Source organism: Anas platyrhynchos, chromosome 1, assembly GCF_047663525.1.
Source record: "Anas platyrhynchos isolate ZD024472 breed Pekin duck chromosome 1, IASCAAS_PekinDuck_T2T, whole genome shotgun sequence".
Lineage (NCBI taxonomy): Eukaryota > Metazoa > Chordata > Aves > Anseriformes > Anatidae > Anas > Anas platyrhynchos.
The window spans coordinates 81,699,953-81,772,041 of NC_092587.1; the positions used below are offsets into that span (position 1 = coordinate 81,699,953).

The 72,089-nt window shown below is 39.7% G+C and overlaps 1 protein-coding gene across 2 annotated transcripts; it reads right to left on the reverse strand.

Annotated features, from left to right (window-relative positions):
• Window positions 1-22,258: 22,258 nt before the first annotated feature.
• KEL (Kell metallo-endopeptidase (Kell blood group)) lies at window positions 22,259-55,565 on the reverse strand. Of its 2 annotated transcripts, XM_021270175.4 has the most exons (18): window positions 54,978-55,565; window positions 48,220-48,361; window positions 46,442-46,645; window positions 45,715-45,839; window positions 42,582-42,728; window positions 41,917-41,979; window positions 40,580-40,768; window positions 40,025-40,170; window positions 38,509-38,632; window positions 37,939-38,049; window positions 36,883-36,981; window positions 36,319-36,396; window positions 35,779-35,882; window positions 34,765-34,875; window positions 32,539-32,606; window positions 32,139-32,296; window positions 31,154-31,246; window positions 22,260-29,813 (listed from the first exon to the last, which is right to left on the reverse strand). In XM_021270175.4, exons 1-18 carry the CDS (start codon window positions 54,993-54,995, stop codon window positions 29,637-29,639), a joined length of 2,157 nt encoding a protein of 718 aa, XP_021125850.1. In that variant the 5' UTR covers window positions 54,996-55,565; the 3' UTR covers window positions 22,260-29,636. The 2 variants fall into 2 exon arrangements, with proteins under 2 accessions (XP_021125852.1, XP_021125850.1); XM_021270177.4 differs by lacking the exon at window positions 54,978-55,565 and having other exon boundaries at window positions 22,259-29,813; window positions 48,060-48,351.
• Window positions 55,566-72,089: the final 16,524 nt, after the last annotated feature.

Here is a 72,089-nt window from a genome sequence, read left to right on the forward strand (position 1 = left end):
TCAACACTGTTTCCCGCAACCTTTTCCTGGAAAAATTGAAAAGATACAGATTAGATAGGTGGTCTGTGAAATGGGTGGGAAATTAGCTGACAAGCTGCACTCAAAGGGTGGTGATCTATGGTTTTTACTCAGGCTGGCAACCTTTCACAACTGTGCTTACCCAGGGATCATACCAGGCCCTATGATGTTTAACATCTTCATGAATGATCTAGATGATGAGATTGAAGACACTCTCAGCAAGTCTGCTGGTAATACCAAATGGTGAGGTGGTTACATCAGAAAGGAGAGCCATCTTACGGAGAGACCTATATAGGCTGGAGGAGTAAGCAATCAAAAACTGTAAGACGTTTAACAAAGACAAGTGCAAGGTCATGCACAGAGGAAGATTCAGCCATACAGCCCAATACATGTTAGGATCTGTGTGAATGGGGAGCAACCTTGCTGAAAGAGACCTGGATGTCCTGGTGGACAGCAAGCTGAATGTGAGTTAGCAGTGCACCACTGCAGCAACAAGGCAGATCAGATCCTGGGCTGCATCCACAGTGGCATTACTAGTAGAAATAAAAATGTGATCATCCCACTCTACTGAGTGCTTGTGAGGCCACACATGAAGTACTGTTTCCAGTTCTAGTCTCCACAATTCAAAAAAGACACATAGAAACTCAAAAGGGTACAAGAGAAGGCCTCAAAGACGAAAAAAAATGGCTGGAGAACTTGTTTTATGAGAATAGCCTGAAGGTCTTTTCACCCTGGAGAAGGCTCACGGGGGTCCTGGCTATAATATTCCAGTACTTAAAGAGGTTCTCTCCTCACAAGGCACAACATGAGAAGACAAGGGGCAAGGTGTACAAGCTGCAGTAGCATAGGCTTCATCTTGTTATAAGAAAGAAATTTTTTTACAGTGAGAACAATGAATCACTAGAACAGCCTTCCCAGGGATGTGTTAGAATCCCTGTCAGTGGAGGTCTTCAAGATGCTGTTGTACAGAATGTGATTATCTCAACTAGGCTCCCTTTTTCTACAAAAGCTTGGACAAGACTATTTTTCAAGACGCCTTTCAACCTTGGGCTTCCTATGATTCTAAGAAGCTAGTGTGACAGCTGTTTGCTGTTCAAATTCTACAATGTTGAATTAAGATGGCCTAAATACTCTGACTCCTTATTTCATTGCTCATATCAGCCTTGGAAAAATCTCAGAGATGTCTGATAAATGAATTATGGTGGTTTTACTTGGGTGGGCAGCTGAGCTCCACCACAGCTGCTCTCTTACTCCCCCTACTTAAAGTGAAAGGGGGAGAAAATATGATACAAAGAGCTCAAGAATTGAGATAAGGATGGGGAGATTGGGGAGATTGCTCAACAATTATGGTGACAGGCAAAATAGACTCAGAGTAGGGAGACAGTAAAATTTATTGCTTATTACTAGCAAGCTAGAGAAGTGAGAAACGAATGAAAGAAAGCAAAAAACACCTTCCCCCCCTTACACTCTTTTCCACCTCCTCCCCCCAGGTGGTGCAAGGGAATGGGTAATGGGGGCTGCGGTCAGTCAATAGCACTTTATTTCCACTGCTCCTTCTCAGTCACTCTCTTCCCCTGCTCCAACATGGGGTCCCTCCCACAGGATGCAGTCCTTCCTGAACTGATCCTGCATGGGCTTCCCACAGGAAACAACTCTTCAAGAACTGGGTTCATGCCATGGGGTCCATCCATCAGGGGCAAACTGCTCCAACATGGGTTCCCCATGGGCAGCAGCTCCTGCCAGGTCACCTGCTCATTTGTGGGCTCCTCTCAACAGGCTGCAGCTCCAGCCCAGAATCTGCTCCAGCAGGGGTCCTCCACAGACTGCAACCTCCATCAGTGCAGGTCCACCTGCTCCAACATGGGCTCCTTCACGGGCAGCAGCATGGAAACCTGCTCCACCATGGTACACTATGGGCTGCAGGGGGACAACCCGCTTCACCATGGTCCTCTCCACAGGCCACAGGGGAACTTTGGCTCCAGTGCCTGAAGCACCTCCTCCCCCTCCTTCTTCACTGGTCTTCGCATCTGCAAGGCTGCTTCTCACTCCTTTCTCTGCCAGCTGCTCTTTCACAGCATTTTTTTTTTCTTTCTTAAATATGCTCTCAGAGAGACACAAAGAACTTCACTTATTGATACAGCACTGGCCAGCAGATATGGCCCCTATTTAACAAGGGGCAGCTTCTGTATTTTTCTCTCAGAAGACACCCCTATGGTTCCCGTTACCAAAACCTTGTCATGTAAACCCACTACATGAATACATCCTGCACATTTTGTGTATTAGCCTGTAATAGTTTTGCTACTCTGTCAGGATAGCAGACAGAGAATTAAACTGAGATAGTGAGTGTTTTATTTGGGTGACAGCAGAGGACACAATACTTGGAGCACACACACCTCTGAGTTACTCTGTTGTCCGAAGCATCATTAGCAATCTCCCTAGTATGAGTTTTTGATAGAGAAATTAAAATTTTAAAGGTAGCTCTTGATGGCATGGGTTCAGCACTGGTCCTAGCTAACATGGGAAATCTGGGCCCTATTAAAATTTTGTCAGTAAGAAACAATGCCTGCTGATGGCTTAGTAGACCCATTCATCTATACATCACAGGTCACACTGTATGGTACAAACATCCTGTGATTTGTGAAATCTGAGGGCAGAGTCAAAATATTTTGCTTATTTTTATTCCACTTTCACTCTACAGAATTTTCTTTCTAACTTCAGATCCCCATAAGATGCAAGTACACACATTGCTAGGATGGAAGGCTGTTGTCAGGTCCCTGAGTGCTCTAATAGGCTTTGATGGCTTTAACCAGTCTTACCCAGGTACTTCACAGATGAACACACATGCCCTGCCCATGGGCAGAAGAGCTGTATTTAAGCTCTGTCTCAGGCCTTCAGTTTCTGCCTGAGCTGTGCTACAGAAGTATACACTTTTAGTTTATCTACAGTTATCACAGAATCATAGAAAATCCCGAGTTGGAAGGGGCCCATAAGGATCGTCAAGTCCAACTCCTGACACCATACAGGTCTACCCAAAAATTCAGACTATATGACTTAAGAGCACAAAAAATTCAGACTATATGCTTAAGAGCAAAAGCTTCTTAAACTCCAACAGGCTTGGTGCAGTGACTACATCCCTGGGGAGCCTGTTCCAGTGTGTGACAACCTTCTCAGTGAAGAACCTCTTCCTGATATCCAGCCTGAACCTCCCCTATCGCAGCTTGACACCTTTCCCTCAGGTCCTGTTGCTGATCATTAAAGAGAATAGATCAGTGCCTGCTCCTCCACTCTCCCTAGTGAGGAAACTGTAGACCACAATGAGGTCTCCCCTCAGCCTTCTCTTTTCCAGGCTGAACAGATCGAGTGACCTCAGCCGCTCCTCATACGTCTTCCCCTCTTCACCATCTTTGTAGCCAATTTCTGGACACTCTCCAACAGTTTCACATCCTTTTTGTACTGTGGTGCCCATAACTGCATACAGTACTCAAAGTGAGGCTGCACCAGCTCAGAGTAGAGTGGGACAATCACTTCCCTCAACCAACTAACAATGCTGTGCTTGATGCACCCCAGGATACCGTTGGCCCTCCTGGTTGCCAGGTCACACTGCTGGCTCATATTCAGGTTGCTATCAACCACAGCCCCTAGATATCTCTCTGCAGGGCTGCTCTCCAACATCTTTTCACCCTGTCTGTACATATAGCCAGGGTTGCCCTGTCCCATGTGCAGGACCCAGCACTTCCTCTTGTTAAACTTCATGCGGTTGGTGATTGCCCAGCTCTCCAATCTGCCCAGATCTCTCTGAGAGGCCTTTCCACCCTCAACAGAGTCAACAACTCCTCCAAGTTTAATATCATCAGCAAATTTGCTCAAAACACCATCTAGCCCTACATCCAAATCATTTATAAAAACATTGAAGATAACTGGCCCTAAAACGGAGCCTTGGGGTACTCCACTGGTGACTGGCCACCAGCCTGATGCTGACGCATTTACCACAACACTTTGAGCTCTTCCCCTCAGACAATTGTTCACCCATCATGTTAAGTTTTTGTTTAGCTGTATGCTGGACATTTTGTCCAGTAGGATCCTATGAGGGATCCTATGGGAAATGGTGTCAAAAGCTTTACTGAAATCCCAAAAGATAACATCAGCTGGCTTCCCTTGATTGACTAGATGGGTGATCTTATCATAAAAGGAAATCAGGTTAGTCAAACAAGACCTACCGCTCGTGAACTCATGTTGGCTGGGACCAATGACTGCATTGTCCCCCAGGTGTGCTTCAATAACTTCAAGGATAATCTTCTCCATAATTTTACCTGGCACTGACATGAGACTGACAGGCTTGTAATTGCCAGGGTCTTCTTTCTTGCCCTACTTGAAAATCGGTGCAACATTTTCCAGCTTCCAGTCATCTGGAATCTCCAGATTTCCAAGACCTTTGAAAAAAAATTGAGAGAGGCCCTGCAGTGAAGTCAGACAGATCTCTGAGCACCCTGGGATGAATTCCATCCAGACCGATGGACTTGTATGGGTCCACGTGGCACAGCAAATCCCGCACACATTCAGGGTTGGTTGGGAGTTTATCATTCCCACCATCACAGTTATGTTAATGTTTGGCCATGGGTTTCAATGATCTGGACCAATTAGTCAGATTTCCAACTTGACCTCAAACTTGCTTTGTCACCATGGGCCTTCCAAATGATAAGTGGACCTTGGTTACTATCACTAGACATCATTCTGATCAATGGACTAACTTTATAGCTTTATCTAAGAAGTGCATTGTCACCACAAAATAACTTGATGATCTGGACTTGAACCTGGATACTATCATCAGGTCTGCTCACTTCACAAAGGTACTGTGGGGCTGGACCCTGAGTCATGAGACCCCTGTACTTCTTGGTGTGTGATAATGCTTAACTCCCTGCACCTTACTGTGTGACCAGCCCTTGCTGCTCCCTTAGATTTCCTTCACAATGTGAGAGGTCCTATAAAAAAACCACTGCACTTATTAGTATTGAAATTGTAGTATTGAACATTGTCCCAGTGAAGTCTTGACTTCTCCTGAAAACTTTGGCAGTAGTAAGAGACCACTGGAAGAGGCCAGATCTGACTGGTTGTTCTGCAAAATTAACTTGGTCAACCCACTATTCCAGAAGGATTCTTAGAGTAGAAATAAATATCTCTGCCTATGTGAACTTGTTGCTTTCAACAACAGAGTAAAAAAGAAATTGAAAAATTGTAGCGTCCTCTTATAGTACCTGAAGGGCTGCTTATAGAATTTAAGCAAATATAGAATTTGCATAGTAGAGAAATGACAAAGGAGCAGTGGTTTATTGCATTAATCATTGGAAGGCCTTTGATTAAGTGAATATATCAGAGCTTGATTCCAAGCAGTCAGAGTAGAAAAAAAAAAAAAAAAAAAGATAATGAAGGCTTCTGTACACAAAGTAGAATTGATTCAAGAAGGCAATGAGATAAATTTTTAATGAATTTTTGACAACACTGAGAAAAAAAGTAACAGACCTCCTGTAGAACAGAACTAGTTATTTTCTATTTAATACATTCAAGTAGCTACTAAAACTAAGATAACATATTTTTTAAATTAGCTATTAACTAGTTATTTTCCCCTTCCACTGAAAAAGTTGCTGGTTGAGATTTTTTGTTTGTTTGTTTCTAATTTTGTTTTTCCATGGATTCTCTCAGTTTTATTCTATTTAGTAATGCAGAATTTGTCTTATGAAGAAAACAGTCTATAAGTGCATGATAACAGCAAGAACTGTCAGAGTCTTTAGCTGCAGTTTCTCTGTGTGCCTTGTCACAATGAAAAGCTTGAGATCTTTTAACTTCTTTAGCACTGTGCTGGGTCAGAAAGTTTTATTTCATTGTCATTCTTTTGCACTTTTTGTAATATATTGAGGTTTTCTTCATGTTTATGTTATCCAATTAGACTTCATTAGCTAGCAAGTTTTGAACTTGATATACCGTTACATCAAAAAAACTTGTATTTGTATTGTATTGTATTGTAAAGTCTTGTATTTGCATTGTTTTTGTTGTTTTTGTTGTTTGTTTTTCTTTTCCTATGTAGTTGAAAATTTTACTCTATAACAGAAAAATAGTCACTACAGACACATAATTAAGACCAAGATGAATCACCACAATTTAACATTATGCTCTCCTCCCCAGAAAATGAAGAATATGAGAAAGCTGTTCTCTGAAATAGGTCTGCACTGATTAAAAAATGAGTACAGAACAGAAGTTATTCTTAAAAGTTAAATCTTCAGGTACATGCACATACTCTAGGCACTGCCTGGGCTGAACTGTTGTCTCTGGATTTTTTGTTTGTTTGTTTGTTTGTTTGTTTGTTTGTTTGTTTTTCCACCAGGAACAGTTGAATTTTTCTATTATGAAAATTGTCCTGAAGCACTGTGAAATATATCTTGGTAGTGACCAGTAACTGAGCTCTTAAGAGGAAAGAAGTTCCATTCACTTATATAACTCTGATTAGGACAGAATTTTAGGGAAAAAAAAAAAAAAAAAACTTTTGGAGCAAATATTCTGTTTTTCTGAAGGTTTCTGTGAATAGAAGCTCATGTGAAGCTTCCTATTGTCAGTGGTCATGGACCAAACAATTAAATGTGTTTACATTTTCCTTAAACTCCTCTTAACTAAGGATTTACTTTTTGTTTAGATGATCCAAAATAACACTTTTTTCTTGAATGATCATCAAAAATATCTCTCCTGCTCTGAGAAGAGTATGGGTGATATGACACAAACATTGTAATTTAACAAAGCAGTACAAATTTGATACCATAAAATGGCATTAGGAGATGACTCAGTAGGCACCTCATTTCTCCCTGTTCAGTCCATCTGTCCCAATACAGAGCTATGTTTACTGTACATCAACTACCATTAAACACAAGCTCAAGGCTTAACATAATATCCAACAACTGAATAACAAACATAAGTGCATGTTTTACTTTAGGTATTCCCAACAGTCCCTGTAGTGGGTGCACTAGTATTTAAAATACTTATCTTTGCAACATAATGAGAGCTGACATAGAGGTGGTATGTATGCTTTGACATTCCTCTGTCCTGCATGTGTTAATAAGCAGAGACTGACTGCTCTCTACTGGATTGATGAAAGTTTGCTCAAATATTTAATGGTTTTCTTATGAATGCATTCAAAGTACAAAGGGTACCTTCAGTAATTTTACAGATTACAAAATCACGGAGAGTGGTTGAAATGCTGAATAACAGGGCTGACACCCAGAGGGTCCTTGGTAAGATGAAGTTACGAGCCAACAGGATACTCATGGAGTTCAACTAACACCTGGTGGAAAAAAAAAAAAAAAAAAAAATCTACTTGTTGGTACAGGCTACAGGAAAGATTGTTTGGAGAGTATCTCTGCAGAAAAGAACCTGAGAGTTCATGTGGGAAGAAAGTTGAACATAAGCCAGCAGTGTGCCCTTGCAACAGTGAAGGTCAACCACATACTAGGCTGCATTAGCAAGACCTTAGCCAGTCTATCAATAGAACTATTATTCCCATCCATTTCAATAAGGTTAGGTTTCATACCACATCATATGTCCAGTGCTGGGGCTCCCAGTACAGAAGAGAGGATAGTCATCTGGAGCATGTCAAGCACAGATCCACTAAGACAGACAACACTGTGTGTGGTGAGGCTGAAGGAGCTGAGTTAATTTACAATGGAGCTAGCTAAGGGAGTTGGGGGAGGGGAACACAGGTCTAATCACAATCTCTAACTACCTTAAATGAGTATATAGAAAGGACAGAGATGGACTCTTCTCAGAAGTACAAAGGACAAGAAGCAAAATGTTTAAACACTGCAGTGAAGGTGGTTCTTGTATGGATTGCCAAAGAGAGGATGTAAAATCTTCATTCTTAGAGATTTTCAAAACTCAGTTAAACAAACTGCAAATAAGCCTGATCTAATTTTGCTGTTAGTGCTGTTTTGAACAAGGAGTACAGCCTTTTAGAGGCTATGATTCTACTGAAGTGTTTTTAAGGACCAAAAGTTTGACTACTCTTTAAAAATTATCTTTTGCTAATTAATATGTGAAATTTCTGCATCTGACCATTACCTGTTTACTGACGTTAATGCATGCTAGAGCTGTAGAGCCATGAAAATTACATCACTAGCATCTTTTTCAAACATTAATCAAAGTAGCTATTGGAAGTGAATAAACATCCAAGAAATGTGACTCTCTTGTCCTTCAGTTTTTCGTGTTTGCGAACCAGCTTTATTTGTGCTAGTATTTTCAACATTTAAGACCTGAATACTAACTCATTTTGTGATATAGTAATGAGTGAAGTTATATCTAAATCAACAGATTGTATTTATGAGTAACAAACGACAAAAGCTGCATCTCCTGTTTTTGCTGAAAAATAATTTTTTAAAAATGGCCTTCTGAAACAAGAAAAATATCAATTTGTAGCATTTGTTTATTTAATTATTTTCTTCAAAGAAATATATGAAGTTTGGGAGGTTTGAATTTTGCTAAAATAAGCTGGCAAGGTATTGAGTTGCAAAAGGAAGAGTTTGACTTCCATAGCACCTGGAAAACTACAGTTCTACTTGTATATTACTATATATTCTACAGGATAGTGAGGTATCCAACCTCAGTTCCGCTACCAAATAATCTTAATCTTGGTCTATTTGGAATATATAAACACCAAAGGTGCAACAACACTGTAGTCACAATATCTCTGTGTATTAGCTAAAAGATTTGTGATAGCTCATGTATCTCAGCACTACAGACTGAAGTGTAAACGTACTGCAAAAAAGACCCTTTTAGCTTCCTCTGTACACAAGAGTTCCCTATGATCCATTCTATTTCTCAATCTGATGTCTCTTGAAATGTGTGAGATCTCTGCAGTTTTCACTAGGAAGAAGCAACTTACCCCCTACTTCTCATGATTTCAGAGTCAAGTTGCTGGAAGCTCAAGATCATAATTTTCCTGAAAATAAAATGTAGCTTTATCACAGTTTTGGGAAGAGACCTCTGGTGCTATCCAGTCAAACCTCCCTATTAGAGGAGGATATTCACAAATTCTGGATCAGATCAGCTAAAGCTCTTAGATAACTGATTTTGCATTACCACAGCAGAGTAATGAGTATTAGCACTCACAGCTTTGCCCATCTTCTGATTTTAAGCCTGTGATGAGATGAGAGGTCACTTCTCTAGAACCACTTTAAGAACACTGTATCTGGTTGACCTTCATCCAAACCCTGAGGAAAAGACCACAAAGTATTTTTCCATGTGAACATCCTCTGTGCACCCAAGGCATTTTTCCATAATTTGCCATTTGGAGTCATGAAGTTTACTGAAAAAGAAATACTGTCTGAACAAACCTATTTCACTTAGTTCCTCCTGTAGGTAGGAATGCCAGGGAAAATGTTAAATATCCAAGTTTCTCTGCCTCTTAAATCCCTTCTGAAGACAACTATAAATATTGACTCCCGATCTATTCTCACCTGATGCCACATGCAAACTTAATCTGAAAACTGATTATTTCTATCACAGACCCACTCATTGGTTTAGTGTTTTGGTTCCAGTCTGTACAAAGTATACTGTCATCTCTTGCTCTTTTCTTCCTTAGGCAATGTAGTGTTTTTAATCCTTTTCCATTTGGAGATTTCTTTTTTATATCAGTTTGAAAAATTTTCATTTCCACCATCATGTAATGGAAATCTGATGCCTGCTTCTTTCTCAGAAGTAATGTAAACAGAACTTGGAGTGTGGGAAGCATGCATATATACTCACCACACTAATTCTTATAAAACCTGTAGGCATCACTTTGCCAGATCATTCCCACAGCTCACAAAACTGCTGATTTGCAAATCCATGAGCTCTGTGCAGCTCTACAGCTATTTCATGGACATTTCTAGCTCCATACCATTTCCAGTTAAAGTTGTGTTGAAGGAGTACATCATGATCAAGCAGAAGTTTAGAATTGATACTTTCTCATTTTATATATATATATATATATAAAAAAAATATATATATTGGAGGGGAAGACGTACGAGGAACGGCTGAGGGCACTGGGCCTGTTCAGCCTGGAGAAGAGGAGGCTGAGGGGAGACCTCATCGCAGTCTACAACTTCCTCGTAAGGGGGTGTCGAGAGGCAGGAGACCTTTTCTCCATTAACACCAGCAACAGGACCCGCGGGAACAGGGTTAAGCTGAGGCAGGGGAAGTTTAGGCTTGACATCAGGAGGGGGTTCTTCACAGAGAGGGTGGTTGCACACTGGAACAGGCTCCCCAGGGAAGTGGTCACTGCACCGAGCCTGTCTGAATTTAAGAAGAGATTGGACTGTGCACTTAGTCACATGGTCTGAACTTTTGGGTAGACCTGTGCGGTGTCAAGAGTTGGACTTGATGATCCTTAAGGGTCCCTTCCAACTCAGGATATTCTATGATTCTATGATTCTATGATATATATATATATATATAATATTATATATATATATATATATATATATATATATATATATATATATATATATATATAAAACCAGAAGCAATGATTCTAACAGTACAAATTTAACTGTATCACTAAATTTATCTGAACTGGTAGTTTCCTTCAACTACTACAACTATGTCTCCAACTATCTATACTGACTTCTGTGCCATGGTATAATGAACACAAACTTTTAGCTGTATTTTAGTTCACATGCTGCCAAACAGCGAGTATTACATAAAGATTCTGTGGTGTTGATTGTATGAAGTAAGAAGCAGGGACAGTTATTCAGCTACTGTTGCTTTTTAGCATTACCTCCATGAGAAGTATTTCCTTATTATAAACAGAGAAATAATAAATTATAATTTAAATCCAAAAAAATCTAAATGTCCAGACAATTTTCCCCAACTATCTATGTTAGGGGAAAGATATACTTCGAAACCTTACCCAAATGAACAAATAACTTTAAAAAAACCCTTATTGTAGGGCTAAGGAAAGATAAATCATTTTGCAGTTTTAAGAATATTTCTCACTACCATTAAGAAAATATAATTTCTACCATCTTAAAATCAGCTTTCATTTTTTGCATCAGTTCTTTACTATTGCCTATGCTCTATGTAGTTTTAGTCTTTCCTATAAAACTATATGAAATATCTTAATATTAATAGCGTATTGATTGTATTGTGTAGAAACAACAAACTTTCCACACCATGACTAGGAGGAGGTCATGGAGAGAGAACCATAAGAATATACCTCTTAACTATGTAGTTTAACATGAAAAGACCAGCACAAAGGAATTCCAGGCACTCCAGCCTGTAAGCCGGCTCCACCAGGGGCACAATTTAAATGTCTCTATGCTAACACATGTAACATGGGGAATAAACAAGAGAAATTAGAGATGTACACATGCCTGCAGAGCTGTGGCCTCCTTGGCATTATGGAGATGTGGCGGGATGGCTTCCATGACTAGAGCGCAGAAATGGAGGGATACCAGCTCTTTAGGAAGTACAGGCAGGGGAGATGAGGAGGGGACATCATCCCCTATGTCAGTGAGAAGCTGGAGTACACTGTGAACAGCACTGTTTAACATCTTTTCAGTGACATGGACAGTGAGACTGAGTGCAATCTCAGCAAGTTTGACAGTGACACCAAGCTGTGTGGTGTGGTTGACATGTTGGAGGGACTGGATAACATTTGGAGGGACCTGGACAGGCTTGAGAGGTGGGCCTGTGCGAACCTCATGAAGTTCAACAAGGCCACGTACAAGGTCCTGCATCTGGGTTGGGGCAATCTTAAGGACAAATACAGGCTGGGTGAAGAATAGATTGAAAGCAACCCTGAGGAGAAGGACCTGGGGGGGTTGGTGGAGAAGAAGCTCAATGTGAACCAGGAACGTGTGCTTACAGCCCAGAAAGCCAATTGTATCCTGGACTGCATTGAAAGAAACACAGTCAGCAGGTTGAGGGAGGTGATTCTCCCCCTCTACTTGGCTCTGCGTATCCCACCTGAGTGACATGCCACTTGGTGTACCACATTCAGCTCTGGAGCCCCCAGTACAAGAAAGACGTGGATGTATTAGAATGAGTCCAGAGGAGGGCAACAAAAATGATCACAGGGCTGGAGCAACCCTCCTATGAAGACAGGCTGAGCGAGCTGGGGTTTTTCAGCCTGGAGAGGAGAAGGTTCCAGGAAGACCTCAGTAGACTTCCAGTACTAAAAGGGGGCCTACAGGAAAGATAGGGAGGGACTCTTTGTCAGGGAGTGCAGTGATAGGACAAGGAGCAATGGTTTAAAACTAAAAACTGGTAGATTTAGATTATATATAAGGAAGAAATTCTTTATTATGAGGTTGGTGAGGCACCAGGACAGGTTGCCCAGAGAAGCTGCGTATGTCCCATCCCTGGAAATGTTTAGGGACAGCTTGGAAGGGACTTTAAACAACCTGGTCTAGTGAAATGCATCCCTGCCCATGGCAGGGGTCTTGGAATTAGATGATCTTTAAGGTCCATTCCAACCCAACCCATTCTATGATTCTGTGAAATGAAGCTCAGAGGACAGTCACATAAGTTGCTAAATATGAGACATTTGAACTTCCCCACCTTTGGGGTTCATCTCAAAAACACTTGTGAATCTGCTATCTTTGGAATGAGGGAAGAATAACAAAAAGAATCTTCAAAACAACTTCTGCTATTTGTTGCCTAGGGCTAGACACACACAAAGTACAAAGCAAGACACACACAAATAAACTCAACATAGGGCTCAGACCAGGTGCTACAGTAGTGGGTCAGGTTCCAAAATGTACAGATCACATTACAGATTGGGTGTCACATTATCAAGGGTATTATGAGGATAATGTACATTCTGGCAAATTCTGCCTTTTGTTGCATTTCTGAGAAAGCATGACAGAGTTATTACTAGGGAGTATTTCTGCCACAACTGCACTTTAAGAACACTTTCTCTTGCCTTATAAACAGTAAATACAGTTTGCTAGCAGCATAAATCTATGGTAATTTTTGACGAAATAGCTGTAAAGGGGATGTCCCCAGCTTTAAAGAGGTAAATAAAGAGAATGTAAAGCACATCTACAGAAGATAGATAGTGTAAAGCATCTGAAATCATATCTTTGGAGTTGCATCTACTATTGTTCTAGTCCAGCCTGCCACACAGTCACTTCATTCAAAATGTTTCACAGTGGGACACTAATACTTGTCTCTCCCTCCCCAGACAGCTCTGTTTAGATGATTCAAAGAAACTACCAAGCAATAATGTTGAAACATTAAATTTGGGGTTAACTATTGTTGTTTTAGCAAACTGAAAAAAAAAAAAGAAAGAAAAAAAGAAAAAAAAGGCAAACAATAAAATATAATATATATATATATAAAAAAAAAAAAAAACAAAACTCTAAAATTTCTAGATCAGTGTATTGTCTGATTACCTGTGTTAGACACTTTGAAAGCTACACATTGTAATACTCCCATGTAGGTACTACACATGCAGATACTATTTAAGCAAAATATTGTCTCCAAATGAAGGCTTTGATATTTTGTAACTTCTTTCTTTCGAAAATCAGAATACGGTTATATTCAAAATGCAATTCCCTACATCTGCCTAGTCCATTACAGCAAGTCAGTATTGCAAACACAAGCTTATGAACACCCTAGGAAGAAACTGAGAAGAGTGGAATTTCTCTGAATAGACTGGGAATAGAATTATATCTATCCCATGGCAAATTGAGAAGTGAAATTCGCTGAGGTTAAAATATAGTGTCCCATGGCTATTTAGAAAACATTATTAGAATAGTAAGAATGAAATAAAAATATTTTTCTTAATAATCTTAATTGTTTAAACAATTACATGCTTATTTAGCTCTTTGAACACTAAATATTCTTCTTTTCTATTAAGAACAACTGATATGTATTGCATGGTAGAGATCATGCAGCTTCAGGGACAGTAACACTTCTGACAGCAGTGAACCTTTGCAGTCTTTCTTCTAAACAGCTTAACTGCCTTGGCTCGCTGTCTTATCGTTGTACAACCGTTGTTTACCCCAGACTAAATTACAGCCTGGAAGATTACATCAGTGATTTGTGTACCTTATCAAATGAATAGCTACATCATATGGTCAACTCCGGAGCATGTTCAAGAGAAATTAAGACAGAATCTAGTATAATTGCCCATTCATAAAGAAAACATGTCAGAAGAATGTCACTGATGTTTTGCCTGAGGAGAAAGGAATGCAAGGCCCTGACAATGAAACTAATGTTTTTGCATTCCCATGGGAGCTATATCATTCCTGTTTTCTTCACTTTCTGTAAGGACATGAAGAGTTGCCTCATATTCTCATTGCCAAGAACCCTAGGTATACGTAGCTTTCGTCCATTTGGAGGCTTCATTCCATTGCCATGATATATATTAAGTTACTGTATTTATTAAATAAAAATACTGTATTTATTACATAAAAACTATGTATTTAATTAAATAAACATGAATTTTTATCTTTTCTTCATAAACCATCAACCACTTCACCAATGAAGGAAAACATTAATATCTACACCATGGGGCAGTGAGAAAGGCTTCTAGAGGTACATCAGTGATAAAAGGGAGACTAGGGAAATTGTGGGCCCCCTCCAGAAGGAAATGGGAGACCTGCTTGCCCACGATATGGAGAAGGCTGAAGTACTCAATGACTTTTTGGCCTCAGTCTTCATGAGTAAGAGCTCTAGCTGAGTAGCCCAAGTCCCAGAAGGCAAAGGCAGGGACTGGGAGAATGATGAACGATGTGATGTAGGAGAACAACAGGTTCAAGACCAGCTAAGGTACCTAAACATGCAGAAGTCCATGGGACTTGCTGAGATACTTCTGCACGTCCTGAGGGAACAAGCAGATGCAGTTGCTAAGACACAATCTATCATATTTGAGAAGTTGTGGCAGTCCAGCGAAATTCCCACTAACTGGAAGTGAGAAAAGTAGCCCCCACTATTAAAAAAGGAAAAAAAGTATATGTAGGAGACTGAGCCACTTAGTCTCACCTCTGTGCCTGTCAAGATCATGAAGCACATCCTCCTGGAAAATATGCTAAGGTACATTGAAAATGAAGAGGTAAGGGATGGCAGCCAGCATAGCTTCAATAAAATAAATCATACTTGACAAATCTGGTGGCCTTCTATAATTATTTAAGGCCAGGTTGGATTGGGCTTTGAGCAACCTGGTCTAGTGGAAGGTGTCCCTGCTCATGGTAGAGGGATTGAAACTTCAAGGATTTTCACGGTCCATTCCAATCCAAACCATTCCATGACTCTATGATTTACTGATGCTGAATCAAAAACGAAGGGATGGATATATGCAGATTTTATGGAAAGTTAACATGACTTGCATTGTACAAACACTAAAATGCCTTCTTGAGCAAGGCCTTCAAAGCCTACAGTTTGTATTGGACTGAGTTCCTGAATTTTGCAAGATTTTTAATAAGTGATTTTCTAGATTTCATTACTAAAATAAAGGAACCATAAAAATTATAAGCGATCATATTCAGAGAACAGAAGGCAAACCTTATTGTGTTCCCATATTGTGTTTCTTACAACCTTATAAATAATTTACCAATTTTCTGAAGAACTTGCCTAAGAATTGTGGCAGAACTAATAAGTGTAAGAAGCTGAAGCTCTGTTTTATCTTGTGCCTAATTAGGGTTGTTTGAAGTCTAAAACAAATCTAATTAGATCACTTTGAAAGAGATTCCAGCATTTGTTGATAGCATAAGGAGTTGGTAGATGGTTGTCAGAAAGACAATTGACTAGTTATCCAGTGATTGTGAGGCTTGAGATGACAGAGAGAAAAATGCTTCAACAGTTAAAGTTGTTGTGTGGGAGAATATTTTTTCTCTATGCTACACTGATTCCTCTGCTGCTGAAAAAGGCACCAGCTACTTCATCCATTTAAAGGAGGGGGACAAGCAGTGGAGTACTCTGCTTTAGGAGCTCCTAGATGTGGCGTTTTTCCTTGATCCAAATTCTTTTTTTTTTTTTTTCCAAAATGAGAAGCAGAGGTGCTCATCTCATAATCTAGATAGTTAAAAATTAGTTAAGTCTGAATTAGTCTATAAAGTAATTTATCTTGCACTGATACAGGTGTTTGAGCTGGTTGGGAAACATCATTCCACAGAGGTGATACTTTCTTTTCACTTGGTATTAAGTAGGATTAGGTTTAATACAGGTTTGAACAACTGAAAAATAAACATCTAAATTTTGGTGAGACAGCTTAGGGCCCTGCAGCCTATCATTTGCCTTAGGCATGCAAAATCCAAAGACGAATCATTTGGTAACCTTTTGAACATATTTCTAAGTCCTGAAGTTACTTTTGGCTTAACATCTAATATAACCTCCAAGCTACTTTTCTTCAGCACAAATTATAAATATTATATGGGATTCATCCCCGGGTGCTGAAAGAGCTGGCGGACGTCATCGCGGAACCTCTCTCAATTATTTTTCAACGATCCTGGGAATCTGGAGAGGTCCCGGTAGACTGGAAGCTGGCAAATGTTGTGCCGATTTTCAAGAAGGGTCAGAAAGAAGGCCCTAGCAATTACAGGCCTGTCAGTCTCACATCAGTGCCTGGTAAAATCATGGAGAAGATGGTTCTCCAACTTATTGAGGCGCACCTGGGGGACAAAGCAGTCATTGGTCCCAGCCAGCATGGGTTTGTGAAGGGCAGGTCCTGCCTAACTAACCTGATTTCCTTTTATGATAAGATCACCCGTATGGTGGACCAAGGGAAACCAGCTGATGTGATTTTTTTGGACTTCAGCAAGGCTTTTGACACGGTTTCCCATAGGATCCTACTGGACAAAATGTCCAGCATACAGCTAAATAAAAACATCATACGATGGGTGAGCAATTGGCTAACGGGCAGGGCCCAAAGGGTTATGGTAAATGGGGCTGCGTCAGGCTGGCGGGTGGTCACCAGTGGGGTCCCTCAAGGCTCCATTTTAGGGCTGGTACTTTTCAATATTTTTATAAATGATCTGGATGTAGGAATAGAAGGTATTTTGAGCAAGTTTGCTGATGACACCAAACTTGGAGGAGTTGTGGACTCGAATGAGGGTGGAAAGGCCTTGCAGAGGGATCTGGATAGGTTGGAGAAATGGGCGATCACCAACCGCATGAAGTTCAATAAGAGCAAGTGCCAGGTCCTGCACCTGGGACGGGGAAACCCTGGCTGCATGTACAGACTGGGCGATGAGACGCTGGAGAGCAGCCTAGAAGAGAGGGATCTGGGGGTCGTGGTAGACAGCAAGTTGAATATGAGCCAGCAGTGTGCCCTGGCAGCCAGGAGGGCCAACCGTGTCCTGGGGTGCATCAAGCACGGCATCGCTAGTAGGTCAAGGGAGGTGATTGTCCCACTCTACTCTGTGCCGGTGAGGCCTCACCTCGAGTACTGTGTGCAGTTCTGGGCACCACAGTATAAAAAGGACATGAAACTGTTGGAGAGTGTCCAGAGGAGGGCTACGAAGATGGTGAAAGGCCTGGAGGGGAAGACGTACGAGGAACGGCTGAGGGCGCTGGGCCTGTTCAGCCTGGAGAAGAGGAGGCTGAGGGGAGACCTCATCGCAGTCTACAACTTCCTCGTAAGGGGGTGTCGAGAGGCAGGAGACCTTTTCTCCATTAACACCAGTGACAGGACCCGTGGGAACGGGGTTAAGCTGAGGCAGGGGAAGTTTAGGCTTGACATCAGGAGGGGGTTCTTCACAGAGAGGGTGGTTGCACACTGGAACAGGCTCCCCAGGGAAGTGGTCACTGCACCGAGCCTGTCTGAATTTAAGAAGAGATTGGACTGTGCACTTAGTCACATGGTCTGAACTTTTGGGTAGACCTGTGCAGTGTCAAGAGTTGGACTTGATGATCCTTAAGGGTCCCTTCCAACTCAGGATATTCTATGATTCTATGATTCTATGATTCTATAATTTTCAAGGCTGCTGCCACTATGAAAGGCAGACCCGAGTCTGAAGCTGTGTGGACAGTCTCATTTCCTTTTCCAAAATTCACACTAGATAGCTCATGTATATTTTCACTGTTAATATTTTAAATAAATAATAGCAATCAAGAAAATAGCAAACTAAAACAGAAAACTTACAAATAGAGAGTGAGAAAAGAAAGTGACATTTATTGTCCATGATTCAGTGAAATCTAATCTGCACAGTTTTTTTGAAATAAAAAGCATCAATTGTTGAATTGTTGCCATCACTCCCAGTTCAGAAACTTTTTTTTTTTTTTTTTTTTTTTTTTTTACTGTGCCATAGTAAACTAAATGAAACCTCTAAGATAATAATGTTATGTTAATCTGTTGCATGGGGTGATACTGCCTGGCTGCTGGTATCTGCTGTGTTAGAAAAACCAAGGTATCTTCATTTTTCAGTATCCAACGTCAGTGGTTAAAAAGGGACACGTTTGGAAACCTCAGCCATGTTTCAGTTCCTTTTCGTCCCTCTAGGTATACTATGTGCTGATGACCTTAGAAACTGAATTCTTCATGAAAAGAACAAAGAAAGGGAGTGTGTTTCTCACTGTGTAATGCATGCTGAGTCATGAAGAAACCGTTTCTAGTAGACCACTTGCCACTTTCGCCAGGGGAGGTTTAGGTTGGATATTAGGGAAAACTTTTTTACCAAAAGGGTTGTTAGGCATTGGAATGGGCTTCCCAGGGAAGTGGTTGAGTCACCATCCCTGGAGGTATTTAAAAGACATTTAGATGTAGAGCTTAGTGATATGGTATAATGGAGGACTTGTCAGTATTATGTCAGAGGTTGGACTAGGTGATCTTGGAGGTCTCTTCCAACCTAGATGATTCTATGATTCTTATAATAAGCATGACTGAAAAATGTAAAGGACTTTGCCAGAGGGGAAACAGTTGCTCAGAATTTGCAGTGCAATTGTTGATTCCCTGCAACAGCAGATCATTTGCCATAATGTAGAACTGTCAGCAGTTACTTCACCACAATTCCTGCCTGCCTACACTCACACTTGTTTATGGTCTGATCTTCATTCTTTTTAAACACAGAACTTCCAACATCCATCATTCCTGTTTTACAGATGTCCAGCCATTCCCATCCTGACTACTAAATCTGCTAATTGCTCTCTGTCCTGCCCTGCATCTCTCCACTTATTTCTGTACTGATTTCTTCATGCATTTCTACTTGCGCCATTCACCTTTACCCTATTACCTGGCTTTTGTAGTTTTGGGTTCTCTGAAGGACATGCTTCAGTCATGTCCTTGGACTCCCCCATAACAGTCTGGAGTGTCCCCATGTTCTCCATCTCTATCAGTTTTCTGATCATAGCATCAAAATCAGCCAGTGGGTGTGGCTTTAGTTGCCTGGCACTATACTGTCCTGTGAGAAATACAGCCTTAGGGTAGGATGCAGAATTTCACTGATTATGATCTTTCAGCCCATTTCCTTTCTTCCCTTCATTGGCTCCTTCTTGCCTCTAGGCCTTCACTGCTTCATTTTGGGAATGACTTTATAGCCTCCTCCACCCCCCCATTACAACTCCAGTGGGGCTTTGACCTCACACAGAGGAGTCATCTGATGCAGACAGTGATAACCTTCCTGGTGCTGCCTATGGTCCTCTGCTTCACTGGACCGGAGAGCTGCTTTACTAGATTTCACGCACCAGCTCTTTCAACTTGGTGAGAGAGAAAACATATATTAACTAGTTTGTCTTATCCCTGTCCCTCAGGCCAATCTGAGAGCAGTAGCCAATGAACTATACTGGCTTGATATTTTGATTGTCTTTGCACCTCATACCAGGTCACGTTGCAGTGTTAACTAAGTAAGGGAAACATGAAATATTGAGTCATTTTTTTCTAGAGTGAGTTATCATTGCTATAACTCTGGTTTATCCAATTGTTTCAATTTCATCACCCCTCTCACAGGCTGCTCATTCCCCACCCCTCTGGATCTACAGTATGAACAGGGTAATCCATAGCCATTGTTCTTTTCTACCTTGGACCCCTCTTCAGACGAATACAAGGGCAGTTATTTGGACTTCACTGAGTCCATTCCATTAGCTACAGAGATGCACTTGTATCTCTTGGCCTAGTTAGAGAAGCATAGCTTTAGACAGGAATTAGTTGTCCAGTCCAGCCCCTATGACAATAAGCAGAAATGGTTATGATGATTCCAGAAAAGGACAAGACCATATTGAGCAAGATTTTGCATATAAGCTAAACCTATTCAGAGGCAGGAAGTGATGTCAACCTACCTAATGTCCAGGCCCAAGCACAAAAAACTTGATGCAAAATATGTCCAATTTAGATGCAATATCCAACAACTTCAAATTAGCTACATTTTCTGTTCCTTCCCCAACTCAGATGATCTTTTTTACCCATTCTCTCTGCTAAAAGCCCCAGCTTCCTTTCTTAAATGATACTATCCCTTTCTTAGTTATAACTCTACCTTTCTTTTAGATATATTTACCACTAACAATAATGTATTGATCTAATTTTGTTTGATCATTGACTTAGGTATTTGGTTTAAAGGCTTTTTTTTTTTTTTTTTTTTAATCGGTTGAATTATCTAATGAAGCTAGATCTGTGTTGTAGAGGAATCTATATTATACAAATTGGTGTGAGTGAAGCAAGTGTGAGCTCTGCACCAGAGGCTGGAGGGGGGCTGCAGATCACAGCCTGTGTGCCTGGTGCTGGCTGCTGGTCTGGGGGTTGAGTGTCTGTATCTTCCCCAGACCTGGTGGGTGTGAAAGAGTGTGCATGTATTTGCTAGCAAACTTCAAGCTGGACTAGCTGGTGAGTCTTTGGCTGGGGAATCAGGTGGACAGGGGATCTCTGCTGATATGCCCAGGGGGACTTATGAATGTGATGTGCATAAGGGACAAGTGTATATGTGCATGTTTATTTGCACTGAACTTCAGATTGGACTAGCTGGCAAGTAGGTGACCCATGAAGGGGGTAAGAGGCCCAAGATCTGGACTGGGGTGCTGGGCAGACAGAGAGACTGTGACAGTACTCAGAGGATCTGCAAATGTGTGTATGCTTATGAACTTGGAGAACTCTGTGTGTGCCTGCAGCAGTGAACTTCTAACTCTACCAGCTGGAAAGGAGGAAGGGGGCTGTCCATGTTTTACATAAGTCCTGAGTGTAGGTGATGTTGAAGGCAGCCTTTGGCTGCAACAGCCTGTATGACCGGTTGTGTCAGTGTCTTGTCTCTGTTTGTGAGTCTCTGGGATACATGCTCAGCTTTGCTGCTGGTTAAACTTGCAAAAAGGAAAGTGGCAGCCCACTCAGTCTGCGCAGAGACCATGGCCCCCCCGAGCACAGGGGTGAGCAGCAGCAGCTGGGCAGGAGTGGTCCTTGTGCTGGAGCTGCTGGAGGACTCAGGGCCACTCTTTGCCCCACTTCACACATAGTTATCTGGACCTAAAACTCACCCATTAGTGATGTAGCAAAATGCCTGTATTTAAAACATTTTTGTCACTTAATCTGTCTGGTTAACTGTGCCACCTCAACACTAGTGTCAGCACTACAGAAGATGTAGAATTGTCCCATTTCAGAATACTCCTGGTAAGGCAGAAGCCCAGATTTATGCCAGAATGAATACCATGACCTGAATACCATGACTTCAGCAGGAGTATGTTTCCACATCTGGGATTATTTACTTATTCACTTTGGTTAAATAAAGGTGCTGGTGAGGACTTGAAAGTATTACACATTCCCTGTGAGGAATGCACACCTTTGATATGCAATCTTAGCACTGAATTGGGTACAGGTTCCTTTAGATCCAGAGATCTCTACAGGGAGCATGCCCCTTGTTTTACTAGTCACATGGCAGAACTGAAAATTCCACATTCCAGTCCCACTCCCTTTTACTAGGTCTTATGAGCTGTGTCTTGAGATCTCTTAAGGCCTGAGTATATTGCTACTGATATATGGTATATTGATCTCACTCCTTATCACACACCACTGCCCACTGTAGGAGACAGTATGTGACAAATTTATTCATCTATGTATTATTCAACCATTCAATTTACTAATTTAATTTTTTTTTTTTTTTTGGGGGGGGGGAATGATTTAGGTTCCTGAAATCGTATTCTAATAAACACTTGCTGGGATTAATCTATTCATTTATTTATTTATTTTTGATTAACTGGAATAAAATAAAAGAAGGAAGGAAGGAAGGAAGGAAGGAAGGAAGGAAGGAAGGAAGGAAGGAAGGAAGGAAGGAAGGAAGGAAGGAAGGAAGGAAGGAAATTTTTTTTATTTTTTTTTTTTTAAGAAAAAAAATAACGAGTATTTTGAACAAGAAGCTGAAGATGACCAAAGATCACCACCTGGTACAGAGATTTCACTGTCTGTAAATCAGTATATATGTATATATATATATGTATATATATACTTGTATATTTTTACTTCTGTAGTGAGTTCAATAGGTCTGGGAGAATTATTATCTTGATTTGACAAGCTAAATTCCTGACATGCCTAAATTCCAGACAGGCTTTGAATATCTCAGGAAAAAAAAAAAAAGTATTGAATATAAAGATCATTACTAATAGTAAAGAATTAATTAATTAATTAATTAATTGTAAAAGCCATTGGTAATATAAAACTCTACATAAAGTCAAGAACTGTGGAAGATATTTGGTACAGTAAATGATAGTTGGCGTTAAATGTGAGTTTGAAAATAATTACAGAATCGTCCCACAGACTACATGGTGAAAAGCTATCATTCAAGTCCTAGACAAAGCATAGTCCAGACTGAGACTCCACTATAAATAGCAATTTGGTCTGGCAAGGTGAAAGGCAAGGGTTAATAAGACATGAGGTTTTTGTTTTGTTTTGTTTTGTTTGTTTTCCCCTAGAATAGGTACTCTGTAAGAACAGCTGTTCCTGCATTTGATATTGTTAGATCACCATCTAGAGGGCATTTAAGAACACATGCTTACAATTCTGATTTATTTATTTTTTGATATGTATTACTCTCTACAGAAAGACCCAAAGAACATGAAATACACAAAAGCAATAGACATTATATCTTCTTTTCCCTTTCAATTGTACCAGTCTTTTATCTATCCATCTATATAGATATATATTCCAACTTCAGAATTACCTTGGGCACTTCTTGAAAGGAGTGGCTAAAGAAATGTTGACAATGAAATATGATATTTCATATTAGGTGACCTTCTATTATTATGGTCCTATCAAATGTAGACCCATTCAAATTTATCTCTTTCTAACTTTGAAGAAAGACACACTCTCACTGATTCCTAAAATCTTTCACACTCTTTTCATGCTTTAGGATGTTGTTAGCTAACTATGAGGCAAAGTCCATGGTGTTTCTGCCTGAAAGTGTATAGAACCTTTGTATATCAGAAGAGCCCAGTGATGTCACAATGTGTCCCAGGACTGTGATGCTAAGGAAATTATGACTGTTAGCTGAAGGGGGGTGAGGAACAAAAGTGTGTCAAGTGGACAAGAGATTTGGATGAGGAGTAATCCAACCCTGATGGTTTCCTTGAGATATGCCATCTATCTGGTGTCTATGCTCCTTGCCACTTACTGCCTCGTCTTCTCCAATGCCTTCATACCACTAGAAAGCCAGACCAGGACAGCCAAGGAGGGACAGCAAGAAGGAAACAGTCCATCAGCAGGTGAGAAGACATGTTGAAGTGGGAGGATAAGAAAGAGGAGACTTAGAGAGTAAGAAAGGTAGAAGATGAGATGAGATATGGACACAGCAACTTGGTTTTGCAGAGACAAATGCAGAAGAGGTGTGAAAAGTGATGTGAAATGATGATGGGGACCAGTTGTTCCCTAAGGAACAAGAAGCCACCAAGTATAACAATACCTGCAGGGCAGAGCCCTCACCCACCAGGGCCCAGTCCCCATAGCCCCTGAGAAGCAGCAACAGGGCAATAAGGACAGGCCTGGGGAAGAGATGAGTAGGCATGTCCATGATGGTGAGGCAGGTCTGAGTTCAAGCAGGAAAGTCAGTCAGTGCCAGGATCAGACTCAATGACAATAACCAGGGTCAGACACAGCCTACCCCTACACTTAAACCACACAGAAAATGTGGGAGGATGCACAAGCTTAGGCAAGTCAGGACTATTAAGGTCTCAGTTCACTCATGGCCCTGACTGCAGCCTGCATTCTCAGTAGGTTCTTCTCACAACATATGGAGTGAGGGTTTAGAATTGACAGGCTGTAGAATGATTTAATTGCTACAGGGTGCCACAGGTCAATTTCCAATGGTGAAGAGCCAGGAAAAGTGACAAGGACCTGGGAAGTGGACATGGCATATGGGGGACTTAAAGCCTAGTGTGCTTGAAAAGAAGGGTCCAGGCCACCTCAGGGGAGCACAAGAGACTGGGCATACTAGGGGTGCAGGGGGCCTCACTCAAAGTCCCAGTGGCTGGGTAGGTGATGGGCACTGAAGACATCAGTGCCCAGAAACAGGCTGATCCTTTGGAAGGATCTGCTCAGTGGTGGGTGCGGCTCCATGTTGTTCATCTTAGGGCTCAGGAAAACCCAAGCTAATTTTCATTGAGTTCCAGCTGCTTTCTAAGGGACAAAGAGCCAGTAGACAAGTGTCTGCTCACCAAGGCAAGCAAGGCAGGCCTGGAATACTAGTTAGAGTCAGTCAAGAATATAGATCATTGGACAAGTCCATGATTATGCAGCAGATCAATGGTCAAGCTGGAGATGAAAGGATCAGGACAAATGAAACTAACCAGAGTCAGACTGTCCAGTGTCTGTCAGGCAAGCCCATAGTGATGACACATTCAAGGCCAAGTCAAGAAGTCAGTCTGCAAGTTGGGAGACAGAATAATAGGGTCCCTCTCCAGGAACAGATAAGGTGAAGCTAGAGCTGGAGATAGGTTTGCTTACAGCATGCCCCAGAAAGGGGCTGGAGTCCCAGGCCTGAGCTTAAATGAAGCTCCAGGAACCATGGGCAGAAGATGGGGTTCCAGGTCAAGCTGGTAAGGGATATGGGGGAGATCAGAGCTGAGCTTCCTCAGAGCATGGTGGAAGCAGGGAACCAAAAGTTCTTTAAGAATCTCCAAGGCAAGAGTTAAAACTCTAAGGAGAAAACAATTCTTAGAAGATCCCACCTGCAATAAGAAACAAGTGCTCCTAATGCGTAACTCCCTGCAAAATCAGATCAGTGCTTGAAAGAGCAGTATCTAAAATAACTTAAATTACCCAATGGCAAGTCAGTAATTACTGTTCTTAATTCCTGGAAAAATAAATAAATAAATAAATGACTGGCTGTGCCCTGGAAAAGGCAATGGCTCTGGACCTTTATCTGAATTGTTATCTTTGGAATTGTGGTTCTCCTAAAGTTCTCCCATCTTTTTCAGAAGTGATCAGTTCCTCTCAATGTGACAATAGGTCACTCTTAAAAAGAAAGAAAGAAGAAAGAGAGAAAGAGAGAAAGAGACAAAGAGACAAAGAGACAAAGCATACCCATACACAGTATACCCAGGAAACAGGATCAAAGTGCAGTAATTCAGGGACAAGTCTGAAAAGCTGGGCCAGCTTGGGAAGAGAGAAAGCAAGACATGCAAGAGTCAGGGAGAAGGTGTGTTGAGAAGGAAATGGGGAAACTACCCAAACGCAAGAATGTGAAAAGGAGGGAAGAGAAAATCATTCCTGTTACACTTGTAACAAGAGAATGGGAAAGATTGTGTTGAGAAAAGATGAAAAAAAAAAAAAAAAATCCTACAAGTCACAAACCACTGGAATCCAGATGCCATTACACGGTTCTTCCAATGCCTTGCTTCACTGTACCTCAGTTCCCGTGGTAAAATAGCAATAAAGATGGTCTCCCCCTCCTCAATGGCAGCTTACTACCCTGTAACAATGGCATGAACATATGAGGGCAGAGGGAGAGAAATTCAGGCCAGGTTTACACACATACCCACATACATCGAGGAACAACATTTGCGAATTATGAGAACACTGTGGGGAGGGTGAGCATTGAGGAATGCATACAGAATTGAGAAGAATAAATCCAAGGAAAGACCAAGGGAAGGAGACAGAGAGTGGTGTGAATGAAAAGCTCCTTACTATGAAGGAGAAAATGGACACGCAGTAAGGGTAAAGTGAAGTCTTAAGTTTAGAAAGCAGGTAGAGAAAAGAGCTAAGGACTCAAAGTTCAAAAATGTCCAAAATAATATTTTAATACAAAATGGGAGAAAGGAGAAAAATTATGTTGTCCATACCCATCTCTAGCTGCAGGCTGGGAGCAAATGGAAGAAACATTTGTGGCTTCGTCTACAGGAGAAGGAATGGAGCTGATCAATATGGTCCAACAAGAGGACTATCAGAGACTGAGGAATTCAGCTGTGAAGGATCTGCTGTTGAATCAGGCCCTTTTCTTGAACATTATCATCACCTTGCTGTTTCTTCAATGCATGACATAAAGTGTGAAATCATTGTTGTGGTCACAGATGATGGCAATGTGAACATCTACTTGTGTTTCAAGATCACCTACTAGGCAGCAAGGCTTCTTTTCACCACCCGCATCCCACTGAATCCACAACACTAAGAAAAAAGGACAGAGACCTTCTGCACATATTGAAAGTGCTTCTTCTTTCTTCTCCCCTTGAAAAAAGTAACTAATAAATTCAGTAAGGGCTCATGCAATTGTTTTCTAATCCAGACCTCCCTTCTTGCATTTCTCACATACTTTTAAACTGTGACATGAAAAGGTTCACTCTACACTGTGTGATAAACTGACTCGATGATAGCGATCATAGGATTATAGTGACAGCCATTTATCTGGTTTGATGGCCAGTTACCTGTGATGTTCCCGAGGGCCCAATTCTATGGCCAGTCCTGTTCAACATTTATATCAATGATCTGGATGCAGAAGTTGAATGCAGCAAGTTTGCTGATGACATTAGACTGGGAGGGGCTGTTGACTCTCTGGAAGGGTGAGAGGCCTTGCAGAGAGATCTAGACAAATTGGAGCATTGGGCAATTGGCAACGGCATGAAGTTCAACAAAGGAAAATGTTGGGTTCTGCACCTGGGACAGAGTAATATCAGACGCAGGTACAGGCTGGAAGAAGAGTGTCTAGAGAGCAGCTCATCAGGAAGGGATCTGGGAGTGCTGGTTGACAGTAGGCTTAACATGAGGCATCACTGCACCCTGGCAGCCAAGAGAACAAACTGCATTTTGGGGTGCCTTAAACACAGCATAGCCTGCCAGTCAAAAGAGATGATTCTTACACCGTGTTTAGCATTGGAGTGGACTCAATTTGAACATTTTGTACAGTTCTGGTCTCCGCAATATAAAAATGATAGTAAGATACTTGAATGAGGAGGGCAACAAAACTGGTAAAGGGTCTGGAAGGCACATCCTGTGGGGAGAGGCTGAGGACACTTGATTTGTCTAGTCTGGAGAAAAGAAGGCTAACAGGCCACTTGATTGCTCTCTACAGCTTCCTGAGCAGGGGAATCACAGAGGGAGGTGCTGGTCTCTTCTCCCTGTTAACCAACATTAGGACACGAGGGAACAGCCCAAAGCAGCACCAGGGGATGTTCAGACCAGATATTAGGAAAATTTCTTAACTGCAAGGGTGTTCAAACACTGCAACAGACTTCCTAGTGAGGGGAATGATGCCCCACACCTGTCAGTGTTTAAGAGGCATTTGGACAATGCCTTCATTAACATACTTTAACTTTTGGTTAGCCCCGAAGTGGTCAGGCAGTTGGACTACATGGTCTTTGAAGATCTCTTCCCCAGTTGAACTACTTGGTTCTATCCTGTTCTAATTTGGTAAAAAAAAAATAAATTAATAAAAATAAAAAAAAAATCTCATTAAGACGAGCCTTTGCTTTTTATACACATTATAAACAAAGAAGCCAAGCTGTCTCAGTCCAGTGAAATAACTGCTATAATACACACAAGTTCTGATATAATGATGCATAGAACTAATTATTATAGCACCTGATAGAAAGACCAAACATTTTGAACATGCTGGTAGGATAAATTTAATTAAGCAAGTAGAGGAGTAGCATGCACTGTTTAAAAGATAAAGATAAGCAAAATTTGAATTTTGTTATTTTTTATGATGAGTAAATAAATCCCGTTATTCTGAGGAATTATTTATTATTAGTGAAGTTTAGCTACAAACTCTGGTTATGCTGGGAACTGTACAAATAAAGAACAAAGAAACAAAACCTGGCCATAAAGAGTTTCTAATCAAAGTATGTTTTTTTTCCTGAAGCATGTTCATTATTAAAATTTTAGTTTTTAATAAATGAAAAAATCTCTGCACAGTCAACTCTTGGAAAATACTTTGCTGCATTGGTCAGTACCTCAAAAGGAGTAACACAGTTATTAAGATTTCCATAATGGTCGTTATGCTTATATTGATAAGGGGTGTTTTCACTTGCCATCATCTATTCTACAAACAAACCCAAGGCATACAATATATTAAGTAAAATAAATGGAGCAGTTTGAAGTTAATGCAAAAAGGAGAGTTTTGTATACTTATTAATTTTGGTAAAATGTGTAGAAGATGGATGTATGTATATATATATATATTTAAATTATCAGAAGGTGAAATTGATGAAATTAATATGTTGTTCTTGAGAATGTGCTTTAATCATGTCTCTCGCTGCCCTAAAATATATTATTTCTTACTCTTTATTTTTTCTGAAGTAAATTAATATCTAAAATTCAGTTTCAAGTAGACGGTGAAATTCTATGCTTGACAAGCTCGTCTTTTTGGATGGTAAATATTTACAAACGCAGGGATAAGAAAACTAGGAGGGATGAGAGAAACTGGTTTGGGTCCAGAGAAGTTCTTGGAATTCTTAATATTCAAGTTAATGATCTTCAGAGACCCCTAGCAACTCCTGTTACTGTTCCACACTTCACCCTTAACCATATCCTCAACCTTAAACAGAGACTAAGAAATAAAAAAGGAATCTTGCTGGAAAAGAAACAAAGCAGAAAGAGAATTAGTTCTCAGCTCCCAGTCTCACTTTCCTCGAAGATGATGCTTTCCTAGATTACATGAGTAACCTTCATTATTTAGTAACTCATCTTCCAGCCTAGAAAATGCAGCCACTGAGTTTTCCCTACTAGTTATCAGCAGATTGAATAGAAGTGGACTCTTCCTTCTCTGATAACTTACATGTGTAGTTTGCATAGTAACACAGAATTTTCCGAAGAGACAAACTTGTATGATCAAATCTTAGGAGTCTAATATATTGCCGTGCCCATTCAACATGACCGAGGTTGCTAGAATAGACAGGGAAATGCACTGAACAGATAGCATGATGATGTAACAGTACTTCTGTTTACAACTCATCAGAAGTTCTTACCTACTAGAGACTGTCTAGTCATCCTTTTACCTTGGGACTTACTGGTCTACAGAGTTGTCCCATTTGGGGGACAGTGCTGGGAGCAGTGGGAAGACACCTTTTCCCCTTATGAGCTCAATTTGAGGCTTTTGCTACCATAAACTGACAAGAAAAGGATATCAAGAAAAAGAAGGCAGAAGAGTGAATAAAAGCCCCATGTCACCCCATGGGCTCTGAGTATGACCCCGTGGGTCATACTTGCATAGGTCAGGCCTTCATCTTCCTGGAGTTGTATCGTTCTTCCTCCTCCGTACAGATTACCAAATGTGGCACTTGCTGTCTGGGTTCATTGGTGATCTACTGGGACAGTGGAAGTGCTTGGAAAAGTCCTTGCTATTGCTAACAGGTCCACGGATGCGAAGTGACAAGGGACTGTGTGGATCTGTGTTCAAGGAAGACTGTAATTCCTCAGGATCCTGGTGTCCACACATTGCCTGAAGGAAAGTAAAACAGAAAAGTCAGTTTGGGTGACTGTCCTCATGTAAATAAATCATAAGTTCTTATGCCTCTGCACATTCCACATCACTGAGGCTGCTGAAATAGACTAAGAACCACTTTCATGGGTGCCAACAATGTTCAGATACTTCCCTTCACAACCACAATTTATGACTATTTTCCCTTCCCTTTCCCTAAACTTCTCATTCCCAATTTTCCTATCCAACCAGCCACCTGCTTTTTCTCTAAGCTACACAGTCCACAACAAAATGAATTGGGTTTTGGGTTCATGCAGCCTTGGACTCCAAAGTTCCTATCGTGTCCTACTGTTGTCCTACCGTGACAGTATAGATGTAGCCTAAGTGTCCAGACTTAGTTTATTAACAAAAATGAATTATATCTCATTAGGAAAGGTGAGCACTCATTACAACATCCCATTACTACTACAGACAGTGGGGGGAAGATTATATGACTTTATTGGTGTTACAACTGGAAATCCAAATTTTCACTCTTGTGATTCCAGTCTTTATTCTTTAACAAATGATGTAGTAGCTGTCAGATCATCTCTGAAACGCAAATCTTGGTGTCGAGACCCTATTATTTGTAATTTCAGAACTGAATTACTGCTTTTCTGCATATTGTGTGGACCTGATGCCAACACATAGAGAAAATTTTCCTTTTGCACATTTACAGTCATTAATATGGGTATGACCTTTCTGAGCACAGAAATCTAGTGGCATGATGATGAAATTAAAAAAACTCACCTGCAGAACCACATAACTTTGCACAAATCCTTAAACCATGTTCCCACAAAAATCTCCAACTATGTGTGCATGTATTTCTCATTCTTTATCTCTAAACTATATTTATATTCTAAACTTTTTTCTCTACCAGTCACTCAGAATGACCTTACAACTTGACGAAGAGATGGATGGAGCAAGGGATGGAGACCTATGTGTGTTTTCCACTAAAATTTCATTTTCCATTAGTAAGATTGCTCAGAGTAGCAAAAAAGTACTGAGGATGGCAAAGAAGTCCTCTTTCTCTGACACAACTTGTCTGCTACAACTTAATTTTGGTAGACTTCAGAGCTTTGTAAAAGATATATTTACAGACAGGCATCTTGTTTGCAGTGAGATCCATGACAGATTAAGAGCCCCATATGTAAATTTTAGCTTTCTAAATAAGATTCTGAATCTTCCAACAACATCTATCATTCCCAGTTCTAGGAAGAGTGGGGAAAAAAAAAAAAAAAGACTGAATATTGAGAAGGACAGACTGTCATAATGTAGAAGATAATGGAGAGTGAGAGACACGTGACTAGCCTAGAATTCATTACATGAGCAAAACTGAAGTAGAAAAGCTGGTCGTGTGAAAGTCCGATCTTGGGTAAATCCTCCTGTTTGTGCTTATTCATCCAATTCTTATAGGCCTGTGGAGAGAGAAAATTAATAGTAAACTCCACTTCAGACAGTGTCCAAGAAACATGTCTTCTGTCAATTAAATATATCAGTCTGGTATATTTTTAATATATTTAGCATGCTTGTATCTCTTTCTGCTCACTCTGATGTGCCTAATAGCTGTAAGAAGGGAGAATAACAATGTTAATTCCTTTGCTTCCACTTTCTGACACTACTGTACACAGCTGGTCAGAAGAGATGTGATGACTGCACTATCAAAAAAAAATGAAAATTACTTTCAAAGAAAGTTACAGATATCTGAAAAACTTTATTTATTGGTGCTATGAATGCCATCAAAAAATTTTTGTGTCTGTAACAGTCTCAAAGTTCTTCACACAGAAATGCAACAAGTGCCATTTGACACCCAGATAACTCAGAGCACTCTGCACTCATTAATTAACTAAACCTCTGAATTCCTGCAGGAGTTCTAGACAGAAATATTGCTGAAAACATGACAGTGGAGTAATTTTATCATAATACAGAATTCTAGTTCGTATCTCAACTTAGTTCCTTAGGTTTAACATAAATATATAATAACCTAATATAAAATAATAACTTGTTTTGTATGCATTACATAATTAGGGATGTAAAAAAAGGACCACCCCAGAACAGGTGAAGGGGATAAGTGGTCTTATATGGTGGTAGTGAGATTATAAGCACAGCTCTGTGAAGAACCTATGTTTGGAATACCAGAGGAAATGTAAAGCATACGCTGCACTGGCACAGACATGCAAGAAATCTGGGACTGGAGCAGTATGTAGGACAGCGATATTACAGGGCAGTCTTAGGACATGCCAGTTGAGCTGTCTGGTGAGACTCTGAGATCATAATAATGACATCAGAGAAATAAGTAAACTACAATACCTGGTAAGCAATGGCAAGCCCTCCATTGTCAGCTGTATTCTCCAAGAGCGTAAGAGTACCGTTGACCTTAAAGTCAAAGCTTTCATACTGTACAACAAAGCAATCTATAGATTTCTGTAGCACACTGCTGTTGCATGTAGGACAGCCACCAGGCAGCACTGTAGGGAAAAAAAAATCCTAGAAAGTAAAGCTATTTCTGATGTTTACTTGTATTCCCGACACTGAGTTTTCTTCATAGTTCATTTGGTATGGAGTGGATTTCCTTAGCTTCACCTGATTTGATAATGTATGTATATATGGATATAGGGGCCAGGACTGAAGAACCCCTAAGGGAAACTACCACTGGGGGCCTAGAACAGTAAACAAAGAGGATAAGCTTTACCCTGCAGCTGGTACCCACCATAACCATAGAATGCATGAAGAAGTTCATGTGCCATGAAGACCCCAATAGCTCCGAAGTTCACAGCACTGAAAAATAAACATGAAAAGAATGATTTTGAAAATAAAAGAAGAACAGGTGAGCATTCTTTATCACCACTGAGCACAACTGTGTACTGCAAAGAAGCATTCTACCCTGAGAGACCACAGAAGCACTTTCTGTTTATTGCCTCCCAGATGTGGTAGTCTGTAAAAATATGAACACAAATGTAAATTACTCTACCAATGCTTGAAATTGCACAATGGACTTGCATTAAAGCATTCCTAGCTAATAAGCCATCTTAATAAGAGAGAATTAAATTCTGCCCTTATTAACTGTAGTGTGATACACTGTTGAGATACGTCCTTAGTTACCCATTCATCATTGGCTGAACTGCTACATAAACAGTAACTGCAATGGCAAAATACAAGAGCAGGATGGTTGGAAAGGCAGTCTTGCAGCAGTCATCTTGTGAAACACAATACATAAAACTGGTAAGGCAAATTAAAATCATGAAGGCTTTACTAAAATTACTCAGGCCTCACTACAAGCAGGAGGTTCTTTCCAATATGAATTTCTATCATTCTGTGCAATGAATTTACAGTCACACAAGCATGAGTACAATTAAAATATATTTCCATAATACAAAATGATGATTTTGTTTGTTTGTTTGTTTGTTTGTTTTACAGCCACTGATTAACACTACTAAAGCATGAAATGGGTCTAGAATCATAGAGTCATAAAAAGGTTCGGGTTGGAAGAGACCTTGAAAATCATCTAGTTCCAACCCCCCTGCCAATGGAGACACCTTCCACTAGACCAGTTTGCTCAAAGCCCTATGCAACCTGGACGTGAATACTTCCAGGGATGGGGTATCATTATTATATCAACAGGAACTCATTAGGACACCGACAAGGACAGGATAATTTATCTTCTTTTAGAGTTGCTCTTGCAGAAACTCTGGAGCTTATAATGATTGAACTGTCTTGCCAAATTTTAGTTTTAACAAGTATACTCATAGTTATCTGAACTGGCAAATTATTTTTGACAGTAAAATTTAAATTCTGGAGCATCATCTGACCAACTGTTAATGTGCCAACACAAGTTTGACTTATGAGTCTACTGACCCAGAATGAAGGTGAGAAAAATATATTTTACTAACACCAGATACAAAAGGAATAAGAAGCTGCAGACACTTTCTCTCTCTTTCTTTTTTTTTTTTTTTTTTTCCCAGAGGAACAATAATGTGAAAACCTACACCACTGGATTTTTTTCCTATTATTCTTTTCCTATTCTCCATAATATAATGAATTCATGAAACAATGCAAACACTAGCAAATGTCATACAAGTAGTGGCAGAAGATTACCATGGAAAAAATAATTACTTTAATTGAGATGGGTTTCTTTCAGACTTCAGTCTCTTCCCACTGTGTGAACTGATCTTTGGAGTATGATGGGATTATGTCAAGTCTCTGTCAGTTATCATGCAAAAAAAGGACATCAGATAATATTTTTACAGTCAGATGTTTAAGTGCTTTTTAATACCAGAAAAAAAAAAAAAAAAAAAAAAGAGAGAAAAAAAAAGAAAAAAAAAAAGGTTTAAAAGAACTGTTCAGTATGATGAAAGAACCCAACTATGAAAGTATAGTCTATAGACGTATCGTTGTTGCAGGAGAAGTCTCAGAATGAAAAATATGTCTGCTAATTAGAGGAGGTTTCTTGAAGAAAAGGAAGAACAGAACTGTGTTTGATCCATTTGAAAAGACTTTTTACAAGAAATTGTTCCTATTTGCTCTGGGTTGTATTTCTATGAATTAGATTGAAGAAATACTTGGAATCTAGAAAAAGAAAGGCAGAGGTGCTTTTTTTTATTTATTTATTTTTTCAGTTAACCTATGCAAGACTTCTACCTCTTTGCTTTGGGATGATACACTTGTCTCAGCTTACTTTCACCTATATTCTAATATTGCTCCAGCAAACTCTTTCTCTGCTTCCAGAGAAAGATCACACTCTATCAGAGTTCATAGAGCAGAACTGGCAAGCCACATCCATGTGGCTTTAGAAAAAAGCTATTTTTCCCCTTATACTTGATCTTTCTGGGATGCAGTTAGAAATAGAGGTTCAGGACACATTCACTGAGATTCTTGCTGGAAACATGGTGTAGCAAAAGGACTACATTCAGCTTCCACTTTTGCAGCCCCTTCATACCTGGGAAACTCCATGTGGAAAAAAGGGCTGCGGAACATTCCAGCAGGAAAGACCACCATGTGGTGCCTTAGTGAGTAGTATGAATGGACAGCCCAGGGGGACACCTGCCAGCTAGAAGCAGAAATGAGAGAACGTATTAATCTGTACCTCATACCTTGCTCCTTTCCTCCATTGGGTGCACAGAAATGCTTTGCTCCATACAACTGTTCACGCAATGAAGGAAAATGATGAAATTCACATTTTCTAGAGTTAAAGGTGCTTGAAACAAACCTTCACTCATTTACAGACAGAGCTGGTAGCTTAGCTTTCACACACATTTAGAGATTCACCTTCACAATTTCACTGTCAAATAAGTCAGAATTATTAACCTTCTGTAACGTCCTACACAGAATACACCTCAAGTCCCAAGTATGCCTATCTCCACTCCCTGCCTTCAGAAGCATCCATGTCCCGACTTCGAGGTGTTCCTGCCAATATTCATCTCCACATAATGCTTTGCTGTCAGATAGCTCAGCCCAGGAACACCAGATATTCCTCTGTATTAGGGGTTTATGACAATAAGCAGAAAAGATTCCATTTTGAAGGGTTTGGGATTCCCTCCACAACAGTGGTGGTTTTGATAGCAGGAACTCATGCTGAACACAAGATAGAGTGCCATGTTCAGGGCTTTTTTTTAAGATGAGACAGGAATGTGTCCTTGCAGAAAAGGACAATGGCATCCTGCCCTGCATTAGGAGAAAAGTCACCACTAGGTCAAGAGGTGGTTATGAACCTTTGTTCAGGACTAGTGTAACCACAGCTGTAAATACTGTGTCCAGTTCTGCCAGAGCCTTTCCCATCCTTAGTAAAAGAGAGATATAGACAGACATCTGGATACACTCCTGAGTGACCTCTTCCAGCTGATCCTGCTTTGAGCAGGAGGATTGAACTAGGAGATCACCACAATTACCTTCCTTATATAAAAAAAATAACCTCAGGTAATCTGTTTTTTTCATATCAACATCTGACACTTACTTAACATGTGAATGATGCTGAAGGAGTTTTGAGTAGGAATTCTCCCTCATTGTCTTCAAGCAAGCCACCACATTGAGGAAAAAAGTGTCTTCATTTATCTCCAGCTGAGGGAAGAGTTGGGAAATGTCAATGTCACAGAGCATGAGAGAGGAATGAATTGGACAGTATGAGAGAGAGGAAAGTCCCACAGGTAAAAAAGAGTTTCATCAAAAGGCAAACCAATGCAACACTTGTTGTTTTTGTCGTGTTTTGTTTGTTTTTTTTTTCCTCTCCCAGGTCAAAAGACTTTTGATTTAAGATGTGACCAGAACATTATCTTCAAACAGAGCATACAAACAGGTCACAATCAGTAGGAGGCAGCACAGGCAACACTGGACAATGTAGAAGCAATAGATATGGGTTGTCTGGATCCACCTCTTCTCAGAAAGCGATATGTGCATTGCTCAGAGTTTATGGCCTCTTTTATCAGCAGACAAGATAGCAGTTGGTACAAGTAAACTGCCAGTAGTGAGACAGACAGGTTTACATTATATAGCTCACATTCTGGTATTCCAGGTTCACTTTGGCAGTCTGAAGTATGTAAGCTGGATAGCCAATCTCCACTTGTAGCGTGGACATCTAAAATTATAATTAAAAAAAAAAAAAAACAAAAAACAAATGTGACCAACAGGGAGTTTTACATTCTGGAAGTCCCTTTTAAACTCTATTTCTAAACAAAAATAGGATCTATTAATCAGCAGTTTACAAAAAACAACTGCTCTTTTTCAACAAGACATCTCCTCTTGTTATTCTGTTCTACTTTTTTTATTTTTTAGTACAGTTTTCTGGAATTCAGTTTATATTTTTAAAATTCTATAGATGTGTAAATCTGGAGGTACTATGTAACTCATTACATTACATTAATTCACAGTATCTGTGGCCTATGTATCAGTGTCATGTGCATGATGACACCTATAGAACCACATAAAGGTTTTAGTGTGTATAAGGAATCTATTTAAAATTGTGTGCCTGTAGAAACAGGTAGAAATATGTAGGCTCCTTCCATTTTTCTCCAGAGACTATAGGGAAAGGTTGGCCTCAGTAACTTCTGCCTTCTGCACGCACCAAAACTTTAGCTTGTTGGCGTGTTTGCTCATCCATCCACTCCAACTGATCCAGTTGGCTGTAGAGAGCATCTTGGATCTCAGAGAACATCTCTTCAGCCTGCCATGGAGAACAGAAGGCACATTCAGAACTGCAGAAAAACATTGTTCAGGCCTAGTTATTGTCTTCCCATGTTCCAGCAATTCAACCATACAATAGTTCGAATATTATTCCTCTTCTCTTGATGAAAGAAGAAATAGCAGCTTCTATATCTATTTAGGCTTAAGTTTCTTAGGCATCCAGTGGTTTCTCACAGATGTCATCATTCTTTCCCACACACCTTTTCCTCTTGACCATCATAGTAAGAGGGGAAACATAATCCCTTTTCATTAAATCCCTTTCGGGATGGGAATGGATCAAATGATTGTCCCATTTCACAAAATATCCACAATAATTTCTTATTGGTGTCTCCCTTTCCAAAGTTTCCCTCCATAAAAAAAAAAAAAAAAAAAAAAAAAAAAAAAAAAAAAAAAAAAAAAAAATCTCATCATCAAAGTAAAAAAAGATATCTTTTCCACAGTGCCAGCAGGTGTTCCATTTACTGTGCATCCTCTCAGAATGTTTTGATATTGATTTGTTTCTGTAAAACTGGTCATAAATATTATGCAGTCCTTGATCACCCACCATTCCCTTATTGGCTTTATGATTGAAAAGTTTCTTTAAATACTTAAGGATTTCTGATGAATAATAACTGCCATTTCAGTTAAACACACTGAAATGGCATGCGCTCACAGGGTTCTCATAGGTATTTCTGCAGTCCATATAGCTTTGCTAACAGATGAGATAAAGATTCTAAGTGGTATTTAACATTGATTATTCTAGCAATGACAGTGCTCTTGTTCTGTTGATATCACACATTTCCCCCAAACAGAAGTATGTAACATACAGGAATGCATAAAAAGGTATAAAAGCTTTTGCTGCCTTGATGCTGTTCTAAGCTGACAGGGAAAAAAAAAAAAAAAAAAAGGAAGGAACAAAGCTGAGCTCTGCTTGGGGTATAAGAGGATGAATACCTACAAGTTTCTTGGTTTGCTGAGGGAAAATTTCCTTCACAATCATCTGCCCTAGGACTGGCTCAAAGAAAGAGCTGGTATCAGCCAAACACTTCTTCCAGCGCTCAGCTGGGGTCTGTAAGAATAGAGAAAAAAATAAAGACACCTGAGAGTGAAGAGGAAGAGACAGAAAGATGAAGACAGTAAAAAGATAAATAAACATGCTGTCAGTAGTTTATATGTTGTTATTTAAAAATGACAGCCATGAATACTGAAAATTTTAATACAGTAAAACAAATAATTGTTTACCCTACTTGTATTCACACACGATGAATACTCATATTCTGACTGTAACAAATAAATAGAAGGAAGGTGGCTATCTGTACATTGTTTCCCACCCCATGATACAGTGCAATTAGCCCTTGAAAGTTTTTTTGTGTCATGTTTACAACTCCTTGAGAAATGTGAAGCCTTAATTGGCCTAGTAGGAGTGGTTCTCCTCTCCAGATCTAAGACGTTCCACCCAGGTGAAGGATCAAGAGAATATCCAGAAGGTGTGCGCTGTGGAAGAGAAGATATTTAAAAGCTAACTCACCACTTTAGATCCCATTTTCCCATGAAGAGTCTTATATAGCTCCAAGCGTGCATCTTGGAATCGGCTGTCAAGGGCAGGGGAGAGATTCCCAACCAGACAAAGAATCATATAGATGGAAAGAACCCTGTAGGAACATGACATTTAGAAAGACCAATTGAGAGGACCCCTTTAGCCCACATTAAGATGGGGTCACCTCCTAGCTGGATGAAGTCAAATATTTAAGAAGTTATTCCATCAAAACCCTGGACCTAAAAAAATGAGCAGAAACCAGTCATCACTGAACAGCAAACAATATTCAATTTTATGAATTAAAAGCAAATATGTGGACAGGATACCATGCGAAAGCTTGATGGAAATGACAAAAATCATGAATAACTCTAAGAGGAGAACAAAGTCAATACAGTGATTTTTTTTTCAGCAACAGTCAGATTATGAGGCAGAGGAAATCTGGTAGCCTGAACAGTGACAACAAAGATTCCTGAATGGACTACTCCTGGGGCTAACAGAAGGACGATGATTTTCTCATTCATTTTGCTATGAAAGCCGCTGACATGAGTCAACCAAAGAAACTCATACTCAAGAACACCCTGAAGACTCAAGGGATAATTACCTACTCGAGTACAGGATTCATTATCGGAAGAAGGGGAAAGAGCACTTTAGGACTGGGTAATACTTATTATGGGATACTTTGAGGGGACTGTAGGATTCTGTGAGACTTAATATGGGATGCTTGTATGAAGCACCAAACGCAGAGAAAGGGACGGATCATGGTGGACTGGGAGGAGTTACGCATGGTATAGTTAAGGGGAAAGGTGATAAGAGAGAATGGACTACTGTAAACTTGTGTCTTGTCAGTATGTCTGTCTGGTTGAGTCCTGTGCATGGTCACCAGAGTCTGTTTCATCAAGTTATTTTTAAATATCTTTGTTTGTGGGTGTGTTTGTTTGTGGGGATGGGACTGGATACCAGGGAGACAAGGTTGGCTATTGGAGAGACCAACAGTTTGACCAGCTACTGGAGAGATCTGTTTTTAATGTGTATTTGTAACTAGAAGATATCTGAATACCAGCAACCAGAGTTGGGCTGCAAGTCTCAGTGGCCCACATATCCAGGTGCCAGCAGCTGTGGAGATCAGGGCATCTGGGACAGGCTACTGAACATTCTGAGTATCAAAGGCCAAATACTGCAGTAATCCATATTGTGTGTGTACGTAAATATATTTATCTATATTTCACTAGTGTAGTCCAATCCTGATCATGTGCAGAGGAGGACTAGGATCAGGCTGACTGCGCTATTCATGTTTGCATGGGTGGTGGTGGGGGGCAATATATATCCTTATATGTGTACATATACGTTGTATGCATGTGCAAGCCTATTGGGAGTATATGCTAATCCTCAGCACTGGACCTGTGGATACAGAGACACAGCAGGCTTGCAACTCATTAACTTATGGTATCAGAAGTAAATATTTCTTAAGGCATGGATAACCTCAACCACAGATTTGTACAACTCCTACCTTTTATTGTTCCAGCCTTCAATGAGCTGTGACATGCCTCTTAAGTAATCCATGTCATGCACTGCAATTGGCTGAGAAAGGTTCATTGGCATAGGATGGAAGAGGGCCTGGAGACATGACAACCAATCAATAGCAGGTGCCTTTTCCTAGAAGTAAAACAAAGCTTACATGCTGAGCTGTCAGTCTAAACAGATTGTCAAGAAATAATAGGGAAACTGGGATTGTCTCCTTGATACTGGTAATGGATGATTTCAACAAGTTGAGCTGTTTTTATGGTGTGGGTATTGATTATACTAGAAAAGGAGAATAGACATTTATTTCTTTTATCAGAACATCATGGGGGAGACAGGGAGTGGATTTGGGGACCTGGAAATTCCGACTGCTATCAATAAGAGACAGTAAGTTAATAGGTTATTTAAAATTCAACAGTCTCCAAGGGTAATTTGCAAGAAGGGCATCTAAACAGTGTAGCTCACATCTCTTTTCATCTGGATCTTCAGAATGTGAACATCACATGTAATTGTGTTTCTCAAGTTCTAAGGCACAGATAGATACCTGTAGCTCCTTAATGTTAGTGCGAAAGAACAGCATCCCCCTCTGCTGTCTTTCCTGCAGTGGGGTAACAACACGCTGGAGTTTAGAGATGAAGGACAAGGTAAGGGAAAATGAATGAGGGAAACCATCCTGTGGACCTCCAAGTAGCCCTCCAATTTTTTCCAGGTATGAGAGATAGACACGGAGAACCTGCAATACAGAGCATATGACCAGGGGGAGAAACATGACTGAAAGTTAGTCACCTCATCCATCCATCCATCCATCCATCCATCCATCCATCCATCCATCCATCCATCCATCCATCCATCCATCCATCTTGACCACATAAGATTCACTCTTTCAAAAACAATGTAGCCCTTGTCCTGAAAACTGTCATCTTCACCACAACATCCTCATGTAATTCTTCAAGTGAAATACACTTTGCCAAGTATAGCTCCTTTCTCAGTGAAGAACAGTGAATTCTCAAAAGGTAATGATTTTAATTTGTCCCAGCTAACAATTGCTTTAAACACCAGAATCACTTTAGGGCTGCAGGCTTGTTGTCTCTGGAGTTAGGAGAGCTGTAGTAGACAGTGACACAATAATTCAGTATTTTGGATGGAGAGGAAATGGCAGTCTTGCTTATATTTTAATGAGTTATCACAGGAATACTTGTGATGGCTAAAAGGGTTTATTTTTTGAGAACTCTTCTGAAAGAGTCAGACTGAGAAACTGAAATCAGCTCAGTTTTTATGCAGTTCAGAAAAATTAGATAGTTGTGATGAAATTATCTTTGCTGCAATGTCTCCCATGTTCAAAGACCTTATTTCCCTAGCTTAGGTTAAAACATTTTAAAATTACTACCCTACTACACCAATGTTAATAGATTATAAAGCCTTTATTTTGAACAACAAAAAATTTTTGAAACATTCATTCAAGATAGAGGGAGCCCCAGATTCATATTACCTAGTAAATATAAAATAAAATTCATAAAAATCATAGAAACACAAGATTTGAAAGGACCTACAAGGTCATCTAATCCAACCATCCTCCTATCACCAATACTACCCACTAAGCTACTAAATCACATCTCAATTTTATATCTCAATCATATCTCAAAATTTTAACATTCTCTTTCTACACTAGAAGTTTTAAAAATGGCATCTAAAATTGGTTGCATTATAGAAGCTAGTATTTTACAAAAGCAGACTATTTTATAACAAATTCCATCTGGAGACATTTTTAGAGGCCACCAACCATACCTCATGGAAATAGGTCACTCTGAATCAGGAAGAAATTCAAAGAGATCCCTACACCAAATTACTATTTTTACCTTTCGTCAGTCTCTGATATGTTACCTCAGGATAATTTTTCTCTTTGAATTTACTCTCAGGTGGCATCTCAAACTCAGGATGGTCAATCTGCAAAAAGGAGTAAAGGACAAATATCTGGCTATTTCCAGAAACACTAGAAGTGTTAAGACTATGTTAAATAGGCTTTCTTTGTCTCTGTGTCACAGCATTTGAAATGTTAATAAATTGCCTGAAAGATTCAAAAATGTTTCCTAGGTACTTTTTGTGGATCTATCGCATTCTGCAGCTTATTTACAATCTCATTACAAATCTGTGGTGACTGACATTCAAATATAAACCACATTGTTAAATATTTCTGATGAGATGCAAAATTAATAGTATAATAATGTATTAGATGCTTAACATTTAGAGTGCTTTTGTAGAGTACACTGCTCTACTAGCCACACCTGTGAACGAGTGACACTTCCACAACAAAGCAGAAATTTACACCAATCAACCAGAAGAGGTGAAAGCAAGCAATCTATTCCTCTTCATCTCCTCATTCTCCAGAATTAAGGGGTCTTTTTTGCAATAAAATTATGAAGATTACAGAAAATTTTATGAAAACTTTCTTCAAAGAAGAACTTGAGCAAGCCTGGATCTCATGAACTGTGTTACTGACTCTTTGTTCCTGGCACTTCCTGATAACTCTCTTTCATTAATCCACTCACCTGAATTACATTGGTCTTGGGATCAAAAGGACTAGGTCCCACATGCACTCTGAAAAAGGGAAAGGTGTTGTATCTGCCCATGAGAATCCGAAGAGTTTCATTAAAATCTTTTGCTTTCCCTATGCCTGTGATGTTCCATCCAACAACCTAGAGAAGGGATAGACAGCATGACCACAGGTGAGAAAAACACTTTTTTGATTCTTATTTACAAACATTTTTTTCACTCCTATCAACTCAGTCATTATGACAACAGAGAAACAATAGAGCAAATAGCAACAGGGAAACTCATGTAGGTTTCTACATACCCTGCTTTAAAACTACCTGTCACTTTCACTTAAGGAAAGTAATGAATTTCAAGATGACACTGGAGGGGAAAGAGATAGAAAAAAAAAGAAAGCTGGTTAATATTCAAGGATCACCTCCTCCAAGTTCAAGAATGGTCCACCCCAATGAATAGGAAGTAAGGCAAAAATGCCAGGAGGCCTGAGTGGATTAACAAGGAGCTCCTGGCCAAACTCAATCACAAAAAGGAAGCCTACAAAGAGTGGAAGCAAGACAGGTGTCCTGGGAGGAATACCGAGATGTTCAAATATGCCAGGATGAAGTTAAGAAAGCTAAAGCCCTAATGGAATTGAATTTTGCCAGGTATATTGAAGACAACAAGAAGGGCTTCTGTAAGTGTATCAATGAAAAAACAAAGGCTAGGAAAGATGTGAGTCTGTTGCTAAACAAGATGGGGAACCTGGTTACACAGAAAATTAAGATGGCTGAGATTATGAATGCCGTCTTTGCCAGAGTTTTTACTAGAAAGACTAGAAACACAGGTCACAGAGACAAAGAGGAAAGGCTGCAGTAAGGAAGATGTACCCTTGGTGGAAGACCATGACGTCAGGAAATATTTTGGCAAATTGGATTTACAGAGCCCATGACCATTGATAGGATGCACCCATGCATGTTGTAGGAGCTGGCAGATATTATTGTGAGACCACTCTCAATAATCTGATTGATCATGGAGACTGGGAAAAGTACCTGGAAAGCAAACATCATTCCTGTCTGCAAGAAGGGCACAAAGGAAGACCCAGGGAACTGCAGGTTGGTCAGCCTCACCTCAGTCCCTGGGAAGGTGATGAAATGGCTAAACCTGGAAATCACTTGCAGGCACATGAAGAAGAAGATCATCTGGAGTAGTCAGCATGGCTTCACCAAGGAGAAGTCGTGCTTGATCAACAGGATAAGCTTCTGCAATGAAATGACTGCCCTGGTGGATGGTGGATGAGGGAAGGGTCATTAGGAATTATCTTCCTGCACTTCAACAAGGTTTTTGACACTGTCTCCAAAATAATCCTCATTGACAAGCTGCATGGGCTGTATGGGCAGATGAGTGAAATGGATTGAAAACTGGCTGAACAGCCAGGCCCAGAGCATGGTGATCAGTCTAGTTGGAGGCCACCACCTAGCAGTGTACTCCAGTGGTCCCTTCTGTGTCCAGCCCTGTTCAACATCTTCATTAATGATCTGGATGATGGGTCCAAGTGTGTCCTCAGCAAGTATGCAGATGACATAACACTGGGAGAAGGGGTTGATTCACCAAAGCATCATGCTGCCATCCAAAGAGACCTGGACAGGCTGTTAAAATGGGCTGACAGGAACCTTATAAAGTTCAACAAGGGAAAGTGCAAAGTCCTGCACTTCGGGAGGAACAACTGCAGGCACCAGTACATGCCGGGGGATTCCTTGCTGGAAAGCTGTAGGGGGTTCCGGTGGCCACCAAGTAGAACATGAGCCAGAAATGTGCCCTTACCACAAAGAAGGTTCATGGTATCCTGGGCTGCATTAGGCAAAGTATCACCAGGTTGAGGGAGGTGATCCTTCCCCTGTACTCAGCACTGGTGAGGTCACACCTGAAGTATTGTGTCCAGGTGCTGGGCTAGTGGGCTCGGCAATTCAGGAGAGACATGGAGCTACTGGAGATAGTCCAATCAAGGGCCACAGAAATGGCTAAGGGGCTGGAGCATTTTACATATGAGGAAAGTCTGAGAGAGCTGGGACTGCTTAGCCTGAAGAAATGAAGGCTCGAAGGGAATCTTATCAATCTATATAAATGTCCGAAGATGGAAGGAATATAGTCAGGTTCTTTTCAGTGGTGCCCAGTGACATGGTGAGAGGTAATGAGCACACACTAAAACACGAGATTCTGAACATCTGAAAACATTTTTACTGTGTGGGTGACTGAGCACTGGCACGTGTTACCCAGAGACATTGTGGGGTCTCCCGCCTTGGAGATATTCAAAAGTCATCTGGAGAAGGTCCTAGATGCTGGCTGTAGGTGGCCCTGCTTGAGCAGGAGAGTTGGATCAAATGACCTCCAGAGGTCTCTTCCAACCTCAACCATTCTGTGATTCTGTGACAGCGAAAACAAATGATAATTATCAACAGAACAGGGTACACTGGAAAAATATAATAATAAAATAAATAAAAAGGCAGTGAAGGAGGGAGCGAAAAAGGATATATTTTTCTAAAGTTATCCAGGTGGACAAACAGAGATCAGGAATTTAGGGTCCCTCCTCCCTAACAGGCAGATACTCAGGGGGCCGTGCAGTCACTGTTCCTTCTGCTGAAAGTTTCCACATCAGCCTTGGAGACAGGGCATAACTGCAATCTGCTAACAGGAATTCTCCCTGGCACTGGGAGAAACCTCCCAGAATGGCAATAGAAGCATTTTCCTCTTCAGGCAAGTTTTCCTGAAGCCTGGAGTAGTGGATGGCTGTCAGATCTTAGACAAGCATTTCACCCATTTTGCAAGATGTTTCCTGATCTGTAAGTCAAATTGTATTGAACTGAGCTTCTGAGATTAAGTAATCCCTCTTTGCAGTCTTGGTTGTTGAGCAGTTGTAAAATGTAAGGTCATGAGGGCAGATTTATGTACCTGATGTCAGAAAGCCAAATCTTTAAACAGCATTCAAATTGAGATTTATCTTGTAGAAGTCAGGCTGTGAACCATGAGCTTATTTCAAAACCAGATGCTAGCAAAATTCCACCATGCAGGAACATATGGCCTAAATTTCACTCTTTCCTTTTTTTTTTCTTACAGGAATTGTCCTCTGCATGTAGAAGATGCAGCAGAAACATTCACCTGATTTAGGAGGTTCTTCCATGTTTGATTTCCTTGGGATTCTATCTTTTGTGTATCCATGCAGGAACGATAGAACTGGATTGCTTTCTCTTTAGCTGAGCCTCTTATCTCAAACTGTGGGGCCTCTGAGGAAAAAAAAATAAAATAAAAATGAAAAACTGCAAAGGTGATAAAGTTGATAATAAAGAAAGATGGGCAGTATTAGAGCAGAGGAAGGCTGTAAGAAAATATCACCTTGCACTTTCAGAGCAGTTTAGTAAATATATCTACACTTTGCCAAGTAACCCAAAGCAAGATGTTTTCTAGTGTTTGCTATGACTCTTCCTGAGACCAAATATGTGACTTTCTTTGCATGGAGACTGGAGCACAACAGAAAGGTTGATCATACCTAGGTTTTGGTCCCACATGGAGTCAGGACAAGGTCAGAGTGCACATTCAGACATGCACAGCAAAAAGGGTCTACTTTTACAAGGCAGTAGGAAAATGGTTTAGTTTCCTGAATTTTGAAGTGTGACTTCCATTTCTTACACTTGGCAAGAAGAATCGAAATGTTTGAAATGCAACTATTTTAATATGATCTCTCAAGAATATACCTGCACCTGTAATAACAGAAAATGAAGAGACTGGACTCAGTCCCTGACAGGAATGATTGTGCTCTCAGTTATAAATATTCTCAGCTCTGACTCAGGAAGATGCTGAAAGTAACACAACAACCATCTCTCTCTACCTAAAAGCCTTTTCAGGACAAGCTGATTTTCCTCCAACAATATATCAAAGACGTTTCGTGACTCTTCTGTGGTTCTGCTTGAGTGATTGCTTTCCCAGTTGCTGCAAGCATACTTGTAGAAATCCTCACAGGGGTCTACAGCATCATTCCTAGAATTCAGGAGTCTGGACAACAGTGCAAGCCTCAGCTCAGCATCACATGATCCTGGACAGAAGTAAACAAGAGAGAACTGAGCAGTGGCAGTGAGAACAACTCCACACATGCACAAAAAAAAAAAAAAAAAAAGGAGTTATCTGTGGGACATGCCTTTCTCCTCCCTCCAGATTTATTTTTGGTACAAACTCTTTTGCATACAGACTGTTGAATTCCTTGTAAGTTTTTGCTGAAGATGGAACAATACGTATTCTGTCTTTAACTTTACAGCAAGGCTGCCATTGCACTTTGTAAGGGAGATTCTTTAAATAAAAGACAGGTAGTCAGTCCAGAGGTGGTGCCCTCCATTCTATCTAGGCAGTAACAGGTTGGATTATTCTGCCTTCTCAATGTGCTCTCTCTGAAACAGCACACAGTGATTTGGCCAAATGATAAGAAGCTACTGATGATGTCAACAAATGGAGCAAAGAAAAGACATAGTACAGAGAATTAAGAGATAAGTTTAATACATAGAGGGAGATGTTCAAGCATAGGAAACAAATATTTCTTATAAATGACATTTCTTAAAACAGAACAAAAATTTCCTAGTGTTTCTTGTATTCCTCCTTAGATAAATGGGGATCAACACCCCCCTCCCCACCTCCACCCTCCTTATCTAAGGTGCTGTGAACCCCTGGGTATGTGTTCTCTTTTGGGGTCAGGGTATCTTGTAACAACATCAGATCAGCTCAATTGTTAAATAAGCCATTTGTAAATCAAGATAAGACTTTCCATTCTGTGGTTTCAGCAGTTCTCATGGGAGGAGATATGCAAAGTGAAAATAAGCAATATCTAAGCTAACCAATATCTTTCCTTAGTCTCTATAATGAATGGTTTCCAACGTACAACAGGGGCTGGAACGGGTTTGTGCCTGTTCCTTCTCGTACTGTCACTGGGCACAATTGAAAAGAGGCTGGCTCCATCCTCTTGACACCCTTCCCTCAGATATATATATACATTAACGAGGTCTCCCCTCAATCTTCTCTTTTCCAGGCTAACTTGCCCTCCTACTTTCAGCGTGTACAACAGGTGCTTCAGTCCTCCAATTTTCTTCGTAGCCCTTCTCTGAACTTGCTCCAGTAGTTCTGTGTCCCTATTTTACTGGGGAGCCCAGACTAGACTTATTAAGTCAGGGGTGGAAAAGCAGAGGAGAAGCTACAAATCTCAAATTCTGCATCAGTTTCCTGGAAGTTACTACATAGGGTAGTAACTGGTCATAGAAGCTGGAGGCCAGGACAAGGAGATTCAAGAATCACACAGAATCACAGAATCACAGAATTTCTAGGTTGGAAGAGACCAAACATCTTAACAATATAATGCTGCTGTCCCACAAAGCTGAACCCAGGCTTATTAAATGGCAGGCAGAGGAGGAGGAGTGTGGGGATATATCCCTGCTATGAGAAAAAGAGAAGGCAGAAGAGTGTACCTTTTCACAACTGGTGTCTTCTTATGTTTCTTCAAGATCCTGAAAGTCTGATTCTTAAAAAAATGCTAAGCCTAATAAGCATTGGAGGCAGACAGGAGAGGAAGGGTACTTAAAAATAGATTGTATGAGGAAGCAGGGAAAAGGATATCCCATATTATACCTAGACCACAAGTCATCATGATGTAGGTGATAAGTAATGTAAAACCAAGGAGAGTACTGAGAAGAAGTGCACACAGAAGTAGGCTTTTCCGTTGAAGACATCGTTCCTTCTTTGCACCTGTTCTCAGCTCCTGGTCACAGGTCTGAGGAGAGAAAAATGAGACAAACAGAAAAAAATGAAGAAATATTTGTGTTAAAGTTAGCACTGGTCATATACTCTGTCTTCTCACTTATCTACTGGAAAATCACTCATGGGACTAGTGACAGAATACTAACAGTGGCCCCAGTCATCTAATGAGTTTGTTCCAAGGGGCATTCTCACCTCTTCCATATCCCTTTCTTTTCCAGCAACAGCTGTTCCACAGTGTTATTAAACACACATCTAAACACCAGCTTGCCATGAGGTGGCCTACCCTCCCATAGTTTCTTTTGTTTTATGGAATCATCTTGCATATGCCTCCTGAAAGTAACAAAGCCTTTTTAAGCCCTTAAAGCTAAAAACAGGATGGCTAGGTGTGGTGGTTTAACCCAGCTGGGCAGCCGAACTCCATCCCAACCTCTCTCTCACTCCCCCTCTTCAAAAGGGAAGGGGGAGAAAATATGATGAAAAGGGCTCAAGGCTTGAGATGAGGACAGGGAGGTCGCTCAACAATTGTCATCACAGGCAAAACAAACTCAGCATAGAGAGATTAATGCATGTATAATGTATTGCCTGTTACTAACAGACTAGAACAGTGAGAAACTAAAAGCAAGCTGATAACACCTTCCCCCCATCCACCCTCTTCTACGTCCTCCCCCCAAACGGTGCAGGGGAAGGCATAATGGGGGCTGCAGTCAGTCCATAATGCTTTGTCCCTGCTGCTCCTTCATGCTCAATCTCTGCCCCTGCTCCAGCATGGAGTCCCTCCCACGGGATGCAGTCCTTCCTGAACTGATCTTGCATGGGCTTCCTACAAGCAGCAGCTCTTCAAGAACTGCTCCAATATGGGTCTGTACCATGGGGTCCATCCTTCAGGAGCAAACTGCTCCAACATGGGTCCCCCACAGTCAGCAGCTCCTGCCAGACCATCTGCTCATGTGTGGGCTCCTCTCAATGGGCTGCAGCTCGGGCTCAGACTCTGCTCTGGCAGGGGTTCTCCTTAGGCTCTCCTTCACGTCAAATCCATGTGCTCCACCATGTGCTCCTCCACAGGCTGCAGCATGGAGATCTGCTCAGTTGCACTACACCATGGGCTGCATGGGAACATCCTGCTCTATCATGATCTTCTCCACAGGCCACAGGGAACTATTGCTCTGGTGCCTGGAACATCTGCTCTCCCTCCTTCTTCACTGACCTTGATGTCTATAGGGCTATTTCTCTCTCCTTGCTCTCCCAGCTGCTGTTGTGTAGTGGGTTTTTCACTTTCTTAAAACTGCTCTCACAGAGGTGCAAATACAATTGTTTATTAGCTTGGTTCTGGCCAGTGGTGGGTCCCTTTTGGAGCTGGCTAAAACTGACCCTTCTCTAAATGGGGCAACTTCTGGACTCTTCTCACAGAGGCCACCTCTGCAGCCTCCCTGCTACCAAAACCTGGCCACATAAACCCAGTACACTAGGACTAGTGGTTCTTTAATGTTTGTCTACTTGAGCACTAATTTCAACATGAGCACTAATCTCTTCTCAAGAAAGAGCATCTGAACCCTAAGCCCTGTAGTCAAGTTCAAATGAGAGAGATTTGTCCCATTCTAAAAAGTGCAGTATGATGTAAGTCACAGGGAGTATCTTTTTTACAGACTTTACATTGCTCTTATATTCGGTTGTATTTGCAATTTAGTCAGTGGAAAAGGTTAGCCATGTTATGAATACTGCTTCTATTTCAAACATGTCTTAAGATAAACTGAAGCATTCTCCAAAGATACCAGTCTTTTTCTCCATTGACTGCAAAGGAAGCAACATGACTATGTCATTTTACACTTCTAAATTCCACCTGGGTAAAGTTACACAAAGTTACCTTTGCTGTGTGTGTTCAATGCTTTTATGTATTTTGGTGTGCATGAACGTGGACAAGAACAGTAGGTTACAGCATACCACAAGGGAACAGACATGGGAATGTATGTTGGTAGTCTAATAAAAGGAAAAGAACTGAAAAAATGAAAAGTAGAATGATTGAAAAGAATATACAGGGCAAAAAAGAAGGCAGAAGGGGAAAAAAAAAAAAAAAAAAGAAAAAAGAAAATAAAGGAAAACCTGAGACTAAGAGGATAATGAGGAAATAGTATAGCAAATAAGGAGTAAACCTAATAGTCTTGAAAGCTGAAGGAAGTGCTAGTCTGAAATTCTTAAATGTCACTGTTAGAACCTGGCTTGCACTTCCCCCACCACAATTCCAGCTTAGCTCCCTGTGCTCAAGCCTGCCTCTCCAATATAATAAAGTTGTTTGAGAAATCTTGACAGAGAAAGCTAGAAGAAACCTTGGTAGAGGTGCCCACCGAATGCCACTGAGTGCCTTCGGTGGGAGCTGCTTTTTGCAGATTTCATGTATGATCTTCGTCTCAGCTATGCTTCAGCAGCATTATAGCCCCACCTATGGCTGGCCATGGCTGGCCATGTACCCCATTGATCTGAACCCTGACCTACAGACTTGACTGTGCAGGTTTGACCTTGGACTTGCCTCCTCACAATGGACTTACTTTGCAATCTAGACTCTTGGTTGACCCTGGCTACTGGCACCAATCCTGCCTTACTTCGTTCATTCCCATACTGTGGGTTTACACCCTTTGCTGTTAAGGCCAGTACATCTTGCTTGTCTCATCATGGCTCTCAGCTTCCAGAATTTTTCCTTGTTTGCCCTTTCTGCTCACTTACATGGAGAAGCTAAAGATTATGTTAAAATGCATTCATCATCATGCTTATTAGGCAAAAACAAACAAACAAACAAAAATCAGAAAACATGTATCTTTATAAAAAGAACAAAACCATATAAGATGTAGCCATATACTTCACAGCATAGGCCCCTTCCTCTAAGGAAAGGCTAAGGAAATGAACAGCCTGCTGTTAACCATCTTAGTAAATCATTTCCAGAAATACACTTCTGGAGTATGTTTGGACGCTGTGGTGGTGATTTCTGCTCAAAAACATTAACAGAACAGAAAATACAGAAAGAAACAGAAAACAAACAAAATAACAACAAAACAACAAAACAGACCCTATTATTTGATATATTTCAAATGTCCATTTATTCAATCATTGACTTCTCAATCATTGACTTCTCAAAAGCAGCTTATTTGAAGGGTTAAACGCCTAACTACTTTTATCTCTTTATAATCCTTTTCTGATGACTTCTTAAGACAGGATACAGGATAACTAAGCAGAGAGCAAGTGCATACAAGTGAATCCTGGCATTAAAAGGTGCAAAATACAAAACATGAACTTACTGGCAAAGTATAGTGTAGGAAATATAAAAGAGGAAATCTAAATTCCTTTCAAATGCCTCTGTAGTAAAACATCTTATCTTTTACTCTCCAAGAACAGACAAAGTGAGGGAAGTGAGCAAAAGAAAATTTGCTTTGCTGAATGGAAAAAGAAAATCCAAGCCCCTGTCTCTCACCATTTAGGAAAGAGCGAACTATTTATATTCACTATGCTCCAGAATTTTCTGGAGTTCTGGAATACACCTTGTCTTTAACACTGAAAATCTGCCCTATACCTATAACAAAATGATTAGCATTTTGCAGTTCTTCAGTCTCACACTATTAGAGGATAACTATTTCTCTCTTTTGAGTGCTAATTATGCTATTTACTACTCAAAAGAGAGAAATAGATACCCTCTGCTAACACGCAGGTACTAATGAATCTGAGAAATCAATGCTCAAGATCAAAGTATTTGTTAACAGTAGGTCTACATCAGTCCTATAAATTACATTCCTTTTGAAATTGAAAATGTCACAAATAACCAATTTTCTTTAAAACCTGTAAGAAAACTAGACTGTCCCCCTCAAAACTACAGTGTGAAATGACTAGAGAATTGCACATTTACCAGACTGAGAATAGCAGAATATTGCACACCACAAAAAAAGAAAAGAAAAGAAAAGAAAAGAAAAGAAAAGAAAAGAAAAGAAAAGAAAAGAAAAGAAAAGAAAAGAAAAGAAAAGAAAAGAAAAGAAAAGAAAAGAAAAGAAAAGAAAAGAAAAGAAAAGAAAAGAAAAGAAAAGAAAAGAAAAGAAAAGAAAAGAAAAGAAAAGAAAAGAAAAGAAGAGAGGAGAGGAGAGGAGAGGAGAGGAGAGGAGAGGAGAGGAGAGGAGAGGAGAGGAGAGGAGAGGAGAGGAGAGGAGAGGAGAGGAGAGGAGAGGAGAGGAGAGGAGAGGAGAGGAGAGGAGAGGAGAGGAGAGGAGAGGAGAGGAGAGGAGAGGAGAGGAGAGGAGAGGAGAGGAGAGGAGAGGAGAGGAGAGGAGAGGAGAGGAGGAAGGAGCCTAGAAAGATAATTGAGTCCAACTGCTTGACCACTTCAAGGCTAACCAAAATTTAAAGCATATTATTGAGGGCATTATCCAAATGCCTCTTGAACATTGCTGAGGGAAATTGAAATTGGTTGTGTACCTCTAGATTAAAAACTGGAGTCTAAGGTCTATGTTATCATAGAATTGTAGAATCATATGACTCTATTATTTTACTTCTCTATTAGAAACTGGATTTTAAGGTCTGTGTTATGTGAGCCATAAGGCTAAAAAAATTTCTTTAAGCACCTCACCTTCCCTAAGGAGTGTCTCTCTAATCTGTCCTCTGTTACTGGGGCTGGCTTTGACATTGTGAAGTTTAAAGTGAAATATAAAGTCTATCCTAATTCAGTGATCCTTGGCAAGAAACTGTGGATTTAACTAGGTGGAGCCAGAACTGGGCTATACAAACTCCCAGGGCACAGGACACAGGAACGTTACAAAGCTTGCAGGAAGCAGAAGCATTTTATGTGGTATATTTGAGGTTTGGTTGCATCACCCACCACGCCCCATATAAAGAGACAAGTGAATGGCCTGAAGAAGCCTGTGCAAGAGGATAAAGAGCCTTTAATCTCTGACAGAGCTCTTACATATGGACCTCATCTGAGTGAGTGAGAAGTATGATTAGTATTTGCATGAAGTTGAAGATAAATTTCCACTACAGTTTCAGTTCTTTCATGTTTTTCTTTGAAGAATGTACAAGTGCTTAAATTTAAATGGCTTCACTGTAGCTAAGAGAACAAATGCCTGTGAAATCACTAGAAGCAGACTTCTAATCGTCATTAGTTATAAAACAAATGAATTAGTTATAAAATGAACAACTTTGAAGATATGTACTACACAAATTATCCCATTTGAATGAGAGCATGCTAGCAGAATCCTTACAGGTACTGGGTAACATTAAAGAAAAAACAGTTTGATGCAATTAAATCAGCCAAAGAATTTGATTTTTCTTCAGCATCTCCTTCTTTCTCTTTCCAAGGCATCTCTGAATTCTGCAGAGGTTGATGTTCCTCTGCCGCATTCTCTCCCATCTCTTATTTCCCCAGTGTTTAGTACTGCTGCAGAAAAAGATGACTGTAACTTTGAGGGAAATTAAATTCGTTAAAATAAAGAGACCCTAAGGAGGGAGAATTGGAGCTATTTTTCATAAATGTTTACCAGACGATTTAAGGGTATTGTTTATCAGCCAGTAGACTATTCAGGAATTACTGACTTGAATTGTTGCCCAAATTGTCTATATCACATTAGTTAAGTGGATGATGTTTTCAAACTAATGCTTTAAAATTAATTTAACATTTTCTTAAATTTATCTTTTGTAAGCAAATCATTTAAGCACATAGGTTGAGCACACTGAATGGCATTTCAGAAATCATGTTTTAGACTGTGTTCAAAGTATCCTACCTCCTAACATGAGAAACTAAACAGAAAGTGTGTTGAATTATATTCTGAACTACTAAAAGTCAGAAACATAACAAAGGGCAACAACTATTTGAAATTGTGATTGTTGGCTGATCTCTATCACACAGTAATACGAGAATGGATATACAAACCAAACATTTCTGCAAATTCTTTAGCTAGAAAAATGCAGATGAGATAAAGTGAATGACCATTTGCAATAAAAACATAGCTCTTGCAACACTGAACAGTTTTCAACATAACAAAATATGTTTCTTTTTATATAAACTAGTTATATTGAAAATATTACTGTTGTTATTAAATATGAATGTTTTGTACCTTTTAGCAACCTTCAGCTAACAGTTTAGTTAGTAATTTGTCTATAAATATCGAATTAACACTCTACTAATCATCTACTAATCATCTGTGAGATGTAAAACCAGGAAAAGGACACCATGCTGCATGGAGAGCAAATAGCCATTTTCGTGTTCAGAAAGCTATGCCACATTTACCCACAATTTTTTGAGAGGAAAAAAAAAAAAAAAAAGCACATTTCTGCATAAGTGCTTTCTGAAAATAATTTGTTTGTTGAAAAATGAGGATACAAAATAAGAAGCAAATAATCAGCTTATTAAGCTTATTATTATTTATTGCCAGGGCTTCAAACAGGTCTGAATAAAGCCTTGGAATGGCTGTTAGGATGACTAACAGGAAGAGCAAGAATCCCTAAATCCTCACACCATACCCCACCACATCAGTAATTCTGAGACCTGGGCAAGGTCCTTCTGGATGCAAAGTCTCAAATTTCAATTACTCCAGTACCCTAGGGCAGTAATAAGAAGAAGAGCTGCTATGACAGGGCAAGAAAATAAGACAAACCTTCCTTACCTCTGGAACAGTCTTCATTTTTGTCACTGAGCTGGCTTTGCCTCTATAGTTACCGCAGTTGTCAGCTCTGTTTACTTGTTTACTATCAGTCTTCTGTGCTCATGGCACACTACTGAGTTCAGAGACAATCTCTTCTTCCCAGCTTGGCTGATTGCTGTGGGGAGGGGAAAAGCAAGGAAAAGCTCTGAGAAAAACACCCTTAAAGAAAATGGGAGGGAGGGAAATGGATATATTTCTGCAACTCTCCACCCACCTTCTCTTCCTAACACCCCTGTTTCTCATAAAACTAGCTTTATTGTTCCCTTCTGCATCTCTCTGCAACTCAAGGTCTTTTTCTCTTTTGGCTCTATACTGAAATCTGTTTGAAAAGAAGTATGTGATTCTGTCTCCTCGAGCCTCTTCTCAATTATTTGCTTCTTCTTTTCTCTCCAACAGCCTTACTATCCTGTCCACCCAACAAGCCTGTTTTGGTTTGATATTTTCACTGCTACTAGCCTGTTCCAACCTGATGCTCTGTGGCCTAGAGGCCTCTGTCTACTGCAAGATTCTGCAGAATATGGATCCTGTTGTTCCTCCTCACCCCAAAAGGAAGGTTGACATGCTGCCTTTTTTTTTTCTCTGTCTCATCTGCATGTAAGTTAATTCAAAGACATGAACAGAAATCCACTTCTGGTTCTTTTTCTTTTGGATTAAGAGGCATAATAAATAAATAAATAGATAAATAAATAAATAAATAAATTGTTACTGACTCTATTTGCAATTGAATGTTGCTTCTCAGGTGATGGTAGCCTATGTGTCTTTGCTTCCTTAAGAATGTATATTGGAGAGATTAAGGCACACAGTTAATTTACTTTGAGTAATGAGAACAAGCATCACTTCCCTGAGACATTAAAAATAGAGTAATGGAATCAGCTGAGACCTGATCAAGTGGATGCCGGGATTTGAGAGGGATGGTAGAGAAGAGTTTGGTGTCAGTTTCCAAAATGACCGAAGCAAGCAGAACACTGGGACAGGACAGTTTACCTCCCTACCTTGTGAGTATCTCAGAGAAACACAGTGTCTTGGTTCACTAGTTTGGAAATAAACAGATATCAGTTCAGTTGTTCAGAGCTTCCCAAAATTTTGGGAAGCTTTCCTAAAATCCAAATCTTCTTCCCACCACCAATCAAATTTTTATCCGTGTTCGAGTAGTGCTGAAACCTTGGGTATACTGTGACAAAAACACTTGTTATATGTCTGAGACCAGTTACATAGACCCAGTTTTTTCTACTTCTGAGGTCACTGGTAGTTATGTATTTCTATATTTAATTAACATCTCTAAATATTGTAAAAAATATTGCATACAGCAAAAAAGATCCTTACTGACCTTTCTTTCCTTGCAATAGGTCACCTCCCTTCAGCTTAACTTCAGACTCCAATTTGAAATACTTCTTGAATAAGTGATTGAGATTTGTCTTACGGGAAGCTGTAAGACATCATTTTCTGTAGTCACAATTCCTACATCACTGGAATGAGCATTACCGTGATTCAAACTGTCCAACAGATGCAAAGGTGCTTTGTTCATGATAGCCTAAAGTAATTTACAGCTAGTCAGATCCCAAATCTTTATGCAAACTGAGAAATGTGAATATGTCTTAAAAAAAATATATATATATGATATTGTAATCCTTTGTTTCAATATATCTTTAAGTCTTTTGTACGTTTTTGTATTTTCTGCCACTTTTGCCTTTGTGCCTTTTTTACTCTTCTCTACTTTAAATCTTCTCTCACAATAGCTATAGTTCTAGTAGCCTTTCACAAACATTTTTCAGTAGTTGAACTGTGTACAAAGAAATGTTATGAATATGTATGTAGGGACCTGATTAGTTTTAACTACAAGTGATCTTACAGTGGAGATATTTTTGTATCTTAACTTGTACTTTCTCTAATGATCACTATCTAAGCTTTATAAACTCTCTAGGCAAGGAATTGATTGCCTTTCTAGTATACAATGGCTATGATCATGTAGAACACAATATAATTTCAATTAAAACAGGTAAAATCTTGGCTGAAGTATTAAGTATTAAAACATAATGTAAGAAGACGAAAAAAGCCTCTTTGACAATATGCTAATGCAACGTGACTGCAGTTTCATAAGCTGGTATCTTTTACACAGATCCTCTGTTTCTTTGTAGTTAAATGTGATTTAACATAAAATTAAGAAAATTCTACATTGGTATTGCCACACCATATGGATCCTCCCACATATACTATCTAAAAATACTTTGAATGTATATATATGTATGAACCTTCTACACCTTGTAAACTAATCAAGACACGTCTGAAAAAGCAGTTGGATTAAAACCTCATTGTCAGTTCAGATAGAATGTTTCAGGAAGTGGTGCTACTATTTCAGAGAACAGTATTGGTCTTTGAATCTCTGGGTGAGTTTCATTGGCCCTGAGATGCTGAGTAAGCTATCTTGCAAGAAGAAGAAGAGGGACAGAAGAGAGGAGAGGAGAGGACAGGACAGGACAGGACAGGACAGGACAGGACAGGACAGGAGCTGGAAGGCGCCTAGAAATATAGTTGAGTTCCAACTGTCTGACAACTTCAGTTCCCTTGTGTCCTAATGTTGGTTAACAGGGAGAAGAGACCAGCACCTCCCTCTGTGATTCCCCTGCTCAGGAAGCTGTAGAGAGCAATCAAGTGGCCTGTTAGCCTTCTTTTCTCCAGACTAGACAAATCAAGTGTCCTCAGCCTCTCCCCACAGGATGTGCCTTCCAGACCCTTTACCAGTTTTGTTGCCCTCCTCATTCAAGTATCTTACTATCATTTTTATATTGAGGAGACCAGAACTGTACAAAATGTTCAAATTGAGTCCACACCAATGCGTAAACATAGTGTAAGAATCATCTCTTTTGACTGGCAGGTTATGCTGTGTTTAAGGCACCCTAAAATGCAGTTTGTTCTCTTGGCTGCCAGGGTGCAGTGATGCCTCATGTTAAGCCTACTGTCAACCAGCACTCCCAGATCCCTTCCTGATGAGCTGCTCTCTAGACACTCTTCTTCCAGCCTGTACCTGCGTCTGATATTACTCTGTCCCAGGTGCAGAACCCAACATTTTCCTTTGTTGAACTTCATGGCGTTGCCAATTGCCCAATGCTCCAATTTGTCTAGATCTCTCTGCAAGACCTCTCACCCTTCCAGAGAGTCAACAGCCCCTCCCAGTCTAATGTCATCAGCAAACTTGCTGCATTCAACTTCTGCATCCAGATCATTGATATAAATGTTGAACAGGACTGGCCCTAGAATTGGGCCCTGGGGAACACCACAGGTGACTGGCCATCAGCCAGATAACAGGCTGCCACACTGTGAACTCTGCTGTTCAGCCAGTTAGTCAGTCATCATATTATGAACCCATTCATCTCAGATTTGGAGAATTCTCCTGAAGGACACTGTGAAGGATGGTATCAAAGGCCTTACTAAAACCCAGAAAAACTTTATGCACCACCTTCCCTTCAGCCACTAAGTGGGTAATATTGTTGTAGAAAATTGAATTACTAAGACAGGACTTTCCCTTCATGAACCCATTTTGACTATGCCAGAAAACAGCTTTATTCTTTGGATGCCTTTCAGTAGCACACAGAATAATCTTTCCCATAATTTTTCCAGGCAATGAGGTTAGACTAACAGGTCTGTATTTTTCTGTGTCTTCTCACACACCCTTCTTGTAGCATGAGAAGATGCATCATAGCAATGTTGTATAACATTGGCTTACTTCCATTCAGACTGGACCTTCTCATACTCCTAGGTCCTTTGGTAGATTGTTGAGAGAGCTCTAGTTAGGATCTGCTAACTCCTTCAGTACTCTACAGTGAGTTGCATCAGGTGATGCAAACATTCAGCTGATAAAACCATTCCCTTACAATTTTATTTGCCACAAATGGAAAGTCACTGCTTCCCAGTCGTGTTTGTCCAACTCAGAGGACCAGGCAGCACAAGATCTATCATAAATATTAAAAATTGGGAAAAAAAAAAAAAAAAAGATATTAAATACTTCAGTTGTTTCTTCATCCTAGTAGAAAAGATGCAGGAAGTGAGGTTTCCTCTCTTCAGTCATTACAGACCATAATAGTATTGCATAACTGCTCTTCTTATGATTTCCTTTGGAGAACGTGTTCTTGAGTAGCATTCTGCTGCAACAGAATTTTTTGAATAGTTAAACAGGAAAGTGACAGTGTTATGGAGAGAATCAAGATGCTAAAACTTTTATTTACTCCAAAATTCCTGTCTTTCTTTGGAGAGAATGGATTCATTTCACATAGGTGCACTCTCTGTGCCTGTGTTCTGAGATATCCAAGTATTTTATTCAAAATTATGTAACTCACACTTCATAAAAATCTGCTTGCCTGTGGTCATTAACTGAAGCTGTGTAACTCAGACACTGTAGTTATGTGCCTTTTCAAGCAGACCCTCCTGCATCTGGCTAACTCAGGGTAAGGACAAAACACATTTTCATCTGGCAGCAATAATCCAAGGAAGCAAGCATATCTTATATGTCCGAAACTACCAACTGGATATGCAAGTCTTTTTCTTGTCAGGTGCCACATGTCAGTGGAATATCTGTATATACATTTAAGCCTTGAGAAAGGTCTACCATGGAGGAGTCTGCATATTGTTAGTGTCCAATAATGTCTTTATTGCATATACAGCCTGTACAGGTCTGGAAAACTTGTGAGGTGAATACATGAATTATCCACATAGACATGAATACAGTATTGTTTAAGTAAAGTTTTTTCCTGTTAGCATGTAAATTTATTTGAAGACACGCTTATCAACTACTGAAAGTAAAGACAAAAAGTTTTCTTGTTTTCTAATTACTGAGAGGTAGAAAGAGTGGTTGGCAGTGCATGTGGAGGGAGACGTCATAAGTAATCCTTATCAATTGATTCCCTTCTTATCTTTAAGGCGCAGATGACTGCTGTGCTCTCCTAAGCCCACAAGTTAGTGAGAGGACCTCTAGCTTTTTTCTTTGTGACAGAATCCCCAACTTCTTTCGCTTCTCTATATAGTGTGTTAGGTTTTCCAAGTGTAGCACTGATCAGCACAAGAATGAAGTGTTGGATATATCTTCCAGCTGTCACACAAAAATGGCAATTATCTTCCAGATATCTCCTTGATTCTGGTTCATAAAAATGTGGAATTAAGTGCATTGATATGTATTTAGCAGATATTGTTACAATCAGGATGGCTGTTAATATAGGAATATTTCAAAAAAGTATTTTCTCATTATCTGTCCTGAAGGGACATTGAACTGGAGAAGCGAACTAATTTTTACCTGTGGCAAATTCAGGATAAGATCTGTGCTCATGAGAGTAAATTTAAACTAAGTCTTATAACCTAAACTCTGGATGCTAATGTGTGAGGTGAAAAGGGCCTTGAATTTCAGAGATTATTGGTCTAATAAGCAGAAACAATTAAATTTCAAGTGTAGATTATGTTATTTTGATGATGAATCACTAAAAAACTATAATTTGCAATCACTATGACTCTAAGAAGAATCAATTTCTGTTACAAGACTTCAAGCTGGCTTTCTTAAATCAGTTGTTCCCTGGAAAATCCATGCTAAACTCTGATGAAAATGAACATAAGGAGAGTCATATTGGAAGGAAAAAAAGGGATTTGAGAATTGAATGTGCAGGAATGAACAACAGAAATTGCAATGGTCTCATGTTAACCACTGTCAAATACTGCCACAGTATGCTTGTGTTCCAGAAAAAGAGTTTGTGAATGTAAATAATAAAGCAATTAGTTTAGTTTCTTAGGAAGTACTGCAAATCCTTAGGAATCTTTTGGGGGCTGTACTACTCGAAGAATGAAAGTTGAGCAGGACAGTATCCAGGAAAAAGAAGCAAGCCCAGAAGAATTTTGCAAGAAAAATGATGACTTAGAAATGGGTAACTGACCTAGACTAAGTACTAAGCATAAGTTAATCCATTTTTAAAACAAACTGCTAACTCTGAGTAGCAGAATAGAAGCACATAGGTATTTAGCACTGTCTGAAGACAAGGCAGTTAAAAGGAAATGAGTGATAAAAGCATTAAAATTGCATGTATGTGTACTTTTTGCAAGTGTTTGAACTTGAGTACATTCAATCTTTAGCTATTCCATTATTTACTAATTAATTTCACTCGAGACATGGCTGTTACAGTGCAATAGACAATTACAACTGAGAAGCATGCATATCAACATTTTTAACTGTATTGTCACAAAAATAGATTATGCAAAACCACAATATTTACAGTTTAGTTAGGTAACATAGAAATTCCATAGCTATTGGCTATGCTTTAGCAGGTGTCAGTAAGAACACTGTTTTTCAGAATTGTTTTGGACAGAAGTATATCCATATTATTTACCAATAGTTACAGCTGTGAACTGGGTATCTAACAGTCTTCAGTCATAGAAATTATTCCTTCTATCCAGTCCCCAAATCTGCTGTCTCCATTTGCATTTTAGATCATATTTAACATTACTTTACAATGTCACAAATAATGTTTGTGAAATACAAAGAAGATAGACATAAAAAAAAAAAAGAAAAAAAAAAGAAAAGAAAATGACCTTATCTTTCCTGAGCAGAACCCTCAATTTCCTCTGGTTCCACAAATTTGTCATTTTATGTTCATACTCTTTTGTTTTAAGCTAACAGCAGGATCCAAGAGAACTTGTGGGGTCAGGTTAAGAGTTTAGTAAGTCAAAAAGGAAAAAATAAAAATAAAATAAAAATAAAAACACAGCACAAATCAAAACAAGTAATGCAAAAAGTAGTCACTCACCACCAGCTAATTAATGCGCAATGACAGACCAGGCAACTCACTCCCCCCCCCCCCCCCCCCCCAAACAGTTTAACAGTTTTGTTTTATTTATTTATTTATTTATTTATTGAATACTATATCATATGGTACAGAATATCCAGAATATCCCTTTGCACATTTGGGATCAGTTGTCTTGATGTGTCCCCTCCAAGCTCCTTGTGCATTCCCAGTCTTTTCACTTGCAGGGCAGTGTAAGAAGCAAAAAAGCCTTTGATGTTATATAAGCACTGTCTAGAAATAGCTAAAATACTGGTGTGGTATTAGCATTGTTTTAAACACAAATTCAAAACATAGCACCATACATGCTGCTATGAGGAACATTGACTCTCCCACCCAAAACCAGGACATCTTTTCATCCTCTTTGGTGTATCCAGGTATTGCACTGTCCTTTAGAGATTAAGGTCTAAATTTAGGATTATGGAGATTTCAAGTTACACTCTTATCATTGATACATAATGTGTGATCATGAATGATCTGTTAACTTACCAGTGCATTTGTAAAATGGATTATGTCCCAGACTGATGAAATGAATCTTTTTCAGTAGACTACTATATAGTTAAATGAGTAAATTGTAGTTTCACTAATTTCTCAAAAGCAGGATCAACTTTCCCTGTGAAACTCCTGTGACATTCTTGTTCAAACTCTTCTAAAAAGCTTGCAAAGAGACTATATATGATTTTTTTCCCATGTTTTATGCCTCTAATCATAAGAAAGATCCAACTTTGTCATTATGAAGCCTGCCACTCCTTTCTCTATCCATAATATACATGGAGAAAAGTTTATTCCTGTATTTTCAGAGTTATCTTTTCATTATTTAAGCCCTTTTGTAGATTTCTTTAAACTAAATAAGGCCATTCCTTTCAATTTTTGCATTTTTTTCCATTTTTTACAGTTCTGTTGCACAGTTTTAATAAAGCCATATAGAAAAAGGTAATGTCTTAATCTGTGCAATAAACAAATGTGCTGTTTATATTCCAGCACATCATTTGTCTTTTTTTCAATTGTCTTCACAACTGTTTCTTTTTTTCTTCTGATCCATTGTATCCACCAGGTTCTTCTGTGCAGTTATGCTAAATGACAGCGTCTTCCCCATCTGGTACATTTGTAGATGTCTGTTCATTTGTTCATATTTTTTCAGTCTGCTTCTCCAGTTTGTCAACTGAACATGTCTTCCAATGTTTTTTTCTGAATATGTTTTCCAAAAAACTTTCCAACCAGTCCCAACCTGGTGTTATTTGCAGAATTAGTAGTCTCCAGTGACCAGAAAAATAAAAATACTGCTCGAAGTTATTAATAAAATGGCAACCTATCAGAATCCTTTGTTCAATCCCTGAGGAATTTTCCCCATTCTATTCTCCAGTTCTGATAGTGAACTATTTATATGACTCTTTAGGTCTGAATTTTTCTATGAGTGTTTCATTTAGTTTACAAGATAGGTTTCCCAGTTTGCCTATGGGAATATCATTTAAATGTTAAAAAAAACAGGAGTGAAGCTGTATCACTTTTAAATTTACTCCCTAATCCACAGCCTCCTACTTTGCCAAGAGAAAAATTAGACAAGTTTAACATGATTCCTTATTGATATAGTCAGCTATTATTAATTTATTCATTTCCTTCTACATGCTATTAAGGATTTTTTCTTCAGGTAGTCTCAGGAATTACTGGAATGCTTCTGACATCTCTTCAACCTTTAGTAAAATACCCTGGTTAAATTCTATCAGGATCAGCTGAATTAAGAACATCTACTCTTCTAAGTATTTTGTAACACATTATTTTCCTATTACAACCCAGCACCTTTTTTTTTTTTTTTTATGTTGCTGATGCAAATGGTACTAGTTATCTGATATCAGTTGACCACTTAAGGAAACAAATCAAGAGTTTCTTCCAGCTTTTTGGTATGTTCTTTGTCTTTGGAATTTGAAGGACTGTACTATTACAGGTAGTCACAGAGAAAAGAATAGGACTCTTAGATTTCTAACAAGGCTATATATTACCATCTGAGACTCCATAATGAGGTACTTGCCTTTTCTAAAGAATCTAAACAAAAGGAGACTTTACAAAATTAGCAATCAAGTAACGTTTTTTTAAAATTGTCCTCACTTTTTTTTTTACATTCTGAAAAGTGTATCTTATCCTGCAATGGTAATGAAATGAGATTAAATTTCTCATAGTAAAAATTCAAATTCAGAGGATTCCCAGTAACACAACATTAATATATATATATACATTAATGTAAATAAGAATCCTTTCTGTCTTTGCACATCAAAATAGTAAAAGTAATTCATTTGAGTAAATGAGGAAGAATAATTTCTCTATATACATCTCTTCTAAACAACTGCATAAACTGCTATGGTTTAGGAAAGACAAAACTACCAACAGTGGAAATGGAGAACAATTAAGTTCAGCAGGAACCTCAGGGGGTCTCTAGTCTGACTTCCTCAGAACAGGGTCAGGTCTTAGGTCAGACCAAGTCACTCAGGGCTTTATGCAGACTAGTGTCCTGGTTTTGTCTGGGATAGCGTTAATTTTTTTCAAAGGCTTGTATGGTGTGGTGTTTTGGATTTGTGATGAAAATAAAGTTGTTAACACACCAATGTTTGACTGTTGCAGTGTAAGCAGTGCTTACACTAAGTCAAGAACTTTTCTGCTTCTCATGCTGCCATGTCAGTGAGATACCTGGGACTGCAAAAGAAGCTGTGAGGGAACAGAGCCAGGACAGCTGACTCAAACTGACCAAAGAGATATTCCATATCAAATGATGTCATGTTCAGCAACAAAAACTGGGGGAAAAGAAGGAAGAAGAGGGAATGTTTTAAATAATGGCATCTGTCTTCCAAAGTAACCATTACATGTGATAGTGCCCTGCTTTCCTGGAAATGGCTGAACATACACCTGCTGATGGCAATGAACTCCTCAATTTGCTTTGTTGCACATGCTGCTTTTCCTTTATCTAGCCAACTGTCTTTTTCTTATCCCATGAATTCTCGCACTTTTACCATTGTGATTTTCTCCTCCATCCTGCTGGGGTGGGAGTATGCAAGTAGATGTATGGTGCTTAGCTGCCTACTGAGGTTAAACCACAACACCTGGTCTTGAATATCTACAAGGATGGAGACTGCACAACCTCTCTAAGAAAACTGTTTCAGTGTTGGAGGTCCTCACAATAGAAAAGATTTTTCTTACCTGGTTGGAACCTTTCCAGTATCAGTTTATATCCATTTTCCCACCACACACCATTATGGAAAGCCTAGGTCCATTTTCTTGATAACCTCCTTGTAGGTACTGAAAGACAATTAATTAGGTATCCCTTACATCTTCTCTTCTCAAGGCTGAACAAGCTCAGTTCCCCCAGCCTCTCTTCTTAGGGTGAGTGCTCCAGCCCCCCTATCTTGGTGCTCCTCTACTTACTTATGGCAATTTTTCAATGTCTTTCTTCTATCAGGGACTTGAATATTGAATGCAGTATTTAAGATGTTGTCTAAAAAAGTGCTGAAAAGAGGGAGATTATCACTTCCATAGATGTACTAGTTATGTTGGTGTTAAAACAGCACAGAATACTGTATACTGTGCATATAGTCTCTGTACATTTACTGAATTTCTTTAAGTACCTTACTGCTTAACTGCTGTGGTAGTTAAATTTGTTTACACAAACTGTTTTCTTGGTCAACCTTTGGAATATACTTTTTTAGAACAGCACTGTTATTATTCTTTTCACCATCAGATGTAGGAAGATAGTAGTAGTATGGACTCATTGGTGAAGATCTCAGTAATGCAGATTTTCATTCCTTTTGCACTGCTCCTGGGGTTTTGGCTGCCTGGGTTTTGGCTCCCTAGGTTCAGGTCCAATTTTCACAGTTCAGCTGTTGGACCTTAAATCAAATCACTGTGAGAAGCCTCAGTTGGGCCTGTCCCCTTACTTTGCTTCTAAGCAGGGATCTCACTCTTGGTCTTGTCTGGTGCTCTATGGACTTGTCTGGCAATCACTAGACTGCTGAATGACCCTAGGTACTATCACAGAACTTAGCAATTATTCTTGCTCATACACTCTTGGACTGTATACCTTACAGTGCTGTTACTGTTCTTGCATACCTTGTGGTGACACTAACTTCCTGGCTCACCTTGCATTATGGAACAGCCTCTCCTTCTGTTCCCTGATGCAAATATGTGCTTCATCCATAATTATCCTTCTGTGACTCATCAGGACTTGAAGAATGTTCAGTAGCTTTTGAAATAGATGACCTGCTAGTATTTTCTCTATAAATTGTGGGAGGACACCTAATTTGTTAATTGCCTCCGCACAGATGGGGAGTTCAGGTTGGACTAATGTACATATGACCTCTGTGTTGTTGTTTACTCATGGGTAGATAGACTGAAGGAACGCATGGGAGATCTCCAGGATATCAGCCTTATGCACTATGGACTTCAATATGGCTGCCTACCAATAAGCACCAAGATAGTGAGGCTTAAAAATGCAGTGGAGGACTTTCTCCACAGGTGTTAGCACCCAGAATGTGGTATGGTGACACGTAACAGTAGGCACTAGAACATTGCATAGAACCTTGAAGGTGACCTTCCTTATGTCAAAATTCTATATTTTCTGTTGGTCCATCCAGATGCACAACACAATATGACCCCAAGTAATGGAGGGTCATTTTCTGCAGAGTGAAGAAATTATCTGCCCTTCAGCATCTCACTTCCTGGAGGAAAAGACTGGTTCAGTTCTTTCTAGATGCTTCCTGAGCATGAATATAATTGAGAATACAGCAGCAGTAGAATCAAAAACAGCAGCGAGAATGGCAGCAGGATCAGTCAGCTTGTTACTCAGTTGCCAGACATGGTAATCTTAGTCTGGCTTTTGAGGTGTGTAGTGAGTATTTGCATATGGAAAGTTCTGTAGCAGATCACCAGGGCAAGAGAAAGTTGATGAAATAGTTACAAGATCTTTAATTCACTTGTTGCATAGGGGATGAATTATAATATACTATATAATATACTAATAGTCAACAGAAAACAAAGATTATTTCCCTCAGCAATTTGGCGACATGAACTGTGTCCAGTTCTACAAATGTACAAGTAATTTAAATCATTAAGATGGCACTGTAGTATGTTAATAACTGTATTAACAGATTATAAATTGTTACATAATTTCATTGAATGTTGAAACATCACCAGCATAGATGGTATTTATAATACTTGATAAAAGCAGTATTTAAGCCTACTATTTTTCTTAACAACTGTACTGCTACAGCTTGATGAATCCATTATCCCAGCAGAGGCATGGAACTCTGTATGTTTTTCTGAGGTTGGTCTGGTCATGAAGCAGAGCACATACTCCTCACACATCTACAGAAACACACACAAGCACACACAGTCACACACACAGTCACACAGATCACCACACATAGAAAATAATTATCTTACCAACACACATATAAACACAGTTCTCATACGAACAAAAAAAAAAAAAAAAAAAAAAACACAGACAATCTAATCTTGACAAATACAGTTTGGATGGTCCCTCATCTCATTTAGTAACACATTCACATCACCCCTAGTCTTTTTTTTTTGTCCCTGATACACTTACAGAAGCCCTTCTTGTTCTCTTCAATCCCCGGCGAAATTCAATTCCAGTAGGGCTTTGGCTTTCCTAGCTTCATTCCTGCATGCTTGGACAATGTCTCTGTATTCCTACCAGGCTACCTGTCCTTGCTTCCACACTCTATAAACCTCCTTTTTGTGTTTGAATTCAAATAGGAGCTCCTTGTTCATCCACACAGGCCTCCTGGCAAAAGAAGGAGAAATGAAAATAGGTGCCCTCCTCTGGGGCACATGGATTTGACGTGAAGGAGAGCCTAAGGAGAACCCCTGCCAGAGCAGAGTCTGAGCCCGAGCTGCAGCCCATTGAGAGGAGCCCACACATGAGCAGATGGTCTGGCAGGAGCTGCTGACTGTGGGGGACCCATGTTGGAGCAGTTTGCTCCTGAAGGATGGACCCCATGGTACAGACCCATATTGGAGCAGTTCTTGAAGAGCTGCTGCTTGTAGGAAGCCCATGCAAGATCAGTTCAGGAAGGACTGCATCCCGTGGGAGGGACTCCATGCTGGAGCAGGGGCAGAGATTGAGCATGAAGGAGCAGCAGGGACAAAGCATTATGGACTGACTGCAGCCCCCATTATGCCTTCCCCTGCACCGTTTGGGGGGAGGACGTAGAAGAGGGTGGATGGGGGGAAGGTGTTTTCAGCTTGCTTTTAGTTTCTCACTGTTCTAGTCTGTTAGTAACAGGCAATACATTATACATGCATTAATCTCTCTATGCTGAGTTTGTTTTGCCTGTGATGACAATTGTTGAGCGACCTCCCTGTCCTCATCTCAAGCCTTGAGCCCTTTTCATCATATTTTCTCCCCCTTCCCTTTTGAAGAGGGGGAGTGAGAGAGAGGTTGGGATGGAGTTCGGCTGCCCAGCTGGGTTAAACCACCACACCTAGCCATCCTGTTTTTAGCTTTAAGGGCTTAAAAAGGCTTTGTTACTTTCAGGAGGCATATGCAAGATGATTCCATAAAACAAAAGAAACTATGGGAGGGTAGGCCACCTCATGGCAAGCCGGTGTTTAGATGTGTATTTAATAACACTGTGGAACAGCTGTTGCTGGAAAAGAAAGGGATATGGAAGAGGTGAGAATGCCCCTTGGAACAAACTCATTAGATGACTGGGGCCACTGTTAGTATTCTGTCACTAGTCCCATGAGTGATTTTCCAGTAGATAAGTGAGAAGACAGAGTATATGACCAGTGAAAACTTTAACACAAATGTTTCTTTTTTTTTGGCACAGTAGTTTGCACATCAGGGCGAGCAGGGAGGGCTGTAGGCAGGCAGATCTCTACCTTATTCCTCTGGAAGTATCATGAAGTGGCTTTCCAGTGAGGCAAAAATGGTGTCCACCTGCCTCACCTGCTGGGTTGAGACTGAAACCCAGATGGAGGAGCCATGACCCACCCAGGCAGACATCTATATCCAGACAGACCTCCCAAGGACCAAAAGAGTTGCTCAGACTATCCGTTGCAGGGAATGTCAGTACCTTAAGGTCCCCATAGGGCCTGAAGGCAGAGTTGCGTGTCATGGGTGTAAGTGTGACCAGGCAGATGAACTCTGAGCAAGTTTCCAGGTTGCGAGATGAGCTTGGCAGGCTGCAATGCATCCATGAATCCAAGCAAGAGATTGGCATGTTGTATTATGCGCTGGCACAGGCTGAGCAACAGCCTTACCTTAAGTCTTCAAAAGGGAGTGGTAAAGTGGATTCTGACCCCAAACCATCAGGATTCATGGACTTGCAAAACACAAGAGGCTGGATCCTGATCTCTGCTCAGAGCAGAGTGAGAAACATCCCCTATGTCCTTGAAGTGTCCCTACACAACAGATATAATTCTCTGGGGCTCAAAAAAATGAGATGGTGTCAATAACAGCAATGGTAATGTAAAAGACCCAGGAAAGGACAACTCTAAAAAAGTGGACCAGCAAACCACTTGTACAAGAGCCAGTGCCACAAAAAAAAAAAAAAAAAAAAAAAGTGTGTTGGTAATTGAATACTCCTCTCTGAGAGGCACCCATTTGCCACCCGGACAATCTCTAGAGGGAGGTTTGCTGCCTGCCTGGGGCCTGCATTTGTGACATCACAAAAAGGCTACTGAACTTGGTCAAACCGGACTTGTTCCCGCTCTTTCATGTAGGCACAGCTGAGGCCATATCAAGGAGACTCCGAAACATCGGAAGGGACTTTATGTCCCTTGGAAAGATGGTGAAGGGATCAGGAGCACAAGTACTGTTCTCCTCAATCCTCCCAGCTGGAGACTGGGACCTAAGGAGGAGGCAGAATGCACATCACGTGAATGATTGGCTTCATAGTTGGTGCTATGTTTTATGATCTTGGGTGTGCTCCTTACATGGTTCAGAGCTAAACTATTGCAGCAAAGAAATGGGAGCCAGAAATACACAGGATGTCATCAATGTGGCTAATCTTATAAAAACAAACCTTAAAACAGTAGAAACTTTACAATGCTTTGTATTCAGGATAGGGATGACCATAAAGATGTTTTGTACCACAAAGAGTTTCATTCATCATTTCATGGCAAAGGGCTTAAAAGAGATGTCAAATTTAAAGACAATTTTTTTGCACATATTTCTTTTACAAAAAAAAAGTGTTCTGAATCTATTGACCTTTTTTTGTGATGACAAGTGGCTGTCAGTAGTATGCTACCCAGCAGATATTTTCAGAGAAATAAACATATCTAATCTTTCCCTTCAAGGTTAAAGTGACATTTTAACAATGAGTGAGAAAGTAAGTGTTTTTCAAAAGAATCTTTTGCTGTGGACATTTTAAGATTTTCTTGTTGAAAATTATTTGGGCTACCTATAAAAATTCTCATATCTCTACAAACTTGAGAACAATTTTCTAACCTGTTTCCTTCCAGAGGAAAGTTTCAGTGGATTTTAAACCCATTTGTCAAAGATATAAAAATGCAATTAATTTGCAAGAACAACTGACTGACTTCAGGGAAGATGGAAATCTATTAGCTAAATTACAGCAAAAACAACTACATAAATATTGAGTGGAACTGAAAAATCAGTATCATTTTTTAGTAACTGCAGCCAAAGATGCATTTCTCTCATTTCAATCTTTGTGAGGTATCTTTTCAGCTCTGACAGCCATTAAAGCCAAGTTGTGAAACAAATTATACTTACAGCCAGACCTTGAGTCACTGTATGAACCATATTCAATCACATTATTCTCACTAATAAAATTTGTTAATATTGTAGTGAAAAAAAAAAAAAAAAAGTTTTGTACCATTAAGAAGTCAAGTAAAATAAAAATAAAATATCTTTATTGATTTTTTTTCTATTTTTGTATGTTTTATTATGCAAATGGGTATAATATGTACATAATATGTACATGTACACATGCACAATAGTACATTTATATTCTTTAACAATAAATATGCATATATCAGGGATTGCATGCTCAAAAATTTTTTACCAGTAGAGGTGCACAATCAAAAACGTTTGGAGACCACTGTCCTAGGCAAACATATATTTAAATTCACACTACATAAAGAAATGGTTTTGAAGAAAATATTTCAAAAAAACTTCCCTTCATAACTGTCCACATCTACCATATTACTGACAGAAATGTCTGTGACTTCATTTCTAAAAAGGCTTTGTGCTCTTTCCTGTGTTCTATCCTACATATAAAACATCCCTCCCCAGCTTTTTCACTAAACCCAAACCTGTCCATTTAGAAGAACATTTAATATTTTTCTTGTTATATCTGGAAAGTGTTTAAATTCACTTCTTTTAGCAAGCACAACAGATTTTTGAAAGTATGCAATTTCCATGTTGGAGCAAGACACTGACTCTATTAACACTCGTGCCATTTCCCCAAACATAATTTTGTACATGTCCAGACTTCACATTCCAAAGGTGAATTTGGTATTTTTTCACAGGACAGTAGAACAAAATGGTCAAGTGCAGTACTTCCAATAATTTTCATTTTCCCTGTTCATATCTTCCTACAAATTAATGGTTATAATTTGTGGCACTCAGAACAAGCATGTAATGATAACTATAATGTTTAAAAATGTCTACGCACATGAGAAAAACATGATAATCCACTTTGTAATAACCATTTTAATGTATCTGATAAATATAAAGAGCTTATCTGATGCTATAGTATAAGGACATCCATTTTATTTCTTAATGTAAAAGAGCCCATGGTAAATATTTCTTATAAACTCAGAAGTGATACATCAAGAAATCATGCAATTCAGGGAGAAGTTTAGGCATCAGATATAAAATACAAATATAGGTCTATAAAGTGGCACTTCAGTCACCTGATTTCAAAACTGTAGTTAAAAAAAAAAAAAAAACACAAAAACCAACAGCTTGGCTACTGTATAATCCTAAACTTCTGTATTTCATAGTGTTAGGATCTTGGGATATCTGTTGTGTCTCCTCTTCCTCTGCCAGTGCAAGAGAAATCACACAGTTTCCCAGTGATCACTGAAGACAGACACAAAGGAAGAAAAGGAAAGAAAATAGCCAAATCTCTCTCAAGGAAGTGAAAGAGATAATAGATACTCTCCTACACAGAGTTCACTGTTTACTTTTTGAAAATGTCTTACATTTCTTGCACTTTCTAATATTGAAATGATCTTTTTTTTCTACCCCAACACAGTCATATGGGAGAATGCAGACATTTGAAACTTT

Bases quoted from the DNA above. Each gene is read 5' to 3' on its own strand.
- KEL (XM_021270175.4), bottom strand. The intron at 36,982-37,938 runs GTAGGTATTCAT...TCTCCATGGCAG, and splicing joins CTCAGCAAACCAAGAAACTT to GCTGAAGAGATGTTCTCTGA. The intron at 31,247-32,138 runs GTATTGTAGTTT...CTCTCTCCACAG, and splicing joins GGCTTGCCATTGCTTACCAG to GCCTATAAGAATTGGATGAA.